The 72,089-nt window shown below is 33.9% G+C and overlaps 4 protein-coding genes across 7 annotated transcripts; 3 read left to right on the top strand and 1 right to left on the bottom strand.

Moving 5' to 3' along the window:
- The first annotated feature begins 23,803 nt into the window (after positions 1-23,803).
- Positions 23,804-29,208, top strand: LOC101222695 (probable mitochondrial-processing peptidase subunit beta, mitochondrial). Its single transcript, XM_004137150.3, has 9 exons — positions 23,804-24,548; positions 25,139-25,303; positions 25,517-25,654; positions 25,736-25,887; positions 26,054-26,162; positions 27,637-27,735; positions 28,323-28,388; positions 28,584-28,691; positions 28,773-29,208. Exons 1-9 carry the CDS (start codon positions 23,886-23,888, stop codon positions 28,857-28,859), a joined length of 1,587 nt encoding a protein of 528 aa, XP_004137198.1. The 5' UTR covers positions 23,804-23,885; the 3' UTR covers positions 28,860-29,208.
- Positions 29,209-39,253: 10,045 nt separating this feature from the next.
- Positions 39,254-42,004, top strand: LOC101222930 (biotin carboxyl carrier protein of acetyl-CoA carboxylase 2, chloroplastic). Its single transcript, XM_004137151.3, has 7 exons — positions 39,254-39,704; positions 40,642-40,692; positions 40,784-40,950; positions 41,054-41,369; positions 41,477-41,548; positions 41,632-41,697; positions 41,799-42,004. Exons 1-7 carry the CDS (start codon positions 39,528-39,530, stop codon positions 41,820-41,822), a joined length of 873 nt encoding a protein of 290 aa, XP_004137199.1. The 5' UTR covers positions 39,254-39,527; the 3' UTR covers positions 41,823-42,004.
- A 371-nt stretch (positions 42,005-42,375) lies between these two features.
- LOC101207714 (sister chromatid cohesion protein SCC2) lies at positions 42,376-65,600 on the bottom strand. Of its 4 annotated transcripts, none has more exons than XM_011655040.2 (28): positions 65,010-65,600; positions 63,951-64,060; positions 62,930-63,072; positions 62,758-62,851; positions 62,394-62,650; positions 55,900-56,007; positions 55,104-55,215; positions 54,233-54,326; positions 53,955-54,141; positions 53,401-53,832; positions 52,761-53,302; positions 52,451-52,661; positions 52,324-52,374; positions 52,073-52,231; positions 51,815-51,982; positions 50,303-50,602; positions 50,041-50,193; positions 48,340-48,509; positions 47,324-47,432; positions 45,441-45,602; positions 45,251-45,355; positions 44,947-45,180; positions 44,545-44,678; positions 44,167-44,457; positions 43,659-44,088; positions 43,284-43,376; positions 43,070-43,195; positions 42,376-42,974 (listed from the first exon to the last, which is right to left on the bottom strand). In XM_011655040.2, the coding sequence occupies exons 1-28, from the start codon at positions 65,267-65,269 to the stop codon at positions 42,759-42,761; spliced, it is 5,451 nt and encodes a 1,816-aa protein (XP_011653342.1). In that variant the 5' UTR covers positions 65,270-65,600; the 3' UTR covers positions 42,376-42,758. The 4 variants fall into 4 exon arrangements, with proteins under 4 accessions (XP_011653342.1, XP_031740790.1, XP_031740791.1 ...); XM_031884930.1 differs by having other exon boundaries at positions 55,116-55,215; XM_031884931.1 differs by lacking the exon at positions 52,324-52,374.
- Positions 65,601-70,734: 5,134 nt separating this feature from the next.
- Positions 70,735-71,881, top strand: LOC101207961 (expansin-A22). The gene is made up of 2 exons (XM_004137247.2): positions 70,735-70,825; positions 71,124-71,881. The coding sequence occupies exons 1-2, from the start codon at positions 70,735-70,737 to the stop codon at positions 71,744-71,746; spliced, it is 714 nt and encodes a 237-aa protein (XP_004137295.1). The 3' UTR covers positions 71,747-71,881.
- Positions 71,882-72,089: the final 208 nt, after the last annotated feature.

The raw sequence follows: 72,089 nt of genomic DNA, 5'->3' as shown, positions 1-72,089 counted from the left end.
TGGTTAATATACCTACAACGTGATTTTTATTTTTCAAATTTTATGCAGTTCATTAGACTATTATTAAGTATATGAATAATGTAACTTAGTGTATCATTATCAAGTACATCAACAATATATTGTTAAAGCATATCAGTAAAATGAATCATCATCAAGTATATGAATCGAGTTTACAAGTGTATATCAAGTGTATAAGTAGGACTTCAAGCATATCAAGTGCATTTAATCAATCAATTGTATAAGTGAAGAATACTAAATGTATATGCAGTGTATCAAACATATATTAGTATGTTTCGGTATCGAGTGTATCAAAGAGTATCAATTGCATCAAGTATATCAATCAAATGTATCAGGTGTATCAAGAAGTATCATGTGTATCAAGGGGTGTATTAGGTGTATCAGGCATGTATTAGGTGTATCAGACATGTATAAGGTGTATCAGACGTATATTAGTAACGAGGGCATTTGTGACATTTTACCTTTTGATGTGTGGGCTGGGCTTCGTTTTTGCCATTTTCGCAAATAATAAAATGTGTGTGCTATGAACTTAATTATTATAACTTATTTTATCATTTTTGCAAGTGTCCCTTTTAAAAATAATTATTGAAATATTGTAGATGTTAAAATATTTATATAAATATTGTTGTTTTTTTTTTTGTCTCTCCTATGTCTTAGGTCATAGTCTTTTCTATCTCTTAACCCAAAACATAGTCTTTTTTTTTTCTTTTTTAAAAATTTAAATATCTATTAATTTAAATTTTCATGTTCTCTTTCTTTTAATATCACTAATTTTGTGAAAAATTTTAATTGTATTTTTTATTATTAAAAATGATTTTAAAATTGTTTTTTAATAATGACCCATAATTGATAAAAATTAAAATGAAAATGAAAATATTTTTTAATAACCAAATTACATTCATTTAAAAGATTAAAAAATAATATCAATGTGTTCTGCAACCCGGAGGTCGTTGATTTCGTGTTGGTTGTCGTCGTCGACTCTAAACTCTATGTTGTTCTGGCTCCTCTTGGTTTTCTGATTCTTGTTGGTACTCTTATTGATCTAATATCTCTACAGGTGCTTCATAATACATATATTTGTTATGCTCTCCATGGTCACATCTGTGTCCATGCATGTAAGAAGTTGACGGACCGGCATCCATGTATGAAGACGATGGATCGACCCCTGAATCATAATTTTCTTTACTGGTCTTAGAATCACAATATCCTACTCCAAATATTAACATCATCATCACTGGAGTACCCATAACCAATTTGACTCTGTGTCTGTGTCATAGAAGGCACTTCTTCCACATTATGGAAAGCTTCATCGAGTTCAACTTCTTCCACTTGGACACATTCCCTATGAACTAGTGGAGGTACAATAGGTAGATCGTACATATTATGTATCTCCTCCATGTACCTCTCATTATTATTGCATATATCAAGGACCTTTTGTGGATCAACTGCAACATCACGAAGTCTTGCATTGTTCGATCTCTGTGAATTGTAAAAAAAAATAGAATTATTAAATGAGTAAATAATTTAAGTAATTATTTAGTATTTAAATATGTACCAAATGACCCATGGTCACTCCTGATCGAGTGATGTAAAGCCTCGTTATATTATTATACCAATGGATGCATTCTTGAGTCACATCCATATCAAATTGCTTAATGAAAACTTCTCTTGCCTTAAATCTTCTACGAGACCGCCATCGTACTACTAAATGTGAAATCTTGTCTGACCAATCTGTAAATCTCAAGTTAATGTTATGTAGAAGTGGCTCAGTATTGCATTCTACTAGGATATTTTGTTTAAGGCAGAACTATCTGAGCACTCTATCAGGTTGATGTCACTCACCAATATGAAAACATATTAAAGGACTGATGGTCTGTCAGGTTTACGATTCATGGTTAACAAGTAGTCTAGTTTATAGTACTTGTTGCGTTAGTCGAGCTACATTCTACACTTGGCCAGTGTATGTTGTCAACTGTCCGAGAGGGTAAATAGCAATGACGTGATTAACACAAAAAATAAGAGTTTTGTCAACCTTGGAGAGATAACTTCTTTCATTTGTATCTCGAAAGGTGAACAAGTGTAGACACTAGACACTAAGAGGTTGACATCCTTAAATGTGAAGTACTCCAAGTATTATAAATGAACATTGTTAGGTATAATTCGCCTAGATAGGTTTAGTCATTTGGATCTGAAAAGCAAACCAAGTGTTGCGTTTAATGGCTCTAAGAGATGTACGAATTAATCATAAACTAGTTATGCACGATATATCGCGTTGATCATCATCATCATTCAGGTTGTATTTCTCCTTTTTCTTCTAGCATATGACTCAACAGTCTCTCTAGGAAATTGCGAGCAGGCATTCTTTAAGTGTTCGGTTTCTTCAATCACAATCATTTTAAGTTGTATTTCTTTTTTTTTTTAGTTGCATATTGATCTTCAAGTCTAGCAATCTTTCCTTCACCGCAACTTGTAGTCTTAGGACTTGGTTGGCCAAGCAAGCCCATCCAGGACAGTAGTTGAACGTCTACATTTTGTTGGACTTCTGTGGAAAATAGAAAAAGGGAAAATACAACTTAGAATAGTTATGATTCATAGAGTATGCTTTCTTCTATCAAAGGACCACTTGGACCGCCTGTTGCCCTTGATAAAAGGAGAACCTCAACAATAGAAGGAGAAAAGAAAAAAGAAAGGCAAGGTGGTAGAAGAAGCTCATAACAACCACCACCTTCACCTTCCCCGAAAAATTAAACAATTGTTTAAATTTAAGCTATATTGTATCCTCATGTAATTTCTATTTCTTTGTAATTATGTTTCTTACAATACAAGTACATATTTTGGTGCAAGTATCATACGTTATGTTTTCCTCGTCACAAGTATAACTCCCCACATTTTTTTAGCAGTTTAGTTTCTCTAATTATTTGTAATGATAGTTTCAGTGAAGTAATGTGAAATAAGGTTTCATTTTTTATTTGGGCATTTAACTTGTCAAGAAAACTTACTTAGGAAATATTTCTATAGTATATTAAGCGAGAAAGCTTCATCTCAAACTTCTTTTGCAATATTTTCCTGCAAATAATCTTATCATTCATTCTAAAGCAATGAAAACACCACTAATCTTTAAATTTGGGGGTGTGTTGGGTTCGTGCTAATACTTTTGAAAACTTTTGTGAAATCCTCCATGACACTTTTGAAAAATAAGACGTTTTAACAAAAGTTGAAACTGTGCCAGAAAGTGGAAAATTTAAATTTTTTGTATTTTTTCATTTAATTAAAATAACATCTCCTATGTTGCCTCCTCTCGCAACAGTAAGAAGCATAGCTTCAAAAGTAAAAATTAGAGAGTTGAGTAATAAGAGGCGATAAAATTTATAGTTGAAGAGAGAAACGGACTCATAGAGTGTCTAAGATTTTTTACTCAACGCCAACTCACAAGTAAATATAAATAAAAAGCATTCTTTCGTCAAATAAAATGATTCAAAACTCTTTGGAAATTTTAGCCATTCCTGATTTGAAAATAAGATTTATTGTGAAAAATGAGCAAGGGTATTTTGAGTATTAAGCGTGCCGCATTTTGAACTTGGAAATATTTTAATAGCTAGGAGTATGTGATGAGAGTAGACCTTAAATAACGAATAAAACTTGATTGCGTTTTGAGAAGTCTAGAAATACTAAGAAGAAGGTAAGTCTTTAATGAAGCTGGTGCTTGAGGACAAACATGATACGAAGAAATGCTTAAGGATAAGCATTATTATAAATTTGGTGGTGTGATAACTTGGAAAAATACAAGTTATTATGGCCTGTTAGGTAGAATAATGGAATCGAAACGCATGATAAATGTGTCAAAAGGCGTAACTTATGTTGTAAATACATAATTATTTAGAAATGCACTTGACATGAACTTCATGCATGTTGGGAGGTTGTCGTCCTTAAATGCGAAGCACTCCAAGTGAACACTGCTAGGTATAACTCGTCTAGCTATGTTTAGTCATTTGGATTCCAAAAGAGACCAAGTGTGGGGTTTAATGACTTTGAGAGTAGCATGCCTTAATCATAATCTAGTTATGCGAGGTATATCGCGTTGAGGTGGTTGTATAGCTTATTCACCCGATAGCATTAGACGTTCCTTCACCACCTTCCCCATACAAGCTAGTTCACTTACTCTTCCATTGCATATAGATAGTTTTACTTATGATAGTACCAGGACTCTATTTTAGAACAATCAACAAATTTATAACCAAATACCTTACATTTTTTACAAAATGTAGTTATAGATGCAATGAGTGGATGAGTGCTTGCAAGAACAACATCTGATTTTTTTGGAGTAAATGATGCCAATATGTTTTTCTTCAAATAAAATTTTCTGATTATCTACATTCAACGAGGGTAAGGAATTGTGATGTAGTAAAGTAGTCCGAACATATTCATACTTTGGACTCAGCTCCATAAGAACCTTAATAAGGCGAAGGTGATATGTATTAATTTTAGCTTGATCGAGTTGAGTCTAAATAGGCTGAAGAACTGCTAAATATTCATTAACAGATTGAACATCTTGTTGAGTTGACAATGGTACTTTCCAGCTGATAGTAATGTGTCAATCAAATAGATTTAAAACGCGTAGATAGAAAGTCCCATAATTATTTTTCATTATCGAAGACATCAAATTGTACATGAATAGCAGAGATAGATGTATTACCAAGCCAAGTAATAATTTGATGATTCTTATTGTCCCAACCTTCTAAATGTTCAATAAACTTACTATCATTCTTCTTTTTCAATTTGGTTAGCTTAACAATATCATTAGTGACAATGCACTATAATTTTTGTACAATTAGAAAACTTTTCATTTGATTGGCTTAGGTAAGATAATTAGTCCCAACAAGAATTGTGCTAATAACAGAAGAAAAATATGATCTTTCTCCCTTGGAACTGTTCTATAATTTAGCCTCACAAGTAGCAACAAAATTGAGAAACCAAGATCAGATTAGATATAAAGAATGGTATGAGTTAGAGTAGAGTGGCCGACTGAATTGGAGTAGAGTAGAATGAAACAGAATGGATCTGAATGGTCTAGTCGGAGGGTCTGTCGGATGGTCTGTTTAGTGGTGTCTGGTCAGAGTTCACGAAGGTTGAAGAACGATAGCTAGGTCAAGGCTTGGATACCATGTAAACTTAAATATTTCATTAATTATTTAACGTATATTTTGCATAGGAACGAGGAGTTGTCAATACAAAAGGCTATACAAATAAATAAGTAAAGACAATAAATATAATGTAAATACTCCTAGATTACATAATTTACTTTTACATAAACGGCATAGTTTACATTACATTTTGTATTGTTTTTGAAAATTAAAGGGCTAAACATAAATACCAACCTAAATTTTGGGATAGACATCCCCTAAAAAAGATAAGAAATTAATGTAGCATCCAATAAATAAAAAATTGGATATAACCATATAAATGAGCTGTTATGGAAAAGATTAATTATACAAATTATTTTAGTAATATATGTTTAGATGAAAGGGATGGAAACAACTACTTAGTTGTAAATAATATTTACATTTTATAATGTTTTAGTATCTATTGTCATGTCAATTTCCTTCTTTCTTTAAGAGAAATGATTTTGGCATATTTACAAAAGTAGAAAAAAAAAAAAAAAAAACAAATGAATCTTTTCAAAGTATAACAAAACGGCAAAATATTTATATTGCATAGATCAATTTCGAAAACGAAAAAAGTCCACAAGCCTAAAATAGAAAATACCAAAAATGTCTGGTGATTAATTAACACTCATCACTCGTAATATATTTGATCAATGATCATTAGATTTGGTTATTCTTTTCTACACGATCGTTTAGGTTTGACTATTCTTTTTTACACGATTGTTTAGATTTGGATTTTTTTCACAATTGTTTGCTACACGATCAATTAGATTTGACTATTCTTTAGTACACGATCATTTAGATTTAATGGTTTAAATTTGGGTAGTCAAATCTAAAAGATTTTTTGGTACACGATCGTTTAGATTTGGTACATGATCGTTTAAATTTGGATAGCCAAATCTAAACAATTTTTTTAAAAAAAATTTGATACACGATCGTTTATATTTGGTACATGATCGTTTAAATTTGGATAGCTAAATTGCAACAATTTTTTTCAAGATTGTTTGGTAGACGATCGTTTAAATTTGGTACGCGATCGTTTATATTTAGTACACAATCATTTGATTTGATTGTTTAAATTTGTCTATCCAAATCTAAATGATTTTCTTAAGATTCTTTCGTACACAATCGTTTAGATTTAGCTATTTTTAGTACAATGTTTAGATTTGACTATCCAATATCTCAATGATTTTTTTCATGATATTTTATATTTGGCACACAATCTTAAACAATCAAATAACAATTTGAAAAAAAAATATATCTTTTATAGTTGGTACACGATCTTCCAGATAACAGTTTGAAACAAACAAAAGAAAAATTGTAGAAGAAGAGAAAAATGGAAAGGAAAAAATTGTCCAAGAAATAAGATGGAAATGAAGGGAAAACAAAAATATTTTAAAATTTTGGAGAAGAAGAAGAGAAAAAGACGATGGAAAGAAAAAAAAAATTGTAAAAGAGGAAGAGAATAAAGACATGAAAATGAATAGCAAACCTGTAATATTTTTAAAAAATGTCCACCTTCATGGACTTTCTCATTTTGTTACACAAGTTGTAAATGTTTCTTCGGTTTGTTATATTTATGAAAATTAACCAAATAAAAACACTAAACAATAATTAGAAATAATCGTAAAACCTAATTTAATTAAGGAGTCTTTTAAAAAATATAACAAAATAAAAATATTGGAGAAGAAGAGAAAAGAAGGATGAAAAGAAAAAATTGGTAAAGAAAAGAAAAGAACGATAGAAAGAAAAAATGGTAGAGAATAAAAAGAAAAAATCACAATAAAGAAGAGAAGAAAGACTATGGTAATAATAAATGACAAACTTGAATTTCTTTTAAAAAAAAGTGGTCAATTTTATATGTTTTTTTTTATTTTGTTAAATATTTTATGAATTTTTTATATTTATGAAAATTTACCTTTAATTAATTAAAAAAATGAATAAGTGGAAGGTGGAGAGTGAAAATAGAAAGAAAAGTGAGAGAGCGTAAAAGAAAAGGATGAGAATTGCGAAAAAAAAATGAAATCTACGGGTTTTAGCGAATTGGAAACCAAAATCACCAAATCGAACCGGCCGCACCTGTCACTCACGTGCCTTCAAAAACGACACGTAGTTTTCAATTTCAAGTCTCCAAATCGCTTCTTTTTTAATTTGCTGTTGCTTACCCACCGATGCCATCGTTTTCAACTCCTTCTACCGTTGACAAACTACTATTTCAATTTAATATTATTTCTCTCAATAATTCTTTTTAATTTTCCAATTCGTAATTCATAATTCATAATTACATTTTAGTTTTAAGCTTAGCTAACGTTTGATGCACTAACACGTGGGACAGAATAATTCTCCTTTTAAATAATATATTTAATAGCCCAAACACGAAGTATGTTTCTACGTTTTCTTTTACAAAAGTTATGTTTTATGGGTTCTTTTTTCTCTTCTAAAAAATTAATTTATAGTTTAGATCCAGTTTGAGTTAAAGTTTTATATACCCTTATACTTTATATATATATAGTAATAGTTCTATACGTTTATCTTTTTTCTCTTTTTTTTTTTTTAAAATAAAACTCTACTTTAGCCCTAATTGATTTGCATTTCTTTTGAAAAAACCAAGGGTTAGTTTTATTTATTATTTACTAAGGCTTAGATCTGTTGTTTAAGGAAAGGGCTCAGCTATGTTAGAAATCAATCTGACTACCTAATTGTACAAATATTTAGGCCAACGTGAAAATGGTTAAACTGACGTATAAAACTTAAACATATGGAATTAAAGACGTCCTAAGTTTGATTTCTTCACCCCACGTAAAATAAAGAAAAGTATTAATATTTATCAATCAATTAAATGAAAAGTTGGTTTGTAATATAAGGGTTACAATCTCTGAGTAAAGTATTAATCTTTAAGGATCAGTGTCTGGGCTTGTTAATATCTTTTAGGATCAATCTTTAGTTGTAGATGGTGAAGAAAGGATCGATATTTTTTTTAAATATTCAAATATTTGAGAAGATAAATCTTTAGATTGTGATGACGATACAATCGGTTTATTATTGAAGAAGAGAAGCTCAATTTGTTGAAAAAGAGGCAATCTATTCGGTGAAGAAGAAATGTTCAATTTGTTGAAGTCGAAATGATTTATTCATTAGAGAAGAGATGCTTAATTTGTTGAAGACAAGAAGATCTATTTGTTGGAGAAGAGATGTTCAATTTGTTGAAAATATTAGGGTTGTTAAGAAGAATAGCAAATTATAGGTTTTATTTTGGGAAAATAGCAAAAATGGTTTTAAGTTGTTAAAATAGCAAAACATACAAAATAGATAAATAAATAAATGAAACAATCTAATACAAATTGTTTACCCAAAAACATAAACCTCAATTACATTGTAATTGAAATAACATATGCTACATAAAAATTTCCTTCCAAAAACACAAAATTAGACAAGTTGCCATTATTGGAAAGCTCCACCTAACACATGCAAAATTTAAAATCTCTGTAGATAATCATTTTTTTCCTTGAAATTCGGTCGCTTGCTTCCTTCTTCTTTCGAAACTCTAAAGATAGTTTTCAAACAATTTGAAAGCATTTGTTCACCCAATCCTAGGAAACTCTATTTGGGTCTTCTCAGAATCACGTTTCGAATAGAACAGTCCCATAATCCATTGAAGGTAACTTCAAAAGTATTAGAGATAGTAGTTTACTCAATCCTAGAAGAGCCGAAGAGCCAATTCTAGAATTGAAGCAGTGGTCGTAGAAGCATCCATTGTGGAAACTTCGACCAAAGATGATATTGAATATTTGTTTTCTAGTGATTATGTGGGTGAATTTGAAGGTAAAGGTGTATTTAAATCGTCAAATGCTAGAGATTCTCGAATTTCGTCAGATGTGAAGCTTGAAAATGTGAGTAAGAGCTATAAGGGTGTGACGGTATTGAAAAACGTGAGTTGGGAAGTTAAATTAATGACGTGTCAATTTATGATTGACCAAAATGTCATATGCATTGATTTTAGACACATGAATTAAAAAGAATTCTAATCATTTTTTGTTTAATCTTTCTGTGTTTGGTAAAAAAAAATTACTATTGGACTAAAAAAACATAAGTATGTGATACGAAGGACTGAACCAAAAGTGGAACGTCATGAATCTAAATTTTTACAGTCAAAAGAAATTTATAATTCTGAATCTTATTCATATTACTACGATGACATAACAACAATGACAAGTTCAGGTCGATCTGAAGGAAAATGTATTTAGTTTTCTTTAAGCTAATTCTTTAGCTATCGCTAGATAAATGGGAGGAGAGTTGTGAATAGAGATAAGGTAAAGATGAGAAAATAAAGTGCAACGGGTACATGTAACCTACGATATGAGTGATTTTGTCATTTTAGAGGAAAGGGGTTACTTTATCCTTAGGATTCCATTGTATGATAATTAATTAGTGGATTGCTCTAACTGAATTAATCAATTTATTCTACAACTTTAATTAAACATGCATTCTAATTAAGCTACAAAACAAAAATTGCTACTTTATCAAATATGACTAGACATTCTAGAATAAATGTGACAATCCCTTCAGATGATTAGCAAGAGTATGCATGTAAACCCTGAATCTTATTGAACTTGGATCTTCCTAAGAGCATGAAGGGATGAATTATAGGTAAAGTTAAGATAAGAAGTGGGATGGAGAATGTATCTTGATAGGTAAAATGGATAGAAATAGAAAGCTTTGATAATTGGTTTAAAAAGTTAACAAAAAAGATAAAATGGAAAGTGGGAAAATTTTAGTTAAGGGTTGAAGGCTTGTTGTTGGCGATAATAAAAAAGGTACAAAGAGGTTATTTCAAGGTTTCTTAGGCGTTTGGAGGTGGCCTAGGCGAAAAGATTTATGTGAGAACCTCTCAAGAGGTCATTTGGGCATGAAGAGGGCTTACTAGGCGGCCAAGGACATGTCTTGTTAGTGTGTGTGGCCGAGAAAGGTGAAGGAATAACCTCTAAGTACTAGGCAAGTTTGCTTTGGGTTAGGCTAGAAAGGTGTCTTAGAGGTTAGTTGGGCATTGGATTTGGCATGAAGAAAACATGGTTTAGAGGTTAGTGAAGTGTTAAGGCTAGGCGAGAAGGCATGCCAAGTAAGGTTAGCTATGCGTTTGGAGGTTTGCGACAAGGAAAAAGAGGTTAGTTTGGTTTCAACTTGGCGTTTTAGCTTGTCCATGAGACTTTAGGCATTTTGATTAGGTGAGATGATAAAGAGGTGGACTCGGTCAAGTGGATTCCAGGTGTCCTTGCATGCTTAACTTAAATTTTGGCTGAAGGAGGTGTCAATAAAGTATCATGCAGACTTTACTATAAATAGGTCACTTAAGAATGTATTTTCTCTCAAACTACCCGTGTGCTTTTGCTTAACTTAGTTTCAAACATTCATAAATTGAGTCTATTTTCTATATTGGGGATGCCAATTTAATTTGAGTAAGGGATGGTTGAGGTTGAGTTGAAGAAAGTGAGGAAGGTTAGATTTTGGGTGATTCTGAGCAAGGTGCACTTCCAAAGAGCTGTAGAGTAAATCCATTAGAATCTGAAGCTAAAGATTTGGGGTAAGAAATTTAAGACAATTTAGAAAAACTTCGTAAAATAAGTATTTTCATTTGAGTTTTCAATTTTAACATATGAAGCTCTAAACTAGAAGTAAGGTTCTGGCCGAATTATGAGTTTCTGGGTTGGTTGGAGGTTGGCCGAGTGACAAAGTAAGACTAGGCGAGATGGTCATGAGTTTTGGACTCAGAGAGATTTTTTAGGTGTTTGGGCTCGTGTTGGAAACATAGCACGCGTAAGACGCGTGTGTGGCCAACCCTACACGAAAAGGAGACGCACGTGCAAGACGCGAGACTCGCGACCAAGTGAGGCATGTGGTGTGCCTATGCGCGAGGTTAGCACGGAAAGCCCACCGTGCGTGACCAAGGTATTGCCCAAGTATAAGTGAAACAATAGGTTTATTTGGGCGATCCAAAGTCGAACACGGGAAATTGATATAAAAAATTTAGTTTTATAGTTGTTAATTACGTGGTATAAAAGAATTAATTTAAATAGTATAAAGAATGCAAGGGTGAACTCTACATACTTATGTACACCTAGAGAACTTTGTAAAGAGGAATTAAAATGGTTGTACAATGAAGATGCAAACTGAGATGAAGGGAGGTCTATGCATTATCAGTCAATTAAGCAAAGTGAGAGCTTTGATGCGATATAACTTGCTTAACCAATTGATGATTAAGGCGAGCTCCTCTCAAAGTCTTTAAACGCCATACTTGTTCACCTTTTGGGATCCAAGTGACTAAGCGGAATAAGACGAAATATATCTAGAAGAGTTCACTTATAATACATATAGAACTTCTCGTTTAAGGACAACAACCTCTCGGCGCCTAAGGTAGAGTTTGTCGCCAAACTCCTTCTTGCTCGCATTAGCCTTATTCTTGCTACTTGCCCTCTCGGGTAGTTGGCAGTTCACACTGGCCAAGCGATGAATATGGCTCAACTAATGCGATAAGAATTATAAGCTAGACTTCTTATCAAGAACTTATCACCAACTTAAACTACAAATAACACATTAACAAATGAAAAATAAAGAAGTAATGGATTGAAAAGGTATAAACATGTAATATATATTAAAGAATGTAGGCCTTCGGCCATTTACAAAATGAACAACATATATTACAAAGAAATACAACTAAAAATGGCAAGAAAGGAGGATGAAAACTATTACAAGTTAAGGAAAATGAGAATATGGTATCTTCTCTACTCAGAAGATAAACTCTCACTTTACAATCTGATTGGAGAAGAAGAGAATCAGATTTAAAAATAGTGGAAACGCTACTCATTTCCGTCTCTCTTTAGGTTTTTGGCCCATGCAAGCTCTTTGGTCCATTAAGACCCCCAACTGGCCCATGCAGGTCTCCTTCTCTTAGTAGGGATGAGGTCCTTTTACAGATAATTTTTTGCAGAAAAATTATGTTCTTCTAAGATTGTTGACGCCAACTTTGGCCCTATGAAGTTACATCACTTTAACTACCATTCTTGTTCTATAGTGAGCCTTGCTCGTGTGATGACGCGGTTCCTCCCCTGTAGATGTTATTCGCTAGATGATTTTCCACCTCATAGCCATTGCGCGAGATGTCCTCTACAATTTACTCATTTCTTCCTGTTCACTGATCATGCGTTTAAACATGACAATCACGTAAAACAAACATGATACTCATGTAAGATGTATTTCTAAATACTTATGAATTTACAATGTAAGTTACGTGTTTTGATCATCTTCTCATGCATTTTGCCTCATTATTCTAATAAAAGAGGTTCTAATAACGGGTATCTATACACGTTATTACTTATCATCTAGGCGGCATAAAAGAATAACAAATGTAAGAAATATTATAGTAAACTCAACTATTAAACTAAGCTTTGAGAGTCTGTAAAGAGGGAATAATATAGCAGAATGGTAATGCGAACTAACTTGAATTTGAGAAATGAAGAAATGTCTATGCATTCTCATGTAATTAAGTAGTGTGATAACCTTGATGCAATATAACTTACTAAACCGTACTTATGATTAAGGTTTGCTTCTCTTGGAGTCATTATACGTTACAAATGCTCGCTTTTCGAGATCCATATATGACTAAGTATGATTAGATGAGAAATATCTAGAAGATATTACTTATAAACTGTATATGGATTTTGCAATTAAGGACAACAACCTCTCGGTGTCCACTATCCACACTTGTTCTCCTTCGAGATACAAATGCTGGAAATGACTTCTATTAAAGCCGATCCGTTTTCTTGGTAGGGAATGAGTCCTTTTATAGATGTTTGAGTAGAGAAATTTCTTTTATTATAAGCATTCTTAAAAATTATAATGTCATCTTGACTCTTAATCAAGTCACCATTAAAAATCAACTTGCTTGATTTTCTTTTGATGATTTAACGAAGATCCATGAATTGAGAGTAATTGCAAATCATTCTAAATTACCGGAACAATCAAGATATCAAACAAAACTTGCTCTGTATTTGAAACCTAATTAATTCAAACAAAACTTTCTTCTTCTTCTTCGTGCCAACGAAAGTTAAGGCACCGTGGAGTTGAGGCGTAAAACTGTGGCTTCTAATCCTTTCACTTGAATGTAAATGTTGGTAGTTTGGTCCTTTATCGCCACATTCTCTTGAAGCACTGCTTGGAACGCTGCATTCATGGTCTCCGTGATGGCAGTGTGAAGCAATTTTGACAAAGTAATAGATTCTCTAATTATGATGCCAAGAAATTGTTGCTTAGAATTTGTATGTGGATCAATTAGCAAGATTTCTTTAATTTCACAAAAAGAAAGGCACCGCATGCATATGTATGAGATTACAAATTGCATTCAAGAGAATTAATTTGGCAAATAAAGAAAATATAATTGAATAGAAATTGTAACGACTAAGGCGCCTGTAGGTGGGTCAAAACGACAGCGTCTTCACTTTGAAAATCTGAAAATTAATATTGCAGATTGGGTTCGAACTTGTGACCGCGAAAGAGATTGTGCGCATAGATTTATTTGAATTTTTAATATTTATCAATTTTCCCCTTAACTTCTAATCGCTCGTTCTTGTTCGTTCGAACTCTGTTTTATGTGATTTTCATTGTGTTGGGTCCGTAATGAAGTCTACTTTCATATTTTGCACAAAATACCAAAATAATGAATATATGTAAAATATGGATCGAGAATAGAACTATTATAAAGGAGTTAAGAAATTGCCCCAACACCAAGTATTCGAGACAAGGAACAAACTTATTTCCAACGAGGATTCCAAGAAGTGTAAGAGAGACTTTAACCTAGGGAGCAAATCGACTATAACTAATTCATTCACATCCCTCTCCGAAACTTGGAGTGTTACAGTTACAAGCAGTGGCAGATCCAGAAAATTTATTGACGGGGGCTTCGACTTGTAACTTAGAGAAAAAATAAAAATCTGGAAAAAAAACTACATAAATAAGATTTAAACTCTAGTTAGAAGGGCGGTTGACAATCATAGTTACCACTAAACCATTTACAAATATTAAGTATTACTTGGTTTTGTTTATACATATTATATAAATACAATAAAGTTGAGTGGGGGCTCGAACCCCCCTGAGCCTATACTAAATCTGTTTGTGGTTACAAGTATATAACATTTGTAACATTGTTACAAATGTAGTTTTTTTTTCTTTTTTTGTTATCAATAGTTATTAGGGACTTTAATAATGATAACAAATATCTTTTTATTTTTTACTTTTGACAATTTGATCGGTGGAGGAAGCGGATTTAAGTCGTAGTATAACTTTTATGTACGAATATAATTAATCTCTCTTTAGATTGAATGTGACTTGCTCTGAACTAACTTTTGACATTTAATGTACTTTTCTATATTTTAGGATGATTTATTTTTAGGCTTTTAGCGTTTTTGTTTTTATTGTTTTTTTTTTCTAAAACTACCTTTTAAGTCCAAACTTTCTTTTCAATATAATACAATGTCCAAGATTTATTTAAATTTGAAAAAAAACATAATAGATAGAAAATTAGTATACATACTTGAATGTCATAGAGCTTGTAGAATTGACAAAAAAAAAAGTTGAATTCTTGCCCAACACATGTTATATATAATTAATGGTAAACATAATGGAATGATACCGTAAGCCAATATTGTGAAACCATACAATAATGAAACACAAACTGTAGTTTTTATGAGAATCAACATCATCAACAAACACTATAATTATTTGTCCTGTTTTAAGAAAATAAAAATGAGAGGGAAGAAGACTTGAAATCCAAGCATAGATCTGGACTTGCTTGAAGATTCAGAAATTTAGTTTTGAGTGATATGGAAGATTCAAAATTTTGTAATAAAAGCTGAGTTCTTTAATGATGACTCCTTTTCAAACCCTTCAAGAAATCTCCTTTTCAGTTTTAAGGTAAATCAAAGTTGTGAGTCCCCACATTTTGACCAAAAATCATATAAACCTTAGCCCTCAATTGGTGTGTACTACAAATCACCATTTATTTTGACTAGAAATGACATACCAATAATTTTGAAATGTCATTAAAATTAAAGCCTCCTCTTAGTTTTAAAATTAAACATCGATGTTATTTGTTCTATTCTACTTTGATCCTCACCATTAATTATTGTTTCTCATAACAATTATTTATTATTATGGATAGGAACAATTTTTAATTCTTAAATAATTCAAATTAGTAAATAAAAAAAAAGTAACTATTTGATATTGTAGCATACATAATCATCCTTATTCCATTATTGTTGTACTGAAAGGAAAAATATGGAACTCTTAATAATTCTGTCATTCTTATTATTATCTTCTTTTGTTAAAAAGAAATTTAAATCTTCTTAGAGTAGATTTAGAGATTTATGGTTGGAATATTAAACAAAAATTAATTAGTAAATAAGGTTTGGATTCACTTCACAAAAAAGAGAGAAGTTAATTATAATTACGGTTAGAATAAATGGTTATGATTATTATTTGTGATTCTTCATTTGAATGGATGCATCATTTAATGAAAAGTGTTAATAACTAAAAGACATAACTTTTCGAATGGCCACGAAGAAGTCTATAACTAAGTCCTTTTGGTTGAGAGAAGATTCAGAAAATAGTCATTTGTCTTTTATAAATGAATTTCTCTCTCCATATCCACTATCTTGACGCTCGGTAGATTTACAAGGTTTTGTTCGTTGATCTTCTATACGGGGTGCTACACTTAGAAGAAAGGTGATTTGTTCTTTACTGGGAGACAATTACTCTAAATACTCGAGCACTAGGCTAAGTAAATTTGTCTTAAGAAGACAACGTAAATTCGTTGGGCTCATATTTATATTTATGTATGACTTTTTGTTTATTGTGATAATAATCTTCATAACATTTTGATAATCTTTATAACAATTACCATGTGCATTTTGTACATTTTATTGAGTTTTTTTGTGTTGGGAAGTTTGTTTGTTTTTTTTTTTTTTTATCACAATTGTATGAAATTTATTACTTAATTAAGAATAAATTATTGTACGCAAACCTTCATTTTCTTAATGAATTAACGTTTAACCATTTATATTTTTCATATTTCAAAGTATATATAGTAGACATTTTCAACTACAGTACAAACCAAAATATTTACAAAGTATAGCTAAACATTTTATTTTATCAACGATACTCAACATTTATAGATTTTTATCATTGGGTATTAGTGCATTGATAGATGTTCACATAAGATTTTCATAAAAATTTAATTCTGGAGTTGGACTTGTGTTTGTGTTGATTTCAAGCGATGTGGTTCGATCTTTAGTATTTGATCATCTGATTCTCTCTCAATTAATGTCTAGCTTGATTTGAGGAAACAGAACATGTGATGTTCTTGAAGTTTGAGTTTTAGAAGAAAACTTGTATCTTCAAAGGAACTTCAATATTCGAGGGTGGTCGCCTTCAGAAGTTAGGAAGTCTTCTGGTTCTTGAGAGAATCCTCTCTAGACATTTTGAAGTAAAAAAATTATGTTCCAACACAAATAAAGAGAACTTCTCTATTTATAAAATTCTTTAGTGGACTTTATAGGCTTGAGTCTGGTTGGTTCACGAATCAAACTCATGGGCTCAACCACATGAACTTCTCTATTTATAGAGTTTTCTGGTAGGCTTTATGGGTTTGGACTTGATTGGTCCATGGATCAGACTTATGGGCTCAACTATATGAATGTGAGTCATCTTTAGTATTTAGTATAAATTAAGCTTATTTTTTGTGCTTAATTGAACTTTAGTACAAATAAATAATATTTATTTGAACCAAAATAATTATCTTTATTCAATCTTCAAAATGAAATTAACATCTGGCTAATAGAAAGCAATACAAACGCAGTAGAATTAACAGATCAATTTTACTCTAGATGCATCTAAACAATTTAGTGATTAACATGCTTAAAAACTACCCTAATTAAAATAAATTAAATTACAGAAAATACGTACCTTTTGTAGTTTATGTTCTCTCGAAATCTCCTTATGAACACGAAGTCGAGACCACCACTAGAGTTTACCTGCTATTCTCCATACTTAGAACTAGGTTGGAGGATTCGATAAGTGAAGGAAATAAGTGAGAGAGATGGAAATTTGAGGTATAAATTTAGGGTTAAGACTTGAGAACTAAGAGAGAAAAAAATAATTTGGTATAATAATTTTTTAATGTAAGAAATACCAAAAAGAGCAAAAGTTTTTGGTATAATAATTTTTTAATGTAAGAAATACCAAAAAGAGCAAAAGTTTTTTCTCATTTGAAATGAAGGCTATTTATAATTAGTTCATAAAATTTCAACACCTAACATTCCACAAACCATTAGTGAAACTTAGTGGGCTAGGTGTCGACATCTCATTTCGACATTTTACCATTTTATTCGTCCTAACTAATTCCGACATCCCAAGCATAAATCTGCATAAATTTTTTAAACTTCAAATCACATTTGAATATAAAACTAGTTAAAGTTTGAATTTTCAAAGTCAAAAGTCAACATTTTGACTTTTTACAACTTTGACTATTTCCATCAATTCCGAGTTTTTGAATATAAATCTGCATTCATAGTTTTAATATTTAATTCATATTTAAACATAAATCTTTATCTCAAACAAATAACCGACGTTTATATCACATACATTTGTTAGTTTCTCTCTCTTTAACTAATTTGAACAATTCAAATTATTCCATCATATTATTCTAAGTTAATTCCATATGAGCTAGTAGAAGAACTTAATAGACCTTGATCATGATCTCCAATGATTTGAGATTAATTGGCTAAACCCTTTTAGACTGAACTAATCAACATTCATTAACTGACGGGTCATTCGAATAAAGTTTGGTAGTTGCACTCCCCTCATTATTGATATATTTATGTCCATGTGATAGAACTATGATTAGTAAGTTAATCTTTCATAGGTTGTTTGTAACCTCGACAAGGTCAAAATACGGTTTTACCCCTGTGAATGCATCTTGCTTCTTAAGTCCCACTAATCCACTATTGAATAATTGGTTTTAAGTCCAACCTATAAACTAAATCCTTTTGAACCAATGAGAGGGTGGAACCCATTGTGTTAGAATTTATGTCCTAAAACTCGTAGTTTGTAGTTTAAAATTATATTTTATTCAATAAAGTGGTTATTGAGCATGTATTAGTGAAAGTAGAATATTATAATCTTGAATCCAATAAACTAAGGTCTCAGAGCTATCTAGTGTAGACTTGAACTTTATGTAAAGACACAAACATGAATCAAGTTCGATTATATAACCTAAATGGTCTATAGTGTATGAATAAGGTTGGACGCCTTGTTCTGGGGACACTATGGATTCAGCTCACTTTGGAGTTAGTACAAACAATATGATTCTAAATCGTTCATGTAGAGACATAGAAGTGGGGCATCCTATGTAAAGAGTGTACATAAGACTGGAACCATGAAAAAGTCACTTTTAAGTTATAACACTATTGGCTATATAAAACTTATTATTTTGATTATTGATGATCTAGGTAACTTAATCTTAATTTTGAGCTAATTATGAACTTTTATTCACACGAAATTATTCTTAGATCTACATAGATCAAGGTAGCAACTCAACAGCGCTGGCCCAATAAGTCTCTAATTTCAGGGGCAAGATCAGGTGGATGGCTAGGGACATAGAGTGCAAGACGAAATTCACTCCTACCCGCTTTAGTGTTAGTAGATAGGTTGTTCTCTTAAAAATTGAATCTATGTCTTGAACAAGGGGCACTACCCTCTCATTGGCTAAAGAAGTATTCAATTTAGAACTTATAACAATCATAAACTCATGAACAAAAGGAGCAAGATGTAATCTTGGGGATAAAACGATATTTTGACACAGTCGAGGTTATGAAAAAGCTATGAAGGATTAACTTACGAATCATGGTTATATCAAATGTGTTAGGATTTATGTTCTAAAACTCGTAGATTATAAATATAATTCATTGACCATTGTTAATGAAGTGTTATTAGTGTAAGAAATGTTATCGATTATATTATTAGTTTTATTTTAATAACCCAAATCCAATAAACTAACATCATAAGTTCTTTAATGAATCTTGAACAGTATGTAGAGACATACATGAATCAATGTTCAAGTCTTGAACTTATAGCAATCATAAACTCATGAACAAAAGTATTCATCTCATCAACACAAACTTTCACAACCAGCAATCATTCACCATTCATCGTTGGGACCTGGGATTCTCCCATCTACAATTAATCGCCTAGACTTGAGATTCATTTTATGAACGTTTACCCTCTTAGACCTGGGATTCACTTCACCAATGTCTCGCATTAAACTTGGGATTTCCACCGGTATCTTCCGATAGACCTAAGATTTCTACCAGTGTCTTGTAGAACTCATTCTCATTTCAGATCTGGGATTTTCGTTCACTAGCATCTCATTATTGGGATCTGGGATTCACTTTAAATAGCATCTCGAGGTAGACTTGGGATTCACTTTCTCTAGGATCTCACAATTCATTCCTTGCCTTGTGCTTGATTTGAATTCATGTGCGGACTTAGGGTGAAGTGTGCAATGTTGGTGAGATCAACACTTGTTGAGAGTCAATCCCACTCAACCTAGCCTACAACTTGGCCTGGTTGGTTAAATTCACTAACTTAGTATCATATCTGATTGTAAACAATAAAAGTTTAGTGACTTAGGAAATAATGTTGTTGCTTATCACTACAAGAAATATGGTGTTTCCCAGCGCAGCCCCACGTCAGCCAAAACCCTAAACAACATCAAGGAAGGTTACCTCGACATCAATGTCAACGTCGGTAGGTATGTCAGGGAAAGCACATTGGGGATACTTTCCCCGACACAGATCACTTTGGCGGTGGAGAATTTTCTGTCGACGCATGTTGCCAACACGTCGTGGAAGGGCTTCCTCGACGTGACAAACGTGTGTTGGGGAAGGCTATAATTTTTTTTTTTTGTTTAGTTGATTTATTTTTATTTTATTTTATTTATTTTTTTTCTTTATTATTTTAGTTAATTTACCTAAGTCCCGATGTGACAAAATTTGTAGTAAACTATGAAAATGAAAATATTTTAATCAATTACAAACAATATACACGAAATATGTTCAATACAAAAATAATTACATAATTCAAAACAATTACATTAACAAAAAAAATGAAAGTTAATACTCTAGTGCTCTAGTTAAGAACGTCAAACCTACAAATGACATAAAAGCAGAGTTAGAATATCACATATGTAAAATTAGATAAATTAAATATTGAAAAGTATGTACCCCAAGTGATCACGACCCTTTATGTGCTTAACTCATCTCCTCGATCATCTTCTTGATCTCCTCCATTTGTCGTGCATGGTCTGCCATTTGTCGATCTCACTCCTCCTCCTTCATGCGTTGTTCTACAATCATGTGATTATCGTGTTCAAGGCTCGCCTTTAGTTTGCTAACCTTCACCATGTGTGTCGAGTGGTGATATATATTAGAGGAAGAAGATGAAGTGGCACTCATCCTAGACTTGGGTTTTGGGCCCCAACCAAGACCTTTTGAGTAGCTCAGTCGTCTACCCAAAACTGTTTCGCATATCTCATCCTCAGTTAGTAGTTGAGAACCCTCTAGGACGTGCTGAGACTGAAGGTCCACCATTTGATTCTGCACAATAGAAGCTTATAACTTTGAGAGATGATCAGACTTAAAAACAGAATTGAGAGTATAACAAAACATAAAGTTTTCTTAAACTTACAAAAGTGTCCTTCCTATCCTCTAGGATGAGTTTGGTTTGTGGGAACCAATTAGGCATAGGTACTTCTCTTCACCTTACCATCCCAACACCTAGTTCTCATCATCAATGCATGCTTCTTCTTCGCTAGTTGTCCTCATCAAGTCACTACTCCAACGTGATTCAAAGGATAAAAGCCCTATGGCAGCGAAATATTTTACAAAATCATTTATCAAATTAATTTAAGAATCTTAAAATACCAATACATTGGCAAAGTATGTTCTCTGTATCTTTTATTTAGAATCAAAATTCTAAATAAAAGATACAGAGAACATACTTCTCTTAACGTCTCTGGATCTGCAAACCACCAAATTTGGACACCGCCCATCGGAGACCTTCCAATCTTCTAGAATGAGTTTGGTTTGTGGGAACCAATTAGGATGGAAAAAAGTTTAAAGGTAATTGAGAGAAACTGTTTTCTTTTTGCAAAGCAAAAGCCTTGACTTTCTTTTCTTGATGAGTTCCTTAAAAAAAAAACTGTTTTCTTATAGATATTTATAACTCTCTTTCTTTATTGGAATAAGAAAAACACTAGGAGAGAATCATGAAATTCTATTATCAAATATACTAATTAATTAAAAATTATTTGATTTAATTAACTTTTTATTCAAATATTATCTTAATGAATATCTCTATAATATCTTATAGATTTATATTATTATAATTAATTAAATAATACTTAATTAATATTTCATTCAAATCTTATTTCAATAAATATATTTTCTATATCTTATAGATTTATATTAATATAGTTAATTAAATCATATTTAATTAATATTTTATTCAAATCTTCTTTGAATTCTGTGCCATATCTTATTAATTTAATTAAATAAAACCAAATTATTATTTAATTCTCCATATTGATTTAATTAAATAAAACTAAATTATTAATTAATTCTCCGCTAAATTAAATATCTTATATTTAACTTAAATTAAATTTGAATCATATTCAAATATAAGCTTCCCTCATAACCAATAATTTTAATATGAATCCAATTCATATTAAATTAATATTTGAACTCATTCAAATATTTTATCTCTCATAAATTAATTTTGAATCATATCTAAAATTAAGTTTATATAATAAAGTTCGATAAACTTTATATCATAATGTATCACTATACATTAAACTAATTCTCAAAGTAAATTTGATAATTTCAAATTACAACAAATATGAATAAATCTCATTACCCTTTACGAGTTAGGAAGGGGACCTAATGGACCTACATATCAGAAGCTACAACGATTTGAGATTAATTGGCTAAACTTATTAACCACATTAATCAATATTTGTTAACTATGTGTACACTCCACTAAAGACTCACAGCTGAACTCTTCTCACTATAGATATATTTCTGTGTCTAGGGATATAGACCAATAACAGTAAGTTAGTCCTTCACGAATGTTCGCAACACTAGTTGGGTCAAGTTACAGTTTTACCTCTGAGTTACCTCTAATCCTTAAATACAATGTTCCTCTAATGAACAACATGTTTATGGTTCTACCAATAAACAGAAACCCCACTTGTGCCATAGAGAGGGTAAGACCCTTTGTTCAAGACCTAAAGACACCATTTAAGGGAACACTCATCTACTTACCCTAAAGTAGGGAAGAAGTGAATTTCATCTTGTGTAATTATGTTCCCAGCTCTCAACTCAGTTTTGTCTCAAAAAATGATAAGCTTATTGAGTCGACGGTCTGACCACTCTCACCCATACAAATCAAAGGACAATTCCTCACAAGCAGAAGTTCATAATACACTCAAGATTAAGACTAAGTTACCTAGGTCATTCTAGTGAAATAGAAACCTAACTAGTTAACAGAGTTTTACATCTAGTGGTTACTATTTCGCGGTCCGATCTTATGCAAACTCATTGCATATGATACCCTCACTCGCATGTGAACTACACGAACGTGTTAGATCATTGTGTTTATATCAAATACAAAGTGAGTCGTACCCATAGTATTACCAGGATAAAGTACCAAACCTTATCCCTATACTTTAAACCTTTTAAGCTGATCTCGAACATTGATCATTGTATGTCTCTACGTACTATTCAAAACTCATTAAACAACTTAGGATGTTAGTTTATTGGATTTGGGTTATTAAGACAAAACTAATAATATAATCAATAACAACTATTACAATAATAACGATTAATGAATTATATTTACAATCTAAGAGTTTTAAGACATAAATCCCAACAGTGACAACACCTAGACTCAAATATTTCTTTTCGCAATACCCTTTCTCCCACCACATTCTTTCTCTCCAAAATACCTCATGTATACTTAGACAAATAATTCCATCTAATCTAGTTCCTCTTTAACCGAACTCCTTTTTCGGATCCAAGCCTCACATTTGGTCCATTGTGAGGGTTGAACACCCGATTAATGGACTATTTGTATTCCATTTAGTTTTCGTGTTTTTTGTTTGTTGTAGAAAAGTTGTCAAAAATAAAAAAAGTGACGAAATATTTCAAATGTGTATAATTTGTTTTTTTTACGGACTTAAAATAATTTTAATTTTTTCTATTAGAAAAAAGAACATTATAATAATGACCAAAAAAAATGCCCAAACGATGGGATCCAAATTCGTAATATAAGCCAGAAATAATCTATACAGAAAATTACATAATTTAGAAGGAAACAATAAATAGGAGAAAAATTGGAAAACTCGGTCTAATAGCGCCAAACTAGGCCCGAAAGCCAGTTGTTCGGAAAGCAAAACGTGCCGTATTAGTCTAAAACGACGCCGTAGCATGTATCTTCGCGAAACACGCTCGATCTCGCCCTTTTCACGAGTTGTTCACCATCGTCCTCAAAGAAAAAAATTGTGTTGCCGCTGTAAACCCTAGGAGCAAGGGGCCAAAATCAACCATGGCGATCAGGCATCTACTCACCCTCGCTCGCACCTCTCATCGGCGATCCCCTGCCTTGTTCTCCCAAGCTGTTAGATCGGCGTCCACATCCCCCGCAGTAGCCTCTTCTTCTCCACCTCCCTCTCCTCCTCCCCCCAATGCCATGATCTACGATCGCCTCGCCGAGGCTGTCAAATCCAAGCTCAAACAGCTCGAGAATCCCGACCCTAGATTTCTCAAATATGGCTCCCCTCACCCCACCATCACTGACCACACCCGGATTCTCTCCGCCCCTGAAACTCGCGTTACTACTCTCTCCAATGGTCTCCGCGTAGCAACCGAGTCAAACCTTACTGCTCGGACTGCGACTGTTGGAGTGTGGATCGATGCCGGGTCGAGGTTCGAAACCGAGGAGACCAACGGCACTGCTCATTTCCTCGAGCATATGATCTTCAAGGGAACGGAGAAACGGTCAGCTAGGCAGCTCGAGGAGGAGATCGAGAACATGGGTGGTCATTTGAATGCGTACACCTCCAGGGAGCAGACTACGTATTATGCCAAGGTCTTGGACAAGGATGTTCCTAAGGCTTTGGATATTTTGGCTGACATCTTGCAGAATTCGAAGTTCGATGAGCACAGGATTAGTCGTGAGCGTGATGTGATTTTGAGAGAAATGGAGGAGGTAAGAATCCTTTTCCGCTTGTTTGATTTGCTATGTATGTAATGGAATTGTACAGCGTGCTTTCTTTCTTATGTGGGAAAGCGTTAGTAGCTTAATTGTTAAATAGGTTGAAAGTCTAGGTGGAAATAAATATCAGAGCACCCGCAACTCTTCACATATCAGAAAAGTTTGTTTCATGTATATTTATGTTTTAACAGACTCCATGACCCTTGTCTCTAGTGGCTCTAGCAACAGATTTGCTCGAAGTAGAGTGGTGACTATTGTTTGTTACTTGCAATATTTACGTGATTAACTTATTGAATACAATCACAATCATAATGTAGCAAAAGGGTATTTAAGTTCTGGTCTGAACTGTGGAAGTGCATTTTCCGAGCTAAATTTAGTTTGTTTTGCTCGTGTTCCTAACTTCCTATTTCCTAGTACACGAGGAGTCTCATTTCAAGCATGGAACTGGGGGGTAATTAGTTTTGTCCATGTTCCTAACTTTCTGTTTTTTTCAGGTTACCCCTGTCGAGTGTGGGATTGGCCATGACTTGGGACTTTTTCATTTTCAGACTTGACTTACATTTTATTGATATTGACCTGTGCAGGTAGAGGGGCAAACAGAAGAAGTTATCTTTGACCATTTGCACGCAACTGCTTTCCAGTATACTCCCCTTGGTAGAACAATTCTTGGACCAGCTCAAAATATCAGGACAATTACCAAGGATCATCTTCAAAGTTATATTCAAACACATTACACCGCCCCAAGAATGGTATGAACAAGTTATTTGATTGTTTGGTTACTACTTGACAGGGTATATACTGATGGTGATATTGACTTTACACATTAAAGGATATAGTTTCATCTTTTTGTTCATTGTGGTTCTTTTGGATGATGATTGGGTTGTATCTTTCTCCCATTTCTCTTCTCAATCAAGATACTTGTTCAATACTTCATTGGGAAATGATGCGACTGTTTCTTTCAGGTTATTGCTGCTTCTGGAGCTGTTAAGCATGAGGATTTTGTTGAGCAAGTAAAGAAATTGTTCACGCAGTTGTCAGCAGAGCCAACCACAGCTACTCAGTTGGTTGCAAAGGAGCCAGCAATATTTACTGGTTCTGAGGTATGAGAAAAAAAGATATCTGGAATTCTCATTTCTTTTTTAATAACTATACTCAATAATGAAATTCATTGATATTAACAGGTTAGGATAGTTGATGACGATATTCCTTTGGCTCAATTTGCTATTGCTTTTAATGGAGCATCCTGGACAGATCCAGACTCCATTGCCCTGATGGTCATGCAAGCTATGTTGGGTTCCTGGAATAAAAGTGCTGGAGGTGGAAAGCATATGGGGTAAATTTTTTCCTCTCCTCCTGGTGTCCTTTTAACATTTGTATCTTAATTTCAATTGTAAATTTCTTTGGTTATTACTAACCTGTGGAAATTATTTTCATGATTGTTAATGACAGTCATTTTTACTATTCATAATTATTAAAAAAAATTTAAAAATTATGAACAGTTCTGAGCTGGCCCAAAGAGTTGCCATCAATGAGGTAGCAGAAAGTATGATGGCTTTCAACACCAATTACAAGGACACTGGTCTTTTTGGTGTCTATGCTGTTGCAAAGGTAATTGTGGCAATGGGATTCTTCTTGAATATTCTATTCCTGAATGCGTACATCAATTAGTGCTTTGATAATTTCAATATGTATCATGGCCTTTGGTTTACTTTGATATTACACTGAGTCTCTTTATGTTTTATACCACACTTGGGCCTGTAAACGTACAGGGTTCTTTTTTATTCTGATCTGTTAGAACTATGTTGTTAGGATACCACCAGAAAGAAACACTCAAGATCACCCAAATATGAAAGTAAATGGAAATATGTTGTAATATCATAAGAAAAGTAACCATATAAACCTAGCTTTTAGAGAGGTAGTCTCTCCAAAATATCCCAAAGGATATCTCACATAATTCTTCACACCTTGCTCTCAACCCACTCACTCTATTTATAACTGGAAGCCCTAACAAACTTACTAATATGTCCCTTCTAATAACCATATTAATATTCTACTAACATAACCAGGGGTCTTGCATACATTCAATGGGTGCCTTCATTTTCTTGCTGGGAAACCATGTTTTCCTCTAACGTCTATGTTGAGAAACATGTGAAGCTTCTTGTTTTCCTTATCAATGTTTCAATTTATTATCTTTAACCTCTCTGAAATGTGCAGTTTGATGTAGTTTTTTTTGAAGCATTAATTCATTAAAGAGTAGATATGACTTGTATTTTCTCTAATTAAAAATAAAGCACTGTTAAATTTTGTTATTGTAGATTTATGGTTTTTGTCCATAACTTTAAGAAACAAATACTGCAGACTTGATCATGAGAATTCATGCCAAGCAAATACCAGGCCCCATACGAAATAAAAGAAAGAATGCAGTACTTGTTAAGCATTCTCAGCACACAGTTTTCATTCTATTAAAATCTATAAGCTTGTTTTGTGAGTAGCTTTTGATCTTGGGTCAGTTGCATGGTATAATGATTTGTTAATGACTTATTGTGATGTCTTTATAGTCACATGGCTTTCCAACCGACAGTTATCCAAAGCTAGTGTGTGTATCGTTGTTAAATTCGTGGACTTTCTATGAGGTTCAAATAACTCCAACCTGATAAGTTGTGTCCTTTGTGAGGACCATACTGTGACACTAATAAGCTTTGATGCATATTTTTCTGATTTTGTTTGAAGAAATTTCTTGTTGCTTTCGGTTGGTTCCTAATGTTTGCATTACTTGGTCTTAGCAATTTCTTGAGTGAATTTGGAAGATAAGAATTGAAGAGTTTATTATTACATACTTTTCCGAATAATAATTGGATTGAGGATGGTGAGGTTTGAGTTTGACCGTTTAAGGGTTTTTTTTCTTTTTTACTTCTGTTAATAATGCTCTTGATTCTTATCAGCTAGTTTTGGGATGAAATTCATTCTTTCCATTTTTCTATTCACTTTTTTGCGATTCATTTGTTTTCTTATGATTATGATAACTGCAGTTTGTTTTCTTAGCTGAAATATATGAATCTGATCAACATGTCCTTGTTTTCAGCCGGACTGCTTGGATGATCTGGCCTATGCAATAATGTACGAGACAACCAAGTTAGCTTACCGAGTTTCAGAAGCTGATGTTACCCGTGCACGCAATCAGGTAGATTCTGGGACTCTTATTCCTCTAGTTTTAAAGTTGGCTGTCTCCAATTTGTTAGTATTAACTGAACCTTGGAACTGATAGGGGGGAAGTATCCAAGCTTAATTCATATTATGTACTTGTTCTTTAGGCAACATTTTACTTTCTTGAGTTCTCTTTCACAAGTGGGGATTTTATGGCTGATTATTTCTGTGCCTTGTAATCCTTCATTTTTGTTTTTTTTAAATAAAAGTTGTTGATTCTATACTCAAAATAACAACAATAATAATAAGTAAGTGTATACACACACACACACACAAATAGAGCAACAAGAAGTGAGATGGAGCCTGACAAAAATTAAGCTGGCAATAACATTGCCAGTGTCATTGGCGATAACATTAACTGGCCAGCCAGCTTACACAACTGTGTCCAACATCATTCCAGCATGCTTCCGGATATAAAAATTTCATTGGCTATATCTAGAGAACTTGTTTATAATTGGCTCTCAATAACCGTTGGATGTGGATTTGGGCTGGTTTTTTTTTCTTCCACTCTAATAACCAGTAATATGTTCACCTATTGACATACACTTTCGTCACAATTTGCAGTTGAAATCTTCTCTATTGCTTCACATTGACGGAACAAGCCCAGTAGCTGAAGATATTGGTCGTCAGGTACACTCCTTCCCAATATCTTAAATATTTACATTCTTAAGCCATATCAGTTGGTTCAACATAATATGCAATTTGGCTTTAGAACAAATGTGTTTGAGATGAGTTTCTTGCCTCCTTTCCTTTGCCATATGCTTGTCTTTTTGGTCATGACCAATGAAAGCATGTTAATGGTAGTGTTTTCCATCGTGTGTGCAGCTGCTTACATACGGTCGTAGAATTCCGTTTGCCGAATTGTTTGCAAGAATTGATGCTGTTGATGCAAGCACTATAAAACGTGTTGCAAACCGGTTTATTTATGATAGGGTAAGAATGAGGAAGAGAGTTTGAGAGTATAATTCTCTTTACCCGTTTCACTTCATTGATCAACCAATGTCAATGTTGCAGGATATTGCAATCGCGGCATTGGGTCCCATCCAGGGTTTGCCTGACTACAATTGGTTCAGACGTAGGACATACTGGAACCGTTATTAGACGATGCCCATATCATTACTGTATTATTTTTGTTCACATTCAGCAGCAATGTTCTCGCAAAATAATCTTCCTTGCCAAAAAAATTACATCTCCATCCAGAGAATCTCAGGCGGATTAGTTCTTATTTGCCAGTTTTTGTTGAAGTGTCATACAAAGGAATAAGCAGTTTGTATGTTTCCTGTCCAAGTGTGATAACTATGGCATTCCCATGTCCCAATCTTTGACATTTACGCTGAAATTTTATTTAATCATTTTTGGTAACTCGACAGTTTTTTTTTATGACTTTTTCTTTTATTTTCTTGCTTTTTGGCCCTTGTGAATAATTGCAGAACAGGTGTCATTTTTCTAATTTATACATTTCGTTGAATCTTTTCATTTGACTAATTTTCCTAGCCAACAAGCTTTTTCTTTTTGTCCAAGAAGCTCGGGATCAGTAGTTGGCTTGTATAAGTGTACATTTCTTACAAAAGAAATGTTTTAATTTCTTTTTGATTTATAAAATTTAAATGGTGTCGTAATCCCGTAACGCCTAAATTGAATATTACTTGGGAACTTTCTAGTCGATTGTACTTACAAAATGAGTATTTGAAAACTTCTACAAAAAAAATGTTTTATCTTTTGAATCTAAAATTTTACTATATTTTATAAATATTTTGGTTCATTTTGTTATTTTTGAAAATGCATTTAATAATACAATAATGTTCACCTTGTCTTTCCTTCAAGAAATTGTTAGAAACAACCCCAAAACATTTCATCTTTCTTCTTTGGTAAATTGTTGTAATAGTTTTTAGCAAACTCCCTTTGGTAGACTGTTACAATTGTTTTTATCAATCTTTATTGACTTGAAAGTTGGCCCACAACCGTTTTTAGCAAACTTGTTTTTTGCCCGTTATCGTAGAACGATCATCTGAAGTTGGCCTAGGAAGTTACTGAAAAATGGTAGCGACAGAGATGATGGTCAAAGGTTGGTCAGTGATGATAGTAGAAACGGTCAAAGGTTGGTCAGTGACGATAGTAGAAACGATCACTAGAAGTTGGCCAACATCGGTTATTGAAAAATGTCGTCAGATGTTGGCTGGCAACGGTTGCTGAAAAAAGGTAGCAGGAAAATAGTGACCAAAAGTTGTCGAAGGTAGTTGCTGAAAAATGGAAGTTGAAAGTTCACAAATGGTGGTCATGGAAAAATGGTTGTTGAAGTTGGTCAATGATGGTTGTCAAAAAGCGATCCTTGGCTAACAACGATTGTCGAGAAGATGAAAATCACTCATTACTCGAACATTTTCATTCAAATTGGTCTTGGAAGTTCAAAAATTGTGTTTAGTTTGTGAGTGAGGGCTGCTATGCGTTTTAGATTCAAGGAGGTTTGCGATTTAATCAAGAGAACGTGAGGTAATTTCTCAGGTGAATTCTGAATAAGGTGCAGTTATAGAGAGCTAAACGACTCATTACTCATAATTTTCCTTCACCAATTTGATGTAAGAAGGTCAAGACAATTTAGAGCAACTTTGTAGAAGGAAGTTTTGTCAAAAGAGTTATGAGTTTTCTATGTCCGGTCATGTATTCTAAACAAAAATTGAAGTTATGGACAGTAGGCTAGTGTTATGCATATTACGCGAGATCATGAGTAGCCGTTTTGGGAACAAAGAGGTTATTGTGCATGGTGGTGGGCATTGGATGCACCACTTTTACACGAGGTGTGTGCAACCAAGGCAGCACGCGAGGAGGGCTACACAGGATGTTAGGCACGATAAAGTGAGGCACGCGACGTGCCTGTGCGTGAGGTTAGCATGCGTGCATGCCCAACGGGAGCGGAAAACCTCTTAAGAGGTTAGCACTCGGGCAGCCCAATGTGCGACCAAGGCCCTGCCGCCCATCCATGCGCGCTAGCTAGTGTCACGACATGATTTTGGGTCTTTTTGGACAATTTTAAAAATTTTAAGTACTCCTTTGATAGTTTATTGGTGAAAGGGAGTTAATTGGATTATGTTACCCTTATTTTAGAACAAGAAGAGATCAGACATGTTTATAAACCAAGGATTTAGGTCTGTATCCGTGAGTGGAAAAATATTTGGTTTAAATATTTCAAAGCATGTTTTAAGCCATGATTTATGTTAAATGTTTAGCTAGTTATGAATTGCTTTCAAGCATGTTATTATTTGAAGTAGTTATACAAGATTATTGTTATTGAAGTTATGTTTAAGGATTATTGTGAGTAAATGATTTCTTATTGCAAAATGATTTCTTACTGCAAAAGGATTTAAGGTTTATGGTTTATAAATGTTTTATTTGAACCAAACTATCTCAAAATTACTCGTTATGGGGTATGCTTAAATTTACTCGTACGGGACATGTAAAAATTACTCGTCATGAGGCAGACTTAAAATTTGCTCGTGATAGAGAAGGATTAAATTACTCATACGGGGCAGAATTAAATTACTCATAACTGGGAAGGATCGGAAACGGTATCGAGTAATCTCTATCACCTCCGAGGAGTAAATGCATGGATTTCGAGCAGAAAAAATTGGGATTTATGTTACTATTTCCTAATTGCTTAAAGGTTTATGCTTTCACGTTATAATTTGTCGTTTATTGTTTTAAGGTTTTACATATTACTATTGCAAAGATTTCTAAAAAACTATATTTAAAAAAGTACCACTCACTAGGCTCGTTTAGCTCATCATTTTCAAAATGTTTCCCACTTTCCAAGTAGAAACTATGTCCTCAGAGTCTAAATCGTTGCTATATGTCTGGAAGTTTTTAACCGTTATCGTACATTTTGACAAAGGAGAATTTGTTATGCAAAAAGTAAAGAATTATGCGATATGTAGGCAAGGTCGTTATTAAACCAAGTATGTTCGAAAATGAAAATTATTGTTAATGGGTGCTTACCTAGATTTCCTTTGACAAAAAAGATTTGTAGTTTACCCTTTACTCTTAATGATGTAGATAGGTGCAAGCAAAGGTGTCGAAGCCAGGAGAGTGAGGCTAACTAAAAAGTTTTGAATAAAGGCTTCAAACAGATGAGATTAGTAACAAAAAGAAAAGAAAAAAGAAAAGAAAAAAGAAAAGAAAAGCATTAAAAACAATTTGGTGGCAATCAAGAGAGACCAAGTATTAAGGGAAATTTTAAATGGCAACTCAATTTAGAAGAAAAATGAATTAAAGATTGAAATCAATAAGAAAAAGGAGGAATGGGGTTAGACTATTAATCTATTCTTATCATTGAATCAAAGATGATTAAGAATTGAATCATGCTTAAGTAAGAGGGGTTCTTTTATTCAAGATTCTTCACAAGACCAACTTGCTTGATCTTAGAAGAATTTTGATCAAAGTTCAAGGAAAGAGATGATTTCCACCTGGAGTTAGTTTAATTCTTGCAATATTAAATAAAGCCCTAACTTGTTCTTCAAACAAAATTACAAGTTCATTCATAATTTTGCAATCAAGGAATTAATTGTGGCCACAAAAAAAATGCAATTAATTTCTAATAATTTGGCAAGAAGAAATTCATCAAGCAACATTCAATTTCAAGAATTGATACAATGATTTATTGGTGGATTCCAACAAAAATTTACATCAAAACAAAGATCGAATCAAACCCTAATTACATAAGAAATTAAAAAGGATAAATTCTCAAAGAATGGATTAACCCAAACCCACTTACCTTAAGAATTTTAGCCCTCCATCATGAAGATTGCTGGAATTTTAATTGAAGATGAAAAAAATAGTAGAATGAGGCTAAAGATTCTGAAAATTGGGAGAAATTTAGGAGAATTGGAGATAATTTGGGAGAAAACAGTGAATTGATTGTGTGATTAGGGATGATTTATAAATCATCCAAAATACCATCAAAGAAGGATTAAAAACAATTGATTTAATTTAGGATCAGACACACAACGTAGCGGACCCGAGCACGCTGAGGGGCTCAAAACGGCATTGTTTGGCTTTCAAAATTTGTATTTTAATATGCATCACTTGACTTTGAACCTGTGACTTGGGGGTCGGGCACGCGTGTGTGCGGAGTTGCCATGTTTCAATGACTTTTCCATTATTTACCAATTTTTCCGTTCTCCGTTTAAATTTCTATTTAGGTGAATTTTGTGTCATTGAGTTTATATGGGAGTCTACTTTCATATTTTGCATCAAAATATCAAAATAATGAACATATGTATGATATAGATTGAGAATAAGCTAACTATAAATGGGTCAATATTTGCCCCAACATACGTGTTATGTATAGTGTTGTTGTTAGTCTTCATACTTAGGTTGGGTTTTGGTGATGAGTTTTGTTATGTAAATAAGGTTTCATGTTGTGTGTATAAACTTATATAAATGTTGTTTTAATTAACAAAAATATATAATGTTTTAATTAAGAAAAATTCCTTCCAATTTTGCTTATAAGTTACGTGTTATAACTTGCATTGTTGTTCATAGTTTTATGGATTAAGGTTAAGGTTAAGTTAAGGATCAACTGGTGTCGTTCTTGAAGTGTGTGATATCGATTGGCTTCACGCCACGTCTCGGGGCAAGCAAGCAGGTGTTCGGGGTGGGATGTGACAATCTCACATTGAAAATTTTTATGACATCAATAAAGGGTCCTATGCTATTCTCTTGTCAAGGACCGATTTGTGGGAACCGACTAATTGGAAGAGCAAAAAAGAGTTTTGTTTTTGTAGATTTTTTCACATAGAAAAGTTCTCTATCCGGAAATCCTCAAGAGAGATAAGAGAGGGAAACTACATCTCCTCTAGAGAAAATTGTTCTCCTCTCTCTAATATGATACGTGAAGTAGGGATAATCTTTGAACCATGAAAGATAAATAGATATGCTAGCAGAAGTAGATTAAACTAAAACACTATATTTGCATTCAATTTTAAGGATTAAATCATGCTTTAAAGTGGCAAAAACAGATATTGAAATACTTACATTTGAAGCTTGAAATTTTCCTTAGATTCTTATTTAATTTGATCCGAAGCAAGATGTAGTTTACCACGAGAGTCTTCCATAAGGAAGAAAAGTTTAATATAGTACTCGAAGTGAAAAGGAGATGTGTAAACCCTAGATCTTCTACCCTTTTGTTACTTGAGTTCATAAGAAGTTAAGTTTTAAGTGTAACCAAGACCGCATGTGTCCATGAGTTTTTTGAATTGGATCAAATTTTGGTTAAGTAATATTTGCTCATTTGCATTTGGTCTTTAAGTAATTGTTAAGTTATTATAAGCATTGATAACTTGTAGAAATATAATTTATTGTGGCTTTTTAGGTAGAATAATGGGATCAAAATGCGTAGTAAATGTGTCAAGATGCGTAGCTTCTAGTGAAAATTCATAACAATTAGAAAATACAACTTACATAAGTCATCATGTCTGTTTTACCTTGGTTTTCAGTGTTTCAATGCAGGATTATGAATAAATGAAGAAGTTAGTGAATCACAAAGGAGCGCGTGCAAAAGACTATGTGAGAATAATCTTATCTGGCGAGTACAATCCCTAGGCGAGGAGCTACATCATCATGTGCAAATTCATGACTATTAGGAAATACATCTTCTAGTGAACCTTCTTCGCGTGAAAGGGCATTACAGGAATGAATGTCCAGTTATTTTTGCTAAAGGTGAAGAAGGTTCAAAACAGACACAAGTAGCATCCCACTCAGTTTAACGGCCTATGTGAGGAGGATCTGCGTTAGACAAAGGAAAGAGAGTGATAGATGTAGAATTTAAGGGAAAGTGAGAAAGGAAAGTTGATGTAAAAGTTATCTATGTAAGTCTAGTTTTGTAAAGTTGTAACCCCAAAGTTAGGTAATAAAATTAGTATTTTGAAAGTTTGAAGTTTTTCTTGTCTAAATTTTGAGGAAGAAATTTCTTAAGAGGGAAAGAGTTGTGAAACCCGCGCTTAAGTTAAGAGTTAAGAGACAAACTTTTGATTAAGTGTTTAGATTAGACATTTTGTGTGGTTTGTGCGAGGAAAGGTGGTTTATTCCACGAAGAAGAAAGTTTCACAAGGAGACTTTTGAAGGGGTTAGGTGACAAGAAGTTGATGTATAAAGTAGTTCGCAAGATGGACTTTTAAAATGTTAAGTGTAACTACGCGATAAAAACATTACACAAAAAGAAAGTCTGGCGAGAAGAAGTAAGGAAAGTTCAGATAAATTTCTTGAGTTTGTTTGATGGACCACACGTGTAGAGATTAAACTAAGCATGTTCAAGATTAAATTTTAAGCTTACAAGTGTTCTAAGAGTAGGAGTTGGCAAACTAACATGAGTTTAATCATGACTAAGCTCGTTTAAGAGCTCTATAAATAGAGGACCTCAGTCATTTGTTTTGATAATTTTTTTTAAGAGAAAAACGAAAGTGTTAAAATGTTGTTGGTTTAGCTATGCGAGAAGAGACTTGCGAGAAGAAGGACTTACTAAAGTTTGTGAGTATTTTTTTTCTTAAAAGTTTTGTGAGTGATTTTCTTAAATGTTTTCATGTTAAAATCTTTCTTGTGATTCCTCTTCAATATTTTGAAAGATGATTTCAAATAAGAAAGGTATTTCAAAAGGAATTTCTATGAAAAACTTATATGTTTTTAAGCATAATTTATAATGTTAAAGTTTGGTTTGATGATTATGATTTCAATACTATAAAATGGTTTTCAAACCATTAGTTGTTTCCTTGAGTTGATGTTAACTTTTATGTGCACAGAAAGAGTCAAAACTACATGGGGTGTACGCACATTAAAACAGTATGTTCATAACAAACCACGTCCTGAGGGGTCTATTGCAAAAGTCTATCTGATGAATGAATCAGGGACCTTTTGTTTACGATACCTAATTAGGATTGAGACGCGATTCACTAGAGATGAACTGAATGATGATAGCATCTTGGATGATAAGACGATGGGTGAGTTTGAAGTCTTCATTCAGAAAGTTCGACCATTAGGGGCGTCAAGCATTCAAACTCTATCACAAGAAGAGTAACGTCGATTTCAGTGGTACATTCTTAACCATGTAGATGAAATATCAGAGTACCGCAAGTAAGCATTTCTAACCTTTAACTTAGAACTTACATTTGATATTTTAAGTATTCATTATATAACATTTCATTATTAGGAGACACTTGCGGTTTATACGTCCATAAGTTCAAAATGCTCGGGAATTTAACAAAAGACACCAACGAACATTTCCCAAATGGTTCAGAAATCATGTATACCTAGAGTTTGATGTCTATGAAGCAATAACTTTTGAATGAGAATTTTGTATATGGTCATTGACATATGGATTTCAGGTTATAAAAATGTGTGAGAGAGAAAACCTTTCCACTGATTTCTTTTCGCTTGCGATGGGACTAGCACATGAGGTTTGGTCTTATAGTGGATGCATTGTTGGTGGAGTGAGATTTCACACAGTAGAACTTGATTCTAGACGCCCTACACAAAACAGTGGAGTAATGGTAGTCGATGAAAAAAGTGCCAGTGGAAGTGGATACAACAATAATTTCTATGGTGTTCTTGATGAAGTGTTGGACGTTCATTATCCAATGGGACGATGTGTTTGGCTATTTATGTATAGATGGTACGACACAAACAACATAAGCCATAGAACACATGTGAAATTAGGGTACAAATCAATCAACACGTCCCATTTTTGGTTCACCGAGGAACCAGTCACCCTTGCGACATAGGGACACCAAGTATTTTACACAGAGGACCAAAAAATGGTACCAATTAAAGTGTTTTTCAAGTGGTCCAAAATAAACGTATATGGGACGTATCTGAAGTTGTCGGGCATCATGTCGATGAGATAGTTGAGGATGACATTCTGTGAAAACTCGATGTTGATCCTATAGCGGTTGAAAGACCGATTCATTCTAACATTGCCGACGACTTCATAGACGATGAGGATGACCAATTGTCCCATCAAAGTGAAGCAAGCGATGACAATTGTATTGAAGAACCACATACCCACATATTTTATTATTTTACGCATTCAATTTCATGTACTCGTATTTGTTTAATTAATTTTGGGTTATATGTCTACAGTTACTATGTCATCATTCCCGACGACTTTCGATGACACAAATGTTCTCTTTCTTGAGTTCAGTGAAGAGTTGAACAGTGTGGGACCGACGACGTCCTCTGTGGACAACACCTCAGGTGATTGGTAATATTTGATGTTATGTGCAAACAATTACATTTAGTCACTGTTTGTTTCTAACATGACTTGATTTGTACAGTAGAGGTGTCTTGACTCACTATGACTCCCAGGAGACGTCAACAGTCTTGAAACTTGGAGTTCGAGAGGTATGTTTAGAAGAATGATAGAATTCCAATAACCATAATCCTAGGAGCAGATAAGCCAATATCTCAACATGTTATATGTTTCAGCAACACCATTGACGTGTGTGTGAGATATACTTTTCCAGCCTGCAACCTTAACTGGACAAATGTTGAGAGAGAGTACATTGAGGTGGTAAAGAGCGCTCTACAGATAAAATTAGCAATGCATTAGTTTTTTTTGTTTAAACATACATCGGTATAAACAAAGCTAACATGTGACTTTTTTTTTACTTTCTAGCGGTTTTTCGTGCTTGATTTCAACGATCAAGCACTTACTAGATTTTTTTAGCATCAAATGCTCACATCTTTTAAGGAGTTCAGGGGCGACTGTCACAAACATTTCAAAAAGTACAGCGACCTGGAACAGGCACGTGCCAACTCACCTAACTATTGTGGGACGTATGGAAAATTGACACTTCTTGTGCGATCACTATATGAGCTATGCATTTCAGGTGAGATCGACATATTGCAATGGTATGATTATTTAATTTAATTTTCTATATGCATGCATGTATACTTTTAACAAACATGTCCATGCAAGAGCAATCATGGACGAACAAGGCTGCGAGACAGAAGCAACCTTACAATCATAGTAACATATCAAAGTTGTTTCAACAATGATTGCACGACGTTTATGAAAAACGAGGTCAACTAGCCGACCGTCTGGAGTTATTTAGAGAAATCCACGCTCGGAGTGGACAATTCATTTGGCAGGCAGCTACGGATGCGCATGTAAAGTTCAACTTTATTTTGTCTTATCTTGTACTTATACTTTATTTTGTAATTATATAAAATTTAATTTGTTGCAGAGTTAAATGCTTGAACTTCAGTCTACTCAAAAGGTCTTGGTTGGCGACTCAAGCCCAAGTCCATCAAGAGTTGTGCTAGCGGTTCTTCGACCATATATCTGCATTCTATGATGGTTGAAAAAACTAATGCAGTCCTGATTGAGCAACAAAGACTCAAGCTTGAAGAAGCTAAACGAATGATTGAAGAGCATAGAAGATGTCTAAGCTGCAGGCCAAAGAAATGGAACAAATGAAGAAGTTGCTTGAAGAAGTGACTCGGGACAAAGAGGATCGTGTAATTAGTTTTCGTATTAATTCTTAATTTATTTTTAAATTTACAATTTAAAATTTAGAATTTGAAAATTAAACTTAGTTTTGTACTCAAATCTCAACTTTTTTTATTATTATTTTAAAATTAAATCTCAACCATTTTTTCTTTCAAAATAAGTTGAATCTTTCACCTTAATAATTAAAATTAAAATTAGTTGTTTTCGTTATAACTTAATTTATTTTTTAAAATTAAATTTTATTTTCCAATAAAATATACTAAGATATTGTGTTTTAAGATAAAGATCTCTCAAATTTCATCTACATTTTATTAACTAAATAATATAAATAACTTTTTCTAAAAAATCAGCTAAAATTTGCCTAAGAGACAAGAAGATAACTTTTGTATCTTTTTGTTGTAAGTGAAGGTTTTTTGTTCTTCCAACTCAATGGTAGGTTGTAGACTTGAAAATCAAAGATGGAAGATAGAAAATGAAGATAGTGTTTGCATGCTTCAAATATTTATATTACTTCTTGAAAATACATAATAAAGTTGAAGGTGAAACTGAAACTTCAAATAGAAGAGGGTGAAGATTGGAGTTTATCGCTTAAAGGTGGAAAGATTAGGGTTTGTCTGCTCGAAGAAGATGAGATAAAAAAAGAAAAGTGAAAAATTGAGATGAAGGAAGATTTTCAAAATGGAAGATGAGAAATGAAAAACAAAAATGAAAAAAGAAGAAGGAAGATCATTGCAATGGGTATGAAAAATGAAGATGAAAAGTTCTGATTTTGATGAACATGAAAGAAGATGAAGAGTTGTGGTAGATGAAGATGAATGGTTTTTGTTTAGATTAAACAAGTATGTAATCAAGATTTATTAAGGCGTATTTATTATATTTTAAGGTTTTTTATTTTTTTCATTTTTCTTATTTTTGGAAAAAAAATGTTTTGGTATATTTGAAAATGAAAAATTTGGAATTTGTATTGTAGTTGACCCAAGAGGAAGAAAAAGACTTCGGCCAAGCTTCATTTAATGCTCACTCTCACTTTCACTCTCTTCATATTGTGATTATCGAAATTCTTCCAAACGCCAAAATTTCCCATTTCCCTTTTCTCGCCTCTCCCGCTTCGCTCTTTCTTCTTTGATCTCATCGCCATTTCTCTTTTTATTTCTTTCTCAATCCCCCAACTCTCTCTCTTTTCATTCAGATCTCTTCTACATTCTCCTATTCTTCTTCTTCACCACTTCTCCATTTAACCCACAATCTCTTTCTACCTTCCCCATTCCTCTCCAATGGCCTCCTTCACTATCCCATGTCCCAAGGCTTCCACTCTTCCCAGTTTCGGCTCCAGTGCTCACAAGAATCGGCATTACAACCACATTAACCCCAATCTTTCTCTTAATCGCCTCTTCAAGGATTCCTTTTTGTTTGGATCTTCTTTTGTGGACTCCCCACTTTCTGGGGCTGAGGTATGTGACTGCCTTCATTCCACATTCTTGTTATAACCTTCACTGACTTCATGTTTTTACCGTCTCTGGACTCTATATGTGCTCAACGTAATTTTTAACTTTGTAATATTTTTTTTAATTCTCTCTGGATAGATTCTGTTGGAAGGTTTTGGTATAAAACCATGTTGGTTGAGTGTAGGAAAGTAATTGATGGATTTGGAAACATTTTAAGTTCCAATTTTTGGGCCTACAAGAGGTCTCTTCGGTACGAGTTTCTAATTTCTTTTTGTCATAGTTATTTTTATTCGTGCCACTTTACTGTTCAATCAGAATCATAGCCTAGAGAAAGAAAGCTGATGAATTAAAGAATGATGAGAAAGAGCGAAGATAAGAGAAAGTGATGGTGTGTATTGGAAGGCTTAGTACAGGATTATTCACTGTTTTTGGGCTGTCTTGTGGAAGAGCAGATTGGTTCTTCTGTAGCTTCCTACACCCAGTTTCATTTCATGTTCTCAATGAAAATCGTTTGTTGTCCCAAAAGGAAGGTTCTGTTTTAGGTATTAAATTATGGTGTTTAATTCAGTCGGCAGCATATCCAGCTTCTCTGTTTTGGTGTATTCAAGGGATTTAAATGGATCTCTTTTAGCTGGAGATCCTATCGGTCATCATTTGTAGTTCGTAGTGACGAACAGGAAACTGAAAGAAAATTTGTGTGCCTAACGGTTGATGTTTTAAACAAGTTCGGTGTAGAGGACATTTTGAAGCTGAATGATGGGGCAATACTGATGACTTTGTTGTCATCATCATAAGTTGTTCACAGATGTGTTTCTTGCTAATTTGTTTTTGAACTACAACTTATATGAGAAGAATTGTGTGTTAATGGAGCCTGTAAATTGTGAGATGTTTATGCTTCTAATTACATTTTGATCTTAGTATGTTATTCTTTTGTGCTTTTCAGTGGCCGAACAAGAAAAAGTCTACTGGTTTGGTTATGTATGCATTTAAAGAGGTTAGTTGTTGGAATGAACTTTTAGGTCTATGTAGATTTCTGAATGCATTCATTGATTTTAGGTGTGTATATATATTTTTTATAATCCTAGGTGGTGGTTGGAAAAACTTCAAATTCTGCTCCAGCCATTGTCTCTACACCTGGGAATGGTCCATCTGGAAGAAAAACCGAGTCTGCAGTCACAGTTTCTGATCAAAGTTCCCTTCCCGACGAGCTGTCAATTTCTACCTTCATGAGCCAAGTTTCAGATCTCGTCAAGTGCGTTACTATCTTCCATAGTGTGTAGGAATTAAACTTTGAGAGTGTTGAGTTGCACCACCTTTTTTCATTGAGACTTTACATAATTTTTTCTTATATGCAGACTTGTAGATTCAAGAGACATAATGGAACTGCAACTAAAACAACAAGAATGCGAAATTTTAATAAGAAAAAAAGAAGCTATACAACCAACACCACCTGCACAGGCTCCAAGTCCATACATAGTATTGCCACCACCTCATGCGCATACCACGGTTGCACCTCCACCGACCCCAGCACCTGAGCCTAAAGCTACTTCTACTGCTACTGCAACTCCTCCCCCTGCCCCAAAAGCAGGTGGATCGCATCCACCTTTGAAATGCCCCATGGCCGGAACATTTTACCGAAGCCCTGCGCCGGGAGAACCTCCATTTGTGAAGGTAACTTGAAAATGATATAATAAAGGGAGAACAAAAATTTGTCAGGACTCGACACTTCTGTTTACTTGGAACTCGTTTCTCATATCTCACGTGTTCTGTTTTTGTAGGTTGGCGATAAAGTGCAGAAAGGCCAAGTGATATGTATAATTGAAGCCATGAAGTTAATGAATGAGATTGAGGTTAGCTTAGACAATGCTAACCATTTTATTTTTGTAAATTTAGATACATATGTAGTTGGTACTTATTCTATGTTCGACTTCAGGCTAATCAATCTGGAACCATAGCTGAAATACTGGTTGAAGATGGCAAAACAGTCAGCGTAGACACGGTACACTCTCTCCGTTGTCAAACATAGTGATACGAAATGCTTATATTCTGTTTTTGCCCTTGAAAACAATCTAAATGTTAAAATCTTCTTTTGTTGTGCAGCCTCTTCTTGTGATCGTACCTTGATAAACTAGAAGAGAGGACAACCTTTCGATCCATTGCCTTTTTTTTCTTCTTTATCTTCTCTCTTCTTTTAATTACTTTAGGTTCAAATTTGTTATAGATTTTACGCACTCAATGTGTACTTTTAACTAAATAAAGACGATCTTTTATTTATTGAACATGATGACCTCTTTTATTATGATTAATATTCAAATGTCTAACAATTTCTTCCCCTTCAGAGAATTGAAAATCATCTTGATCGAAATTATAAATCATTAAAGTTAAACAAACCATTCACAGTAACATATTTAATAAGAATTTATACATAATAACTTAAATAGAACCACACTATACATTTCCTTTAAAATGTCAATAAACCCTTCAATGAGAAGATGAAGTGTAATAACAGAAACAGTAAAAAAAGGAAAAAGAAGTTAATATTAAGAAGAGGACAAAGGAAGGAAATGAGATATTTTTTACACCTCAAGAGAGACGTCTTTCATCACTTAATAAAAGGTTATGATGCTATCACTAATACAGAAACAGTAAAAAAAAAAAAAGAAATTGCATTCCAAAATTTTACATCCAAAAAGGCATATTATTTGTTAGATGCTATCATATGCAGCATTTGAATTCAAAAGCAATTTTCCTAAACAAAATTACGGAATCTAATGTGTAATGAAGGTTGAACTTTTCCATTAACAAATGAATGCAACCAATATTATATTGCCCAAAAATAAAACAAATTACATGATGGAAACAACTACAGAAAAACTGGCTCTCAACTTTTTCTATTGGCTGTTTCCACATTGATTTGATTACCTACCCCCCCCCCCCCCCCCCCCCCTTTTTCTCTTTCCTTCCCTGTCATTCTATTCCCTATCTCTCTATTCTATTTCACTTGATTAATGTACAAGTTAGCCTAAAACTATGCATATTACAATTTACTTACACCTATCTTCATCGTTGTCTACTTCCTCTCATGCTATAGTTACTTTTCCTCCCACTGTTACTCAATCTCCTGCCTCCGCTCCAATCCTCATCATCGTCATTGTCATCGTCATCGCCACCCATTGTAGATTTCCGTCCTTTTCTTACAGTAGGACGCTTCCTTTTAATGTTTGCAGTGTAAGTGGAGTAATCGAATGCATCGTCCCTAAGCGTGTTCTTGAAATCCTGCAGGGTTCGATAGTGCAAATTAAGGGATGACAGAATAGATGTGAACCATGGAAAAGGAAAAGAGGGATGTGGGGTTTGGGGTTGGACCGCACCTGATAACTTTGTATGAATTCTTGATAAGTTGTTGGCAAAGTTGTGCATGTTTCGCTGATGTCGAAAGGAACATTCTGCTTGGACAGAAACTCTCCAGGTTTCGGTGGTTCATTTGGATTGAAAGACTAATTACAGAAAAAGAACACGAGCCAGTTGAATTGTTTTGTCTAGTTTGTGCATATAGATTAAATACCAGTTAAAAAGCATATATACCTGGCATCGAGCATCGTTCAGGCTGTACACGATTTTTAGATGTCTCTTTAGCTTCAGAAGAAGCTGCAGTGCAATAGCTGCCAGGCTCATGGTCTGCAATGGTTTGACAAACGGACTGAGAACAATTGATGTAAAAGGATGAAACAAGATACCCAGAGAAAAAAAAAGCAAGTAAAACAAAACACCAGATTGATTTTGAATGGTTGAAGACATGTTTAAGGGAGACTTTGAACTATTTCAAAATCTCTTCCATGCACGATGAAAATGTACTATTCCAAGATGCATATTTCAATTAATTTTAAACAAAATGCAGACAAATTCAATCAACTTTTGAGCGGATAGAGTAATTTGATTGGACCAGCTGTTTGAAATCACCTGAATCTTCTGAAGATCGTCTTTTGAGATACTAAATGAATCCATCGAGGAAATGTTGTGGAGTTTTCCCTCCAATTTAGAACTATTATTGTTCAATTCATGATGGGCAGCTGACTCTGGTGGTATTTGCTGATTCAGATCCATCGACATGAAATTGCAAATAGGACGAGGCTGATCAAGCTCCGCTGATCCATTCATATCTGATAAAATTATATTATCAGAAAATAACCCAGGTTGTGGAAGCTGAATCATTCCATTTTCATATGTAACATTCTGGGTATTCCTTTGTAACAAATGAACACTCAATGCTTTGATCTCTTCTTGAAGTGCTCCTCCTCTTACTTGTATTATTCGATTAATAGCATAAATCAAATATAAGGGCTCATCGGGGAATGTAAATGGTAACAATGCAAGTATTTCTGCACAATACCTGCGAAAGAACAGAAGAATTAAAGATATTTTAACCACAATATCATATCGAAGTGGAGAAAATGAATGGATTTCTCACATAAGGAAAGGTATCATAGAGTCATTCATCCGTGGGCTGTCAAACTTTCGCACAATGGAAGATATAAAATTGTTCCTTGAAACACGGTTTGCCCGTATGAGCTTGTAAATTCGAGAAACTCCAAGTCTTGCTTGAGTCAATGAACTTCCATCAGATCTACTTTTCAAATTGCTAGAGCCCTTGGATTGAACTTTTTTATTTGCATTGTCAGAACCACGGCTTATAGTTTGAATGAAAATGAATGACATTTGAAGACCATCCCCCAGGCGGCTCTCAAAAAATGTTGGGTACCTGAAAGGAGACGCATTAGTTAGTTATATTGTGTAGGTACTACTTAAGCTGACAAGTCAATAAGTTGAGTGTAGTGGGGGAGATTACTTCTCATTCATATTCATCAATAAGTGGTGAGCCAGCTTTGCATTTGCCTCATAGGGGTCTGTTTCAAGTGCAATAAGATAAGGAACACAAGTAATCGGATGGACAAGACCTTGGCGAAGCACCACTTCCACGATCTGTATATTGAAAACATCGCAAAAATACAATGCTCAATGAACCAAATAAAAGAGTAGATGCAGTGCAGTAAAACAAACGAATGGTCGTTCATTAGAGAGAAAATTGTTGTGTCCTCGTGCAGTCTTATAGAACATAAACTGATCCAAAGATCATCTCAGTATCTCAACATGGCTATTAGTAACATGAACATTAAATCAGCCATCCATGTTAAGATGGTTGTCACAGGCAGCTTTCTAGTAAACATAACTATAATCCAGAGCTTTTTACCTTGAGGGCAGTTTGACGAACTTGACCATTTAAATCTAAGCTTTGTCCCAGAATCCTTTCCCAATACAACTGAACAATACCACCACAAATGTTGGTATCTCCGGCACCAGCAGCAACAGGTACACTTTGGCCACCCTCCACAGTGTCAGGGCCAGCTCCATCACCAGCTTCATCTGTTCCCATTTGACCTTCCGCATCAAGAAGGTAATCATACATATTTTGCAATGCTTGCATCTGCCCAGCAAAATAATTTAATCGTATGCCCATAACACTGAAGGACAACCAAAGGATATTATTCACTCACCTTAAGACGAACATCAGAACCAGATGACAATGATTCCTCTACAATTTTCCCAACATCTTCTTCAAGCATAAATTCAGGCCTCGCAATAAGAACAAATCCCAAAGCCTACAAAATGTATACAGAATTAGGATGCCTCAATAAGAAAACAGATCAGAAGTAATCCGAAAGAAAATAACAAGTGAGAGGATACCTGCAGCGCTCTAACCCTAATAACCAAATCTTCCGTCTGCAGGTACATCTTTAACAAGCTAAGGCTCTTGGTAATATCAACATTCTTATTGCTGGAATTGCTCAGCAAAGGACTACCATAGCGAATAAGTAACCCAAGACAGAAGAGTGAGCGTCCTACTAGCTGCAATTTCATAATCCAAATTTATATATATAACTATTATCTTGTATGTAAAAATATCTATTATATACACACAGAAAATCGTTGTACCAACGAGCTTCAGAAAACGTGTTCTGATAGTGAGCCAAAAGTATTACAAATAAAAGAACAGTTATGCTATAATTTAATTAAATAACATAATAAATGCATGTATAATAACTAATATCATGGCAGACCTACACAATAGTGACAGAAAATCAACGGAAATGCAGGAATGACAAATAACACTTCAATCTCAACCGTGCAATCTCCCATTGCAATGTGACAGATCCTGAAGTTCATCCCAAGCTACTTAAAGAGACCTAGCAGGGCACTAGCACTTAACAAGCAAGTACACAACGGGAGAAGAACTATAGGAGGGAATTTGAAAGATTGAGTTGGTTATTATAGTATGTAGGTAATAACTAATAATATTATGTGTTTGGGATGCAGACTATTTTAATAAAGGTTATAATAGTTTGTGTTTGGGATGCAAACTATTTTAATAAAGGTTATAATAGTTTGTGTTTGGGATGCAAACTATTTTAATAAAGGTTATAATAGTTTGTGTTTGGGGTCCCAACTATTTTAGACTCGGTAGAATAGTAAACACCACAACAAAGAAAGAGAAAAATAATGAGTAGGAAATAGTAAACACTAACAAAAATAGATTTAAAATATTAATCATGTAGTTAATTGTATGTTATATAGTTGGAAACAACAATTATTATAATTGGAGCCCCAAAAAAGTAGATAGTCTTAAACCACTAATCAACCCAAAAGCTTAAGCTGATGGATGAAGGTAGATTTAACTATATCATCTCACTCCCCTCACTCGTGATCTTGAAATGTGGAGAAGACCCAACATGTGAAATCAATATTAATTAGGGAGAAAATAATATTCCAAGGGCTTGAACACATGACCTCTTGGACCACCTGCTCTGATACCATCTTAAAACACCGATTGACCTAAAAGCTTAAGCTACGGGTGAAGGTAAATTTAATTATTATCTAATAGCTAGCACACTCTACCCACTTGCTCAGTCTGCTGGTCTGTTAGAGTGTCTCAGTTGTATACATCACTGCACTTCCACTTGACACCTATCGTGATAATAAATGGCTTATCTCATCGTGACCTTCTCTTGAATTCTCAAAACTTTTTTCGCTCCATCCCCTCACAAACTTTCTTAAAGAGGCTGGGTTGGTTCCTTTTCTAGCCTCCCAACAATTTGATTTAGATGTTGACGAGAGGAGAGGAGAGGAGAGGTGGAAGAAAAGGCTTGGGATGGATTTAGGAGTCTTTTTGCGAGCCATATATCCACTGAAAGTATTTGTACAGATATGCTATAGGGATGCATTCAATCTTTGTTTGTTCATTAATTCACAGTTCTCTTTACTGCGGGGTAGAGCATCTTGGTGGCTCGCAAGGGTTATAACCTTGAAGTCACATGTCCAAATCCTATCTCCACAAAAAAAAAAAAAAAAGTGTCATCCCCTAAGGGCTAAAGCATAAGTCCGGTTTGTGAGGTATTTCAATTAATAACTACTAAAGGAAAGCTTAATTAAATTCAAACTAACAAATCACGTCACAAGCATAAATCATAATCAATACTCAAGATTCCAAATCTCTTTCTAGACTGCATCTCTTGTTGCTCAAAAGAAACATAATAATATAATGACAGAAATTAGAATTCAAAAAACCTAACCTGTTTGTTATCAACCCCTTGAGAATCCAAGCGTTTAAAAAACATCTGAATAAGATACTCTACAACCCATGCACCTTTACCTGCTATCTTACTCAAAGAGCAAAGACACCTGTGATTAGGGGAAAAAAATTAGTCCCTTGGGAAAATAAGAATGCAAATAAAGCTGAAACTAGATAGTCGAATATGCACAAGGTAAGATGTGTATTGATGAAAATCATGGTGTTCCACTCATTCCAAAAGGATCAATTACAAGATCTAAGGCATCAAAGATTCAAAAATCATTCATTATTTATGTACAAGCATGGATAGGGTCGGTTTATCCTCAATTTCATGTGCCACATACTAATACAAGAGACGAAGAACCATTTTGAGTATTGAATGTCAATGATTTTTCGGTTGAAGTGGACTATGGGGTAAACATTAAGCTTCCATAAATCCAACACTTCGAAGACCTCATGATTTAGTTAATATCACAATTTTATTGTAATTTCATTTGTTTTAATTTGACAAGTTAGAGTAACTACCATTAATAGGTTAATATTAAAGATTGTGGTTGGAAAATAAAAACTTAGTTAATGTTTTATTTTGACTTCTTTGTATTTTCATTAAATAGGACAAGATCTACATAAGGCTATAATGTCCTCATCCTTCGTTTGTAAGAAACCAAGGCTTTTGATGAATGCAATTTAAAATCTCTTATTGAGACTTTTCCCTTAAATTTTTAGAATTCTTGTGATAGAATGTATGCAAGTCATTCAATCTAACCTTGATTAAGTTTGATTGTGGACTGATTCAATTTAGAACAGGATTTCCAAATTTTGCTTCTAGATATATTCGATCTAAGAGGTAATCTAATTTTAACTTCTCTTGGTTGATCTAAATTAGTAAAGAAGGTGTTAGTTTCTTATTTCAAAGGTTCTTGCTACGTTAACAAATTGAATCTTTAGACTTATCACGATACTTTGTTATGCAAAAATATGTTAAAGAGAAGTACAAAAAGTAAAGAAGATAAGTACTTGATGCAAGCATGTACAACTGTCAAGAAGGAGTGCCGAACAATCATCTGTTTCAAGTCTTGTTCTAGATCTTCAGCAACATTTGGAGATAATTTTCGTAGCAAGGGCAAGACTGCATCAATTATGAATATGATACTCTCGAGTAAATGGGCAACCACTCGATTATCAACCTAACAACAACATGACCCAAGTTAAGGAGCAGGCATCTCCAAATTCACTTCTGAATTTAAGACATAAGATAAAAAAAAATGTCTGTTGAATGAGAAATTTATGGACTTAGTATCTGATGTTGGCATTTGCGAAAGTAAATTAAAAAGGGTCACACCTACCACCTAAAAATCAGACTCCCTTAAATTAAATAGACAAGGAAATGTTTTCGTAGATCCAAATTAATTTGTAAAATAATTTATCCTTATTCAAGACATCAATTACAGGAAATCTATATTCTATTGTAACTTCCGTTGTTGCTTTAATAGACTCATATTCTAAGTTCTTTTAAAGATGTATAACATCAAGGCTTAACAATAATACTAATAATAATAAATTTTAAAAAAAAAAAATTCCAGGAGGCGTCTGCCGTAGCGGATCCAAAAATTTTATTGACGGAGACTTTACAAACTAGTAAAAATAATCTGAAAAAATGTAAGTAGCAGGGCTTGAACCTAGATCTAAAGAAGGTTGGAAGACAATTTGACCATTGGACTAACTTCTAAAATTGGTATTATTTCAGTTTTTCATATACATGTATTATAAATAACATAAAGTTGAGAGGGGCTCCAAGCCTATGCTAAATCCGCAGGTGGGCGTTCACGCTATCATTATTACCTTGCCCCAAAAATAAAAAACATTAGTAATATTACAATATAAAAATATAGAATGTTAAGGAAAATTTTGGACGTTTTCTTATAGTCCTAATTAAAAATGTCAATAATGCTATCAAGTAATTTTGTTCTGTTGCATTTGAAATCTACATGAACGATATTTTTCTCCCTGAAGATATTAGTATTACATTTTTTCTTTTTGTCTAAAATATAAAAGTTGTGACACAAGGTAAGAAAAAACTAATAATACTACATACATATATAAATTAATGATTAACTTATAACATACATTGATCATATACGAACGAGGCAACAATGAAAAAACATGGAAAATTAATGGCAAAACTGTAGAAAATATTTATAAATATAACAAAATTTCAGAATCTATCAATTATAGACTTTCTACAAAGTGTATCATTCATAGATTCTGAAATTTTGCTATATTCTTTATATGGGTTCATTTTGCCATATTTGAAAACAACCCAATAAACATTTTAAAAGTTAAATTTTTCTTTATTATTTTGAATGCCTTCCCTGGCATGGTGCATGCCTTCGCTTTTCCCATCTTTTGCAATTTCATATTCAAAAAGAAAATTTAAATACATATTTTAGCAAAATATAAATAAATTATAATGCTAGCAAATTAAAACTCAACATTCTTTTAGCTTTTTTATTGAACATTGATCCTTTCCCTAGTCATAGATTAATCTGATGATTTTACTTTTATTATTTTAAAAAAAAGAACAACTTTGATAGTCCGTAAGACCATTTGTGAGATATTAGAATTTGTAATCAAATTGTTGATGGCTATTTTAACCCAAACCAATAATATATCTAGTTGTGAGAAGAAGTAAAGGATACGAAATGAATAGCAGATAACCTGGCTCTTGAGGTAAGGTTGGAGAGTGACCACAAACTGGGATGGGTTGGATGCAGGCGCACAGAGCATTGGATCCACAACACAAAAGGCGTGCAAGACCAATACATATGGAAGTGCCCGCACTTCAGTGTCCATGTTACTTCGCTCCTCCACCTGAGAGGTAACTTTCTATGCATATTATTGATTTAAAATTATAATAATAATAAATTTAAATACATAGAAAAACCATCAGCAACTAAAAAAGCGGAAGCAACAGCGTTACCTGCAATATCCTTTCCAGTAAGCACTTACACATCAACTCGCATCGCTTACGAACTGATGTGAGGGAAACAGGGTTGATACCAACAGCCTTGGTTGATTGTGGGAAAAAATCAAGGGCTAAGTTTCTCTTAATAATAGTCACAAGAAGTTGATGATTTGGCATTTTCCTCAATATTTCAACAATTTGCTCAGTTTTCTTGGCTATTTCTAATGGAACTGAGCTATCATCACCAAAGAACTGTGTTTGTGAACTGGAAGGCTCCTCAAACCAGAACTCATAGAATGTCTTACAAACAAGATCCTGTGAAACATATATAAAGAAACAAAATCGCTCAGTCAAAAAAAAGAAGCTTCCAAATACATCAGTTTGAGACACTGCCTTCTTCAGTAAAAGGAATCTTTGTTGCAAAATTCAATAGTAGATGCAACGTATTAGAAACTTGAATATAATTTAAGGTAAATTTAAAATTAAAAATTAAATAACAAATAAAAGCTCTAATGAAACGCAGATTAATTAAAGAAACCTGAGTTTGTGAACCAGAATGCTCCTCAAGCTCAAACAAGAATGTATATAAAATTTGAATGAAGAAAGAAGACATCAACAAAACAGCATTCAGAACACATAAAGGTCACAAAAAATAGGAAAAAAAATGGCATGCACTCCCTCCCTTGAAATTAGAGGTTCAGTTCATCATCCCTACAATTTTTGTTCTCATTTCTCAATAACTAATAATAGAGATGAAAGGCTAAGTTCTCTCCCTTCTCTTTCCTCTGACCCACCCTCTTCTCCCCTCACTCCGACCACGACATCTCCGGTCACATCTTCTCCTAACTCTCTAAGCGGCCACGTCTTCTCCCCTCACTCTGGTAATGACTTCCCTGGTGAGTTGCTTCACTTTTTCCGGAAATGGAAGTTAAAAGTTGCAAATTTGTTGACTCTTTCTACTGTATATGGTTCAAAAAAGGGTGATTCATGTTGAAGATGTAGATTTCCAGAAAATCATCCATTTATCCAAGACCCAATTGGAATGGTTCATTAGTTCAATAACGGTTCTAATCAAAGAACCAGTCTGGAAACGTTGATACTGGAATAACAAGACTATCCAAGTTCCAAACACCATCTGGATGGTTTCTAAGGTGTGTTGCTCGTAGTACCTCTGGAATACAATCCTTCATCCATATTTATTCAGGAGAGTCGAGGCAATGTTGGTTTTCCTTCCATAATATGATAAGCTTGTTCTTTACGATTGTTTGTTTTGGTCGTTTTTCCTTGTATTGGCCAAGATCATCTTTGGGCAGTTTGTTTGGATGTTTGTCTTTACTTATTTTGCTCTTATTATAATTCTCTTGTACTTTGAGCATTAGTCTCATTTTTCATTGTTAACAAAGAGGATTGTCTCCGTTTCAGAAAAAAAAAAACCTAACGTCCTATCCCCTAGGTGATGAGAACACCAAACGGAACTTAAATTTAAGGAGAGCAGTCATGGGCAATATTCGCATAATTTAAACCTACCTGAATACTTGACTCATCATCACCAACTCGAGAAATGATCTCTATGCATGCCCTTGTAAATTCTGCGAAATTTGCATTTGACGTGCACATATCTCGAATGATTTTGATGGCTCGTTTCCTCACACTAACTCCAGTATCTTTGACTCTCTCAGAAATCTTTTCAAAATACTGCAAAATCAAGCACATTGTTGGAAGAAGGAATAAGGAACGACAGAAAATCGTGGCATAAAATGAGAATGAGAACATGCATTAACAGACCTTAAAACCAAGATCAGGATGTGAGGCAATGTGTCTGCCAACAAGTTCCAAAGCTGCTTCCCTGACAGATATCGCAGAATCACAAAACCTTCCTTCCACAGCCAGTTGCACACGTTTGTCTCCCAATACCTCTGGATCAGCTTCAACAATTATACTGACCTGCTTCATTAAATTAGATAAAACATAAGTACAGTTTAAAATAGAATGTGATGTTAAAATAATAACAAATAAAGAAAGGGGAAGAGTATCACCGCTCTTAAAGCCTTGGCCCTAATTACTGGAGAATTTTCCCTTAAACTTGCCTGAATGAGGACAATTATGTTTTCAAGAGTTTCATGCACATCTATAGGTTAAATCAACGAAAAATAGTTTACTAACCAGAAGCATGTGAAGAATCTTATCAAAACCTCTAGAGAAAGAATTATTTTGTCCTAGTGCAAGAGTGATTTTCTTAACTGAATCCCTAGTCAATAAAGAGGAAGTATTGCCACCATCCCTCACTATTGCCATAGATTTCAGTCTAGAGAGATAGTAAATAAATTTCTGCTCAGATTTTGGATCATCTTTGTACCAAAGGCAGAGATAGAACCTGCAATATGTGCAATAATATCAGAATGATGGCAAGGCAGGCTCCAACAAGAAATTAAAAAATAAAATAAAAAAATGAGGACATCAAAACCAAACAAACCAGCGAACAAATAGATGAAGATCATCTGTGGAACCAACTTCCTGGAGGTAATTCAGAAGCAACTGCTGAACAATTTCAATGTTTGAAACAAGCCACGAAGCATTGGAACCTTTATCTGACCAATCTTTCCGCTTCTCACTATCATTCTTGCATTGGGATTTGCAATATGATTGTAAGACTTGAAGTTGTTTTCTGCAGTGACAAATTTGACAGAACCAGCCCCGGTTAGGAATTTCATTTTCCCTTCCAGTTCCTCCCATGCAATCTGCATGAAATAACCTCTGACAACCTTGACAAACAAGGATACACTTTTCCACCCTGCCATCCAAGCAAATAGAACAGACATCTTTAGGGTAACTCTGATCAGCAACATCCTCTTTATTTCCCAACTCTTGCAATATCCAAAACTTGTCTGTGGCAGAAATGACTGCATCACGTTTCAACCTTGCAGCAATCATGCCAAGAAAATCAATGGCCATAGAACGAGCAGAGATGTCTTTAGATTTCAGTCCGGCATTTTGAAGTAATAACACACAAAGAACCTGCAAATGGATATGCCTTAGGAGGAATGATAATTATAAAAAAAAATGAAGACACGGTGTTTTTCAATTTTAAAGATTCAGTACGGAAAGATCACCACCTCCAAAATAGGAGCTGATGCAGGATATTCAGGTAAATTTAATGTTGTGAGTAGATCCAAAACCATATTTTCCATCATTACTTTCACTTCAGATGCATCTTGAGTCTTCACATTAGCAAACCGCTGAAGTACACGAGTCCAGAAAAGACAGCATGCCTCTGTAGCTGCTTCATGGCATTTGGTTGGGCAACTACTGTCAACTGAAACTTCAAAAATGGAATGACTATCTGACGCTTGCCTCAAAGCTTCAGGGAGGTTTGCACTATAATGTACTAATTGAATCAACAGGGCAGTAATCATTTGAATTTGACGTTGTTCTTCTTCCGGTAGATGATATGCTCTTAAAGCTCGTTTCGTGGATGGCAATTTGAAGAGCATCTGAACTAATTCATCTATCAAATAGTTACGATGTTGTGTATATGAATAAAATATCTGCGCCAAGTTTCAATGTTTTCATCAGAAGATTTAAATGGCAGCAACCAATTGCATTAGGGTCTATGTAAAACATAGACAAAATAACACATTTATTTTGGAAGAGAAGCAGAAATCCATACCCCACAAATTAAACCAATTGCCTTAAGTTGCAGGAGCTGAATATTGTCCACCAAAAAAGTAGAAAAACTCGTTTTCACTAATTGAAGAATACAGCTATCTGGTAATCTCTCTATTAACAACAAATCCTTAAGTAAACCGAGAATGGTGCACATCTTCTGAAGAATAGTGTTAACAGCATTAGATACCCTATCAAAGAAAAAAAATGCATATATTACTCATTTGAATTCTTTAAAATCGTTATTATGTTCAATAAAGAGACAGAATATGATAGGCACACTTGTTGAGTGCAGGCTTCCTAATTTTAGTAGTCTTAACAGCACGACGTTTCTTAGTCGATGAACCATAGTCACCATCTTCTTCGTCTTCAATGACTGAAAAATCCAAAAAATAAAAAATAAAAATACAAGGAACTGATCAAAGTTCATCTATAAGTTAGTTAACCAAGCTTTTTTTTATAATTTCAGAAGCAAAAGATAACATTACAATTAGAGACTTCTTTTTTCTTTTTCTTTTTTTTTTGATGAAATAGAGACTTAGAACATGTTGCACCAGCAGTACTTCAAACGATATACATCAACAAAACATTGCCCTAAAAACATTTATTTAAAACAAAATGATTAACTTTCATTTAGGATAAAAAAAAAGAATACACGAGCATATAGAAGAAAAGAAGCCCAAGAAAAGGGGAGCTCCCCATGCAAGAAAGGACTACAATAAAGCAATACCATGCCTAAAGTATAAATTACAAAAGATTTTCGAAATTGAAACCCACGAAGAAACATGAAAACAATCGAGGGACCATAAATCTGAGGGATCCCTATCCACCAAAAAAACATATGATACAAGGGTTGAAAAATAGTGTGTTTAAAAAATTAAAAGAAAAAGAACATGATCAATATTCTAATAAGTGCAAAGTCCATGGTACAATAAGGTCAAAGAATTATGGAAACACCACAAATTGAACTCCACTCCAACAAGCCAAATCCAAAAAACACCTTGAAAAATCTTTTGCAATTCTCCATCCAAATTCAATCTTCCAAAATTTTCCATCCAAATTCAGTCTTCTTAAATTTTCCATCCAAATTCAATCTTCTGTTCTCTGTCCAATTCTTTTGAGGGACAAAAAGAATCTAGATTAAACTACTAACCTTCAAACGCACCATTTTCACTGACTTTATGCAATGCACGATATGAAGGATCATAAGCACACATAATATCCATTATGTGGCGTCGGGAAAACTCTAGAATTCTCTCTATGATCTGATAGAGATAGAAGGAAAAAATGGTTAGTCATCAATCTTCAATGAATCATGTATCGTCAGCAATCAGCAACAATTCTAAAAGCATGGAGTGCACTGAAGAAAAATAGTCCTTTTGGGAGCTTAATTGCAAATTTAAAAAGTCAAAAAAATAAAATAAAATAAAAAAGAGCTCTATCCAATGAAGTAAAACACTCATTGTATGGAATTTATGTATAGATATAAAATTAGAAATTAGCATAAAGTTTGAGATAGTGAAAATAAAGGATTAATTTTTACAGACAAACAAAGTTTAAGGTCAAACACATAATCACATATCAAATGCCTAAATTAAAACATCTCATCACCAAATAAGTTCCCATCTCTATCACTTCCATCTATCATTCAGACTCATAGAGCTCCATACTTTCCCCGCTTGTTTGATCTTATTTCCATATTCCTCCATGTCCACATCTTTAAACCAACTTTTTGTTCAAATTTTATTTTCTTTAGTTTTGAAAAAAAAGAGTATCGAACTTAAAGAGAAAGCCATACGCGTTGAAGAGCCAGACGTAGCTTAATTGTGAAGCACGCCTAACTGTACACTTAAATTTTTTTTATAAAAATGGTCGTTAGTGAGCAAATTACTTGATACTCAGACAGAATAATCAGGATAAGACAGATTCAAGCAACTAAAAGGACAAACCTCTTCTTTGTAAAGCAACTTTGGCATTTGGTCGTGAGCCATTATTGCCAGAGATGCATGTATGGACTCCAAAGCACAAAAGATGGCTGCAACTGCATCTGAATCTGACTGAAATACGATAGGAAAAAGAAATTTAATTAAGATAAGGAAAGCATAATGCAATGGCAGAAACCAAGCAGAGAGAAGCAAGTCATTTTCTACTCCAAAGAACTTTCAGGCCACAACGACAACAAGAACAAAAAACAAAAGGACAGCAGTGGCATCAGTTCCAAAAACAAGTAGAGAATAATTACTTCCACCATACACATGTTTCATTCAAACAACAGTTGCTTTACAAGAGCACCAAATTCAGTTATCGTACAACTTTTGTAGGAAACTTCAACTGCATAAGAAGAACCAAAAGATAGAAACAGGGAGGAGATGTGTCATCTAAGAAGCACGGACATTCAGCAACTGTTCATCTTCAATATTTATGCCAATGAGTGAAGTTTTAGCCAGATTTTAGTGGGAGTCTAAAGGCTAAGAGGAAGACTGATAGCCTGCCACCAATTTGCAAGAAAATGATTTTATACATCTCCCCCTCCCTCTACTCCTGCTTGGGCATTTCTACTTTTTGGGAAGTTTCCCTCCCCTTTCTCATACTTCAGCATTCCTTTAGGTTGTAATTTTCAGTTTTTTTATTTTTGAGAACCTGTTTTAGATCAGAAAGAAGAGTGATAAATGGAGTAGCTTAACTATCTCTAAGGGTGGTCGTTTAACAACCTTCTTGTCTGCTACTTCTCTATCCTAAAAGCCGCCAAGGGAGTTACAAATGAGACTGAAAAGTCAGCAAGGAACGTCTTATGAAAGAGGGACAGTAGCCATGGTTCTTGTAGACACCTTGTGAATGGGAGAAAGCTTCTCTTCCTCCTCTAGATGGAGGTTTAGGGATTTAAGTATTTCAACAAAAGAACAATGCCCTTCTACTCAAATGGCTTTGGAGATTTACTCGAAAAAAACGAAGACCTTTGGATGAAGGTGATTTCAAGTATTTATTGGTCAACTCTTCCTCCCAAAGGTAAAGCCATGGGCAGACTGCTGTCTGATACTGCCAAAAACAGTGGCTTTTTCTTAGATTCTTGGAGTTTAAATTTCAGAATGGGAGGTTGGTTAAATTTCTGAAGAATAGATGGTTAGAAGAAAACACCCTTGAAATAGCGTTTCCAGATATCCTCAATATTTCAATGATAAAAAAGGCAACCATGTCCTTCAAACGAAGTGTACACAATGGGTACTCTCTCCCTAAGTTTGCAAGTTATGCCTTAGGAATGAAAAATCTTTGGATAACATTTTTCTTCGCTCATTTTGTTCTTTTTTTTTTTTAAGAAAAGAAAAGGAAACGTGACTTTTCATTGAACAAATGAAAAGAGACTGATGCTCAAAATCTAATGAGAAAGAATTAAAATATGATGAGTACGTTGAAAACAACACAATAGAGTCAAGCTGGAAAATGAACATGTTGAAGCCCAGCATTTGAAGAATACATGTTGAAGCCCCAAATAAGTAATAACACAATGAGGGCATCTAACTTCCAGACTTTTAAAGAGAAGCTAATCCAAAGGAGAGATGACAGCCAAATGACTGTGAAGTGAAGTTAGCAGAAATCAATCCTGAAGAATCCAACCTTTGCCTTGAATTATCTTACTTCGTCTTGGAGAGCTCCCCAATTCTCAGTACAAATAGTGAATAAATACTATCATCCAGGTCCTTTCAAAATTAATTGAAATTGAATTATACAGAGATTGGGAAAAACAACAATTTGCCCTTCCCATGAGAAGAATCCAATTTTTGGAGGATACATGGACTATGTCTTATATTTTGGCTCATCTTTTTTTGAAAAGGAGACGGCCTCTTTATTAATATAATAATAATGAGACAAAAGCTTATAGTACAAGAGAATTAGACAATGAGCATATGTAACCATGGATCAGGAGGTGCACCTGAGCATCTCAACTAAGTTGACACCCCTATAGTGGCATCATATCCAAACAAGCTAAAAACCAAAACAAATGAGTAATGTCCACAAGCAAAACAAAACGGAAAGAAGTACAAAAAAAATACAAATACAAATAAAAAAACTGTATCATACTAAATATCCATCAACTCGCATTGAGACAAACTCGAGATCCTTGGAGAAGGAACACCACGAGGAGGCTAAGAGTTGATGACCCCATCGAGGTATTATGCTAAGAAGCTTGCTCGGTAATTAAAAAACTCTAGGATCTTCCCAAACACAATTCTGATAACGATGCAAACAAGTTGAGAATAAGCAATCAAAACCAGGTTCTCTGAATAGTCAATATCAATGGAGAAAAAGTGCAGATTGAAGGAGACAAACAATGATCAAAAGCCATTTTCCAAATTAGATTAACAATCCAACGTAGACTTCTATAATCCCATAGAATTTTCCAGCTTTAATACAGAGGAATGAATGAACTCAAAAAACTTCAAACCGGAGTCATTGATCACTAACTTAGGTTGATTATAACCCTTTCTTTCCCATGTGACTAAAGCCCCTTAAGAATCTGAAGCTCACTCACTTCTTCAACCTTCAAGTTTTCTTGAAACTGAAAAACCCAGCAAACTACTTCCTGCTATACATCTAATCAACTTCTTTCACATGGCATACTGTCTGCTGGAAATCGGCTTGTCACACAAAATAACCTCCAAAAGATCAAGGCTTCAAAATAAACTCTGGTAAAGAAATAAGTTCCAGTCAAATACACAATCACTCTATGATGATACAGACCATAATCATTAGTGATCCAGAAATCTTTATATAGATGGTTCATAATCATCAAAATTACAAGAGAACTCCACAAGGATTTGAAGAATCTGGATCAAAACTGCACTTTTTTGGTACTAGTAGCAAAACCATAACCAGGGATGTCATCTTAATTTGCTTCCTAACTACCAATTTTTTAAATTTAAAAAAAAAAAAAAACAATCAACTCCTAGCTCCCTTTTATTCCAAAAGTACTTTCGAAGCACTATCACATCCAAGACTACTTTCAATGCTGAAGATAAAGTTTAAAGAACTCAAAGGAAAGATATACCGCAAGCTTCGATGATGTCATGCAAGTGCTGTGGGATTTCTTCAATGGGGGGAAATGGGAAACTTATTAACTCTTCTCCATAAGCTTGGTTCACTATAGCTAAGGCCTAGGTGAAGGAAAAGAGAAGGCTCTTTGGTCAATGGAAAACTTTAAGCTCTCTTTGTATTTTTAAAGGGAAATGAGTCATTTCCATTAATAATAAGTGAGACTAAAGCTCATAGAACTAAAGGTTTATACGATGAGCAAAAGAAAATTTAGGATCAGCAGACGCACCCGGACATCTCAACTAAGTTGACATCCCCTTAGCGTCCTCGTCATGTCCAAACAAAACTAAGAAGAGACCTGTCAAAGAAGGCAACCACACTGCCTTTACAGCATATAATAGTGATACATGCAGAGCCAAAAATACAAAAGTACAATCCTTATGGTAGTCAAACTAAGACCAAGAGGAAGAATGTCAAAGAAGGCAACCATACTGCATTTAAGCTCTCTTTGTTTGAAGGTTCCTTGGGTGGTTCTGATTTTACAGATTGAAAGGCAACTCGCTTGTAGTGTGGAACCCCAGTTTATCACTACCTTGTCATTTCATTAACAGAAATTACAAAATAGAGTATTAACTCAGTCAAAAGGCTAAACTCAAATGGGTCAAGGAAGGAGACTGCAACACTGCCTTTTTCCATAGAGTGGCTAGTGGATAAAGGAAGAAGAACCATATTTATTGGTCTTTTGGTTTTGGTGAACGGGGAGCATACTAGAAATGATAAGGAGGTTGAGGAGGTTCTTTCAGCTTTTTCTTATCTTTATAGTTCGATTGTTCAAGTAAAGCCATTCGTGCAAGGAATTGACTAGTGCCCATTTTGCCAAGGGATGATGAGGAGTCGGTGGACCCTTTTACTTCAAAGGAAATTTGGAACGTGGTCCTTGACAGTGACAGGAATAAGTCCCTGGACCCAGACGATTTTTCCACGACTCTTTTCCAAGATAATTGGGATCTAATTAAGGTTGGTTTGGATGAAGTCTTTAAAGAGTTTTTTCGGATAGGTATTTTGAATTGTTCTATGATAGAAAGATTAGTGTGACTTATCCCAAAAAAGGAGAATACCAGTAGGGTGAAGGAGTTCAAACCCATTACCCTAAGTGTCTATAAAATTATGAATAAGGTCCTTGCTAATCGCTTAAGAGAAGTGTTGCCCTCAACTATATATGAGGCTTTATAGAACTCAAGGACACTCGTACAACCTACAGAACAGTTCCTATTCAAGTAAGGTGGCAACTATTTGTCGCCCTTCTTGTTCTTAATCATCGTGGATGTCTTAAGTCAAGTCATCTTAAGGGTATGGAGGGAAACATTATTCAGCCTTTGAAGATCGGTGCGAAGAAGGTTGTCTTCTCATCTTCAATTTGCTAATGATATGATGTTGTTTTGTTATGGCAATGAGAACTCCTTGATCCTTAATCATATGGTGGGTATCCGAGGCCATGTCTAGGTTTAAAATAAAGAAGAGCGAATGCCAAATCTTGGGTCTTAATTTTTTTTAAACGAAGACAGACCTCTTTATTAATGATGGAAAATGAGACTAATGCTTAAAGCACAAGAGAATTACCCTAAGAGCAAAAAAGAAAAGACAAAAACCAAACAAACTCCCCAAAGATGATAAATCTTGGGTCTTAATTGTGATCAGGAAAAGCTCCAAAGATAGGTGAATGTGATTGGTTGATAGATTGGCTCTTTTCCTTCCTCCTACCAAGGGCTTCTGATGGGAGGTAACTCAAGAGCCATGTCTTTCCAAGATCCCATTTTTGAGAAGATCTGTAAGCGGTTAGCTTTTTGGAAGAGAAGTTTTTTCGCAAAAGTTGGTAGGCTAACTCTGATTGATCGATGCTTAACAACATTCTCCTCTATTATATTTCCCTATTTCAAGCTCTAAGTTCGGTTTTTTCGAGCCTTGAGAAGTCTACGATAGATGTTATTTGGAAAGGGTTCTCGTCTGATTAGTTAGGAGGTTGTTGGATGCATTGTTAACCAAAGAGGGTAGGAGATTGGTAAATTAAGGCTTCAAAACAAAGTTTTGTCCAAGTGGCTATGGCGTTGTTCCCTTGTGTTTGAATCCTTGTGGCCTAGAATCATTGCAAGTAACCATGATTCTCATCCTTTTTATTGGGTGGCTAAAGAGGTTAAAGACACGTACTTATTTGATATGTTGTAATGTGGGAATGGTAAGCTTACGTATTTGGGGAAAGATAGTGGATGGGGGATAATCCTCTTTGCTTTCCATTTCATCATCTTTATCATTTTCTTTGTTCAAAAATCGCCCTCTCTGATTTTTTTGTTCAGTCCAGAAAACTCTGTCCTTTTCTTTTGGGTTTTGCCGTCATTTGTCCAAAGGGGAAATGATAGAGGTTGCCTCTTTTCTTTCTTTGTTGGGCCTGGACGAGTCCATTTCTAGGGTTGGAGAAGGAATATTCATGTCTGGAGTCCAACCACTCTGAAGGCTTGCTTTCCTTGCAAGTCTTTCTTTAGGTTGTGGTTGGATCCCTCACTTCTTAGTGAGTCAGTCTTTGATGTGATGCAGTGGATTAAGATTCCAAGTAAAATAAAGTTCTTAACTTGGCAAGTCTTGCTTGGTCGGGTGAGCACTTTAGATAGGCTTGCTAGAAAATTGTCCTCATTAATGGGTTTTTTCTGCTGAAATCTTTGTTAGAAGGCGGAGGAAAATCTAGATCGTCCCCTTTGGTGCTCAGTATGCAACGTTTGTGTTGAGTTGCTTGTTTGATGTTTGAATTGCTAGCCAAAGAAATATCCATGCAATGATCGACGAGTCCCTCCCCTTCATCCGCCTTTCAGAGAGAAAGGACCTTTTCCTGGTTTGGTGGGGTGTTGTGTTTTGAGATGGGGGAGGAACAATAAAGTGTTAAAAGGTAATAGGAACCGTTGTGAGGTTTGGACCTTAATGAGCTTTCATGTGTGATGCGTCGCTTTGGGCTTCAGTATGGAAGCTTGTTTGTAATTATTTTCTAGGTAACGTCTTACTTAATTGGAATCCCTTTTTAAGAAGGCTTTTTTTGTGGGCTTGTTTTTTTGTATGTCCTTGTATTTTTTTCATTTGTTTCTCAACGAAAGTTGTTGAGTCTATAAATAACTTTTTTATAAAAAAATCAAAAAAGAAAAACAGAAAACAGAAGTACTCAAGGCAATGCATCAATGATTTGAAGTAAATGAATGCATTAGAAAGAGATAATTTTTACATAGAATTAACACACGCCTCACTAAGAGAAAATGTTATTGATTCAAGAACTCGATCATCAATGGTTTACGTCATGAAGACAATTCAAGAAAACAGGAATAAGAACCGATTAAGAATATGAATAACAAAACCATTTAAAATAAAGGCAACTCACATGTTCACATTCTTCAACAGATAATCCTTCTGCTCTATGTATCTGATTATCTAGAACCTTCAACAGCCTCGTCAGCATATCTAGAGGAACCAAATGAAGAAGTTTCTTCGAACGTATAGACATTATTTCATTGACAAGCATTCGAAGATCAGTAAGAGGAAGAGCCAGCCACTCTGATTCATCACGATCATCGTCGACAATTTCAGCTCTACCACAAAAGTCCTCCAAGAACTCGCAAGTGTTTGCAAGGGTGTTGTCTACAATATTCAAAGTAATATTTAGTCCATGAAAAATGAAAGCAAAACTTGTGAGGTGAAATAGTCCAGATTTCATATACTAGCTCAAGAAACGTTTGGAAAACAACCTTGAAGCTCAGAAGAGTCTGTTCTACCAGAAGAAGTTTCATCACGGCCTTTCTTCTTAGTTTTTACTTTTCTAGAAGATGATATTTGTGTATCCTGTAAATTTTTTATTGCCAGGGTTAGCAAAACACAAGTAATAAAATAAAGAGACTGAAAACCCTAATGTCTGCATACATTAGTAGGCATAGTTTCAGGTTCAGTCTTATGACTTTGAGTTGTTCTAGAGTCTCCTTCAACTTGATTTCTAATAGGTAGTCTTTGCTCAAAAACTTTCCTATCAGGTGCCGTACTGCTGGAGACATGATCCATAATAGGACCTGAGAAACTTGAACAGCACAATAGACAGTAAGTTCAAAAATAAATGATTGACTTCAGGAATAAAAGTCATCCAAGTAAAATAAAATCAAACAAAAAAAGTAAATAAAAAGTTAATGGAACAAATTGCATATTTCTAGATAACATAGCATTAAAATCATCTTCATTCTTACTTCCCTATTTTCATGGTTAATCATAACCCTTTTTCCTAAATATTATATTTTTACAATTTCCCACCCCTTAAATTACCGATAGGTCCAGAACATGATGCACAATCAAACAGTAATTTTATTATTTAAGAAATAAAAGGGAACTGATTTGAAGCTTTTGAATTCCTTGTACACCTCAACCCGTTTTTGGACGGGCTAAAAGGCTAATGTATTCCAAATAAATACTATGGACGATCTAGGAGCCAGATAGAGAGAACCCCCAACGAAGAAAAACCTTCCAATCATTTAAACATCAAAAGACTATAGTTATATAGAATATTTTTAGAGCTTGATCAGTAGCAAGAAGCAGAATGGTGCCCAATAATAAAAACAATTAAAAGAAGATAACCTATCTTTGAAATTCTGGAACTCCTAGGTCCCACATCAAACATAAACATTTCACAAAGCATGGTATCAATTCTTCACAACTCCAAACAAGCATACACTTGACTGATAGAGCTATTTATGTACCACAAAAAGTGATAATAATATACGCCAAATATGCTCAGAATAGGAGATTAAAAAAACTTTTTCATTACCATTGGAGAAATAAAATAAGATGGTTTGTGTCACTCAACTTACATTTCAAAATATGACAATATATAGTTAAAAATTAAGTCACTGATATTTCCATTAAATAAGGAAGAAAAACATTTCAAGACTTCGTTTACCTGGAGCAGTATAACTGAAGGCGTCACCATCATGGCGTAGAACTTCCTCATAGAGTTCAAAAGGCTCCACAGGCCCTTCTTGAAGAACCTTAGCATCTTCTCTGAGATTTCTGTTGATGGCATCAAAGTGAATAATAATATCAATATAAACATGGAAAGAAATCTATAGCATGTAACTCTCTTTTTTTAGCTAATAGGAAGAGAAATCAACTGCTTTTTTTTCCCTACTCTTGAAAAAAAAAATACTTTTCAATGATAAAATGAAAAGAGACTAATGCTTAAAAATACACGATACCAGAAAACATAGGAGAATAAGAACACAATAGAGACCATACAAACTTAAATGGAGAAAATAAAAGCATTTGAATACAAGTAAATGTCTTGAATAGAATAATTAGCAAAAACTTGAACGAAAAACATCACATAGAGGCTAGAATACAAGCAAGTCAAATATGGAGACAATGTACAGCATAATTCAGTAATACAACTCTAGTTAATCGACAGATATCAACTACGTATGATGATCCAGCAGTTCACAATAACTAAGTTGAGTGAGGGATAAATCTCAGGTGAGTAGTTAGCTGGAACGCCTAATAGCCTACAGACTTCCACGATTGAAAGATGACATAAACTAGTATACTATGAAAATCGAAGCAGTAACCGACGCCTATACCTTCATTAATCCAAATTTGTCGGCTACTACCGATAATTCTATGCGCAGTTAAATTTTGAAAATGAATGCTATAAATGCTGCTATTCGCATTAATCAAGTAGTTCCAATTTCAATTTCAAAAATGGATAATTTAAACTCCACAAGCGAAACAGTAGTTGCATTGCTGAACTACAACTGCGAGATAGAATAATCTAAATCAACGGTCAAAAAGTAGAGATTTCAAAAAAAAAAAATGAAGTTCCTGAAAGCAATTCCGTGGAGGCAGAAATAGTAACAACGCCAAATCCACAAAACAATAGGAGCCAACCAAAATAGAGTCAACCGAAGTGAAGAATTAGGAGAAAAATGAAGTTCGAAATGGAGAAAAAAGAAATTGGGGAACTCACAAGTAAGAGACATCAGTAGCAAGAAGCAGATCAGCGATCTTCCTAGAGTGAGGGAGAAGATCAGAGGTGGAGGTAGCATAGGTAGCGTCGGGGTGATCGGAGAGGCGAAGGTGAGGGTCAGAGGCGCCAAAGAAGACCGGAAGTGATGGCAAAGGCAAGCAAGGAGCAACTTCAGAGTGTATAGTATTAGACAAGCCGATGCCGCGGTTGGAGGAGGTAGAGGCAGAGGAAGAAGCAGAAGCAGAGAGCGGCAAACTCATGGAGAAGAAAGCCGGAGAGGAAGAGCATGTAGAGTAAAAAGGTTGAAGGAAGTGAAATCAAGGTTGAATTGAGAAGGAGGTGAGTTTTACAGAGGAGAGGAAAAGCGGGAGAGAAGAAGATGGAGCCCTAGCGATGGAGGAAGAAAGGGGAGAGAGAGAGAGGCCAAACCAAAAGCAAATGGCGGGGAAATTGTGTTTATGAGCAAAAATTGGAAATTTTTTTGGACAGATAAATATTTTAATTTTTGGAAAATAATGATAATTATAAGCAGAGTGCCAAGAAAATGGAGGAGGCGATGGTGAGGAAACAGTGGAAATTTGTGTTCTTCTTTCGCCTCCCCCTTCGGTGGACTCCATATTCTTTTTCTTTTTTTTTAATCTTCTTTTTTTTTTTATTCTCCCTTTTTTTTCTTCTTCTCTCTCCTAAGTTTCAACCTACTCTTGGAAACAAACCCCAACTCAAACCTACTCAACTAATCCTACTCACGTGGATACTTTTATCCACCTCTTTTTCTCTCTCTTTTTTATTTTCTTTTAAACAATATTTGTTTTTACCTATCAAATTATCCTATAACTTTTTTAGTTTATTTTCACACAAATTATTTTCAATCACAAAATTCAAATATTTTGAAATAAACCAAAATGCAAAAAGTTAATTTTCATAAATATAACAAAACATTTATAACCTGATCAACAAAATCAAAAAGTCGGTTAATACCAAGTTTGTCTTTGAATATTGCAGACGATTTTTCAATTCTTTTTCTTCTTCTTTTTGTGATTTATTCATCTCCTCTTCATATTATTACTTCTTCTTCATATTCTCACTTGCTCTTGTTCGTGATTTCTTCATTTCCTTTTCTATAACTTTTTCCTTCTTCGTCATCTCTCATATTTATTTTCTTTTCTTTCACTTCTTTAAATTTTCACTTGGTAAACGATCTTCATCATCTATCATATATTTTCTCTTCCAAATCTAAATTATCGTGTACCAAAATTTAAACAATCTTGGTTTAAGATCGTGTACTAAGATCTTCTATATTTGGTACACGATCTAAACGATCTTGAATAAAAATCGTTTAGATCTTGGTACACAATTGTTTAAATCTTGGTGCATAATCGTATACCAATATTTGAACAATCGTGTATCATTTTCTACACGATTGTGTATCATGATTGTTTAGAAAAATAATTACATGCGCGTGTGTGGTCGGCATTGATACTACTTACACGATCATATATCATTTCCTACATGATCGAGTATCATGATCATTTAGAAGAAGAATTACATGTGTGTGTGATCAATTAATCGCGTGTTGGTTGGAGCATTTTTTGTATTTTCCATTGTGGACCTATGGGTTTTTTCCATTTTCAAAATTATTTTATACAGTATAAATGTTTTGCTGATTTATCATATTTTTAAAAATATCCCAATGCAAAATAGAATTTTTAAAAAATAAATAAATAAAAGTATTTGACAAACTATTTATAACCCATGTCAAACATTTTAGTCAATAAGTTGTAGCCCAAAAGGGCATGTAAAATACCTAAAAAGACCTAGCTAAACACCCAAGAAACGAGAAATACTCGCTGGTGACCAGACTTAAATCACGCTACCTGTGATTTACTCACAATTTACCCCTGAATTAAAATGTTCTAATTGTCATATTTGTCCATTTTTTATTTTACCAATGGAGAACTTTATTAGTGAGATCTTCCTAAGTAGTACAATTAGAGTTCATATTGTTGTATCCTAACCAAAAACATCTTTCATAGTCAGAGGCAATCATCGTCTTTTCAACTTTTAAGATGTGTAAAAACTGTTTTTGTTATAGACGACTTTACTGGAATAGGATCCATTCTATAGGTTGTATATTTGTGTCATTGAGTTCTAAGATTATGTTGTGCGGGAGATTATTTTTTAAACCTATGATTTGTGAAAGATAATTTAAAGTTATTTCCTATTTATTTTATACCACATGCAAATTGCAACTAGAAGATATCATATGCTTCTTATCAGCAATGGATCAGTATACTCTTGTGGTTCCAGCTTATGCGGTGTTCTTGGTCATGGGTCTAAGATTACACAATGTGTAACATTTACCCGAATTAATTTTCCACCTTCTATATATGTTGAGCAAGTTTTTGCAGTTCAATCTTATGTTGGATTGGATCTATATTATAACTGTTACATGTTTGATCTACTATATACTCTTTTCATGTCTGCTTGATACAGATCTTGTGCTTCCCTCTCTGTATATGGATGTTTTTTTTTAGTATCTTTCTAATTCCAAGTAAAATGTTCACTTTTAACCGTAGGTGTTGCTCTACTGATTTGATAAGTGAGTATAAGAAAAGTTGATGTCTATGAGTTTGTGTATCGTAGAATTTTGATAGCCTTATTGGTAATTTGAATTATTAGAATGTACACCTTTTGCATTCTTCTGCTTGGGATGTTTATTTGTGTGCAAATTATTGTAGATACTACTTGTGTTCTTCCCTTTTTTTTCTTGCAGTAATTTATGTCTTCTTTGGGTTTTATGATTTAATTGTTGTGTTGTTTTCATAAATTTATAGGGTGGATATGCTTCAGCTGAGAATTTTTAGTTGAATGGAGAATTGTACAACATTTTAGTTGCAAGTATATCTTTTCTGTTGAATTGTTCATATAGGATTTTGGTATTTTCTTTTTCGATGCAGATGGGTGTATCAGGTACGAATTTCTCAAATAATTCCCCTGATTTTTGTTTTTCGCTCATTAACTTGTTTAGTTTGTTACTAAATTCTACCTTCCAATTCTTCCAAGAATATTCAAACAGGTATTTATTCGGATTAAACTTGCTTTAAGATAAAATTTCTATGGATGGGTTGGGATGCGGGAGGAGGAATTCATTAGGTATTATTAGCAAATACCACTATCTATTGTTTTATTGGAGAATTAAAATTTGGATTAGTCTATATTAATCAACTGTCTCCATTGTGTTCTTACTAGTAAATATCAATATGTTATTGTTTTGGATCTAGAGAATACTCAAACTCATTTTTTCGTTCTTCTTAATCTTTTCGTTGAAGGACCAAGAGAAAAAAATCAACTCGAGAGTCACAAACCTCGAAGTTTAGTGTCAAAGCTTATAATATAACCATAGTTCGTTTATAACAAACATCAGATAGAACAATAGTACTATAAAAACTTTCCAACACAAACAATTGTCTACATTTGAAATAATGTAGTACATTGTTCTACAATAGAAACATTAATTAAAATACTCCCAAAACACAATATACCACGTGCCAAAAGACAAAAGAAATGCATATTGTTGCTAAAATCTCTTTCGTAACACAACAAATTTTATCAATGCTTTTAACTCATTCCTCCACTTGTTCAAGGAATTCGGTAATGATGATTTGATGTAAATCCTTACTAATTAAGAATCTTGGCTACAATCTTCTTGGCTTGACATTCAGCTAAGTCAAAGTTAATTGTGAAATCTTCATTTCTTTCATTTAGAGTTCTGTTGGCCTATCGTTAGTTTAGTTGATATGTTTGTTTACTGTCATTCATTATTGTTGTTTTCTACCATTCTTCACCTGTGGATTGTTTGGTAGGAAGTTTTGTGGGATGATTCTCTGTGGAATGACTAGGTGATTATTAGGACAGCTCTTATGCAATTTTTGTATGCATAAGCAACCTTCTTCTCCCCTTCCCCCATGATTCTTTTCGATTTTGAAAACCTGAGGCAGCTTCTATGTTTTCTTTCCTCTTCCCATGTATACTCTTTTATGTTTTCTTTCCTCTTCCCATGTTTACTCTTCTATGTTTTATTTCCTCTTTCTATGTATACTCTTGTGTCTTATCGTGACTATATTTCTACATTTAGTCTATATATCATTTTTATGGGGCAGAGTCTAATTAGGATTATAATTTGAAGTTCTTTTACTTTTATTGTATAACTGTATTCGGTGGAAATTTATAGATTTAGTACTCTACATTTTAGACCACTAAAGCAACAATGTTCATTCTTCCAAACAAAATTGGCACTCATGTGACTTGACCATATTTTGTTTTTGTTTACTTGTGAATTGATTTGTTTTGGAAATGTTCTTTAATCATACTCTAAAATGAGATTTTGTCTTCTTACTAGGGTTTGGAAGAATACATTGGAGCAGTGAAGCCATATTTGAGCAATTAGTTGATATAAAACTTTTTGTATGGTTGGTAGCAAAATTTTGGTTCCAATGTACTTAATTATTTTAGGCTTCTTGGTAGCTACAATTAAGCTTCTTGGTTGGTAGCAAAACTAGTAAGAATCATTGTTTATTCTTTTTGTATGTAAACTACATTTTACCAAAAAATGTGGTTATTAGTCAATCCTAGTGTGCGAATATTACAAAGTGTATCATAACGTATATATATTAAAGTGTTGACTCTTTGTTTTCATATGAGTGTGATGTATTAGAACAACTTTGTGATTGAACTGATTAATGTAATGACAAAGCGAGAAGAAGAACAAGAAATACATTTTATTGTAAAAAAAATGTAGTAATTAAGGAATATACAACAAAAATAAATGTCAAATTATACTAATTCGTAACATTTTGTAAATGTCGTCAATAACGAAACAATGACATTTACTTTTATAAAAAACTGTCACGATTGACACATCATTGACAGGAAAAATTGTTATAATATACAAATTCATGACATTTTTGTAACTGTCGTCAATATTGAAAATATGACATTTATTTTTATAAAACTATCACAATTGACATATCTTTGACGGATAAAAAATGTCACAACAAACAAATTCGCGACATTTTTGTAACTGTCGTTAATATGAAAATGATGACAAATATTTGTTATAAAATAAAATATGACAGTTATTTATTGTCATAAAATAGTAATTAATGACATTTATTTTATGTAATGAAAAAACTTATTTGTGACAATTTTTGAAATATGTCATGGAAGAACTTTCCACGACGGGTGATACTATAATTGTAAATAACTATCAAAGATTTTATTCATTATAAAAAGTAACTGTAGTCGTAGACCAATTTTGTTGGGTGACAATACAAATACAAATAAATAAAAAAAGAAACTCACAAAAGTAAAAAGTATGTTGTGTAAAAACCGTAAAGACAATCATGATGATTTAAATTCCAATCATGGAAGTTACAATAATATCTAATAATATTTAATTTTTCATATGGTTTCACATTTTTCTCTTTAATTATGACGTAGGATCTTTGTCTCCCTTCCCTTATTTGGTTTACCAACATTTATTATATACTTATAAAGAAAATTAATTACATTTCCCATATTTATCTCCATTTTTTATCCTATAAAATCACCATTTCCACTTTAGATTTTTGCCATTTGCAATTTAAGAAAGAAGAAAATAAAAATGTTGATTTCGTCCGACAATTTGGTTCTGTGGTTGGGGTTTGTGGCCATTTTTGGTAAAGTCATGGGCTCTAGGTTCATTGACACCATTGATACCACATGGTATGAAGCTCATGCTACCTTCTACGGCGACATATCCGGTTATGAGACTATGCGTAAGGATATAACAAATACTCTCTATTAATTAATTTGTTTTAGAAAAATAGATGTATTGTATATCTTAACAAACTCTTCAACGCATGAAGATTAATACATTTTAAGATCGACGCACTAAATATTACGTAACTTTTTTGAATGCTACTTTTTTTTTTTTTCAAATGATAAGTGTGGTTATGTTACTTTTTGAATACTAGTTATTTAGACAACCATACAATTTAAGAATTGTGGGAACTTAATACTCTAACTTTTACTTACTCTTTTATTCTTTTTTCTTTTTTTGCCAACTGGTAATAGAGGGAGCATGTGGGTATGGAAATCTGTTCCAGCAAGGTTATGGGCTAGCAACGGCAGCATTAAGTACCGCATTGTTCAACAACGGTGGAATTTGCGGAGCATGCTTTGAGATAATGTGTGTGAACGATGAACACAACTGGTGCATACCAAATGCAGGGACAATCAAAATAACGGCTACAAACTTTTGCCCGCCAAACTACACAAAAACAGTTGGTGTTTGGTGCAACCCTCCCCAACGTCATTTCGACCTATCTCTTTACATGTTCATCAAAATGGCTCCTTATAGGGCAGGGATTATCCCAGTCCGCTACCGTAGGATGCTTTGCCAGAAACAAGGCGGTCTACGATTTGAGCTCAAAGGAAATCCCTATTGGCTTCTTGTTTTGCTCTACAATGTTGGTGGTGCAGGTGATGTTGTTGATGTTAAGATTAAAGGCTCTTCTACTGGATGGCTTCAAATGTCAAGGAATTGGGGACAAAATTGGCAGGTTGGTACATTTCTTGTGGGGCAAGGTTTGTCCTTTAGAGTCACTACTAGTGATAGAAAGACCATTGAGTTTGATAATGTTGTGCCAAGCTCTTGGCAATTTGGACAAAACTTTGAAGGAAACTCTAATTTCTAGCAAGTACTATTTAGGTTTTCTTAGGATCTTTTGTTTAGTGTAATTTAGTTGAGTTGAGCTGAGCCATATTGGATTTGATCCATTTAAAGTTTGCAACCAACTTAGTTTTTCTAGATGTGCTTTTAATAAATTAGAAAGAAGAGATGTTCGTAATTTCTTCATAGTACAGTGTTACTATTTTAATTTAGCTCATCGATTCGTCAATAAAACTTTTCTTGAATCTTTCCTTTTTACTTTTACGAAATTTTGATTGAAATATGAAAGTCTTAATTTTACAAAATTTCGATAAAAATATCGATCAAATGTCCATTTTCATGTATATTTTTAGAAAATTACCGAACCA

The sequence above is a fragment of the Cucumis sativus genome, chromosome 4, assembly GCF_000004075.3.
Source record: "Cucumis sativus cultivar 9930 chromosome 4, Cucumber_9930_V3, whole genome shotgun sequence".
In the NCBI taxonomy this organism is placed as follows: domain Eukaryota; kingdom Viridiplantae; phylum Streptophyta; class Magnoliopsida; order Cucurbitales; family Cucurbitaceae; genus Cucumis; species Cucumis sativus.
This window is presented reverse-complemented; position numbering and strand designations above follow the sequence as displayed.

Bases quoted from the DNA above. Each gene is read 5' to 3' on its own strand.
- LOC101207961 (XM_004137247.2), top strand. From the start codon at position 70,735: ATGGGCTCTAGGTTCATTGACACCATTGATACCACATGGTATGAAGCT. The intron at 70,826-71,123 runs GTAAGGATATAA...AACTGGTAATAG, and splicing joins ATCCGGTTATGAGACTATGC to AGGGAGCATGTGGGTATGGA.
- LOC101222930 (XM_004137151.3), top strand. From the start codon at position 39,528: ATGGCCTCCTTCACTATCCCATGTCCCAAGGCTTCCACTCTTCCCAGT. The intron at 40,951-41,053 runs GTGCGTTACTAT...TCTTATATGCAG, and splicing joins CAAGTTTCAGATCTCGTCAA to ACTTGTAGATTCAAGAGACA. The intron at 41,698-41,798 runs GTACACTCTCTC...TTTGTTGTGCAG, and splicing joins AAACAGTCAGCGTAGACACG to CCTCTTCTTGTGATCGTACC.
- LOC101207714 (XM_011655040.2), bottom strand. From the start codon at position 65,269: ATGAGTTTGCCGCTCTCTGCTTCTGCTTCTTCCTCTGCCTCTACCTCC. The intron at 62,651-62,757 runs GTTGTTTTCCAA...TGAATATTGTAG, and splicing joins AGACTCTTCTGAGCTTCAAG to ACAACACCCTTGCAAACACT. The intron at 50,194-50,302 runs GTAACGCTGTTG...GTTACCTCTCAG, and splicing joins TACTGGAAAGGATATTGCAG to GTGGAGGAGCGAAGTAACAT.
- LOC101222695 (XM_004137150.3), top strand. From the start codon at position 23,886: ATGGCGATCAGGCATCTACTCACCCTCGCTCGCACCTCTCATCGGCGA. The intron at 24,549-25,138 runs GTAAGAATCCTT...TGACCTGTGCAG, and splicing joins TTTTGAGAGAAATGGAGGAG to GTAGAGGGGCAAACAGAAGA. The intron at 27,736-28,322 runs GTAGATTCTGGG...CACAATTTGCAG, and splicing joins TTACCCGTGCACGCAATCAG to TTGAAATCTTCTCTATTGCT.